The sequence below is a fragment of the Podarcis filfolensis genome, assembly GCF_964270895.1.
Source record: "Podarcis filfolensis genome assembly, chromosome: 13".
NCBI lineage: Eukaryota > Metazoa > Chordata > Lepidosauria > Squamata > Lacertidae > Podarcis > Podarcis filfolensis.
In genome coordinates, this window is record NC_139615.1 from 45,214,378 (window position 1) to 45,267,477 (window position 53,100).

General features: G+C 44.8%; 1 protein-coding gene and 1 long non-coding RNA gene across 3 annotated transcripts; both read right to left on the bottom strand.

Annotated features, from left to right (window-relative positions):
* Positions 1 to 1,490: 1,490 nt before the first annotated feature.
* SMYD1 (SET and MYND domain containing 1) lies at positions 1,491 to 49,352 on the bottom strand. 2 transcript variants are annotated; one of them, XM_083583189.1, is made up of 10 exons: positions 48,893 to 49,104; positions 25,263 to 25,439; positions 19,944 to 20,157; positions 17,783 to 17,913; positions 14,850 to 14,888; positions 9,959 to 10,151; positions 8,864 to 8,956; positions 7,445 to 7,608; positions 4,569 to 4,737; positions 1,491 to 1,902 (listed from the first exon to the last, which is right to left on the bottom strand). In XM_083583189.1, the coding sequence occupies exons 1-10, from the start codon at positions 49,012 to 49,014 to the stop codon at positions 1,744 to 1,746; spliced, it is 1,461 nt and encodes a 486-aa protein (XP_083439315.1). In that variant the 5' UTR covers positions 49,015 to 49,104; the 3' UTR covers positions 1,491 to 1,743. The 2 variants fall into 2 exon arrangements, with proteins under 2 accessions (XP_083439315.1, XP_083439316.1); XM_083583190.1 differs by lacking the exon at positions 14,850 to 14,888 and having other exon boundaries at positions 48,893 to 49,352.
* LOC310747287 lies at positions 29,152 to 33,236 on the bottom strand. The gene is made up of 2 exons (XR_014540920.1): positions 30,955 to 33,236; positions 29,152 to 30,237 (listed from the first exon to the last, which is right to left on the bottom strand). It is a non-coding gene; the product is annotated as an uncharacterized lncRNA (long non-coding RNA).
* Positions 49,353 to 53,100: the final 3,748 nt, after the last annotated feature.

The following is a 53,100-nucleotide window of genomic DNA, read 5'->3' on the forward strand; positions in this document are numbered from 1 at the left end:
TCTTCGTTGCTGTCATTATTGGTCTACGGAAGACAGCTATCAAAGACAAGAGCGCCCAGAGCAGGTTGGGTCTCTCTCCCAACTTAACAGGATTTATTATAGGGTTGCCATATGTCTGGAATTTTCTGGACATATAGGAATACTGCAGCCGCAAGCAGTGTCTGCTCAGAAACCGGCTAATGTCCAAAAAACTCCAGACATATGGCAGCCCAGGTCGGCAGTGTCGTTTTTGCCAATTTCCCTCAGAAGTAGCTCAAAAACGCCCAATTTCTTTGGCCAAAACTTAAAAAAAAAAAAAAAGCTCAGCAACTTTGCCTAAAACAAAGCTCACCAACTTTTCTGTCTGGATTTTTCACATTTTGTAATATGGCAACCCTAATCTCCTAATATTTTATGATTCATGCTTGCTGCTTTGTGAGTGGAAGGAATCACCCATAAGGCCTTTGAACACCCATAAGGTCATCAGAAAAGCTGGATAGCTTTGCTAGGACAGACATTCAGCCAGAAAAAGGAAGGCACTAAGTGGAAATAAATGCTGCTTTAACTAAGAATCCCCAGATTTGTTATCTTCTGAAAACCTATGCCAGGAGCCAGCAACGTGCGGCCCATGGGCCGGAAGCAGCCCGCGGAGGCCGTTTAACCGGCCCACAAGCCACCCCAGAACCGAGCCGCCCATTCAGCGAGTCCTGGCATGCTGCGTTAAACCTGCATTAAACTCTGGGGGGGCTCTCTTCTGTGGCTCAGGAAATCGCTTCTGCGCATGCACAGACGCCGAAAATTGCTTCTGTGCTGGCGCAATTTTCAGCATCTGGGCATGTGCAGAAGCGATTTCCGGCGCCCATGGAGGATCTCCACCCGAGTGATCCGGCCCAGGCAAGGTAAACCATGTTGACCCCTGACCTAAGCTAAACTGGTATGCCGGTTGCCATTAGGCCTGGTGCAAATGAAGGGTGGTACTTGGGACACAATGGGACGCGGGTGGTGCTGTGGGTTAAACCACAGAGCCTAGGGCTTGCCAATCAGATGGTCGGCGGTTCGAATCCCCGCGACGGGGTGAGCTCCCGTTGCTCGATCCCTGCTCCTGCCAACCTAGCAGTTCGAAAGGACGTCAAAGTGCAAGTAGATAAATAGGTACCGCTCTGGTGGGAAGGTAAACGGCGTTTCCGTGTGCTGCTCTGGTTCGCCAGAAGCGGCTTAGTCATGCTGGCCATGTGACCTGGAAGCTGTACGCCAGCTCCCTTGGCCAGTAAAGCAAGATGAGCACCACAACCCCAGAGTCGGTCACGACTGGACCTAATGGTCAGGGGTCCCTTTACCTTTACCTTACTTGGGACACACTTAAGGCAACATCTTAGCACTCAAATGCTTTTTAAGGAATAATATAAATGTAACCTCCGTCTGAGAAGGATGTACAAACTGTGGCAAAGTGATGTTCTTCCATAAGTAAGCCAAACACAAGTGAATGAAACAAGTGTTGAAGCCACATGTGCCATAATAACTTTATTGATCATTGAAATGAGTGAATGTAGGCTTTGACTCCTCCTGTGAAATGTTTCTAACTCAACATGCTGGGCATGTAGAAAAAGCATGTCTCTCTGGTGCTGTCCTCAGGAGAGCCGGACATTCAGAACCAAACCCCCACTTTTCTTGGCACTCTCTTCCTGTTCAGAACCAAAATGGCTGATTTTGCACCAGCTGTTGGGATTCAGCAAGACACCTCCAGGCCGGCCGACAATCCCATTCTTATTTCTTCTGGAAGATTCCAGGCGAAATCTCATTGGCGGCGGGCTCAGGCATGACCTGGATTGTCTGGTTCTGAAGAGCTGCCTCTCGCATCTTGTAGTACATAAACTCATTCTCTTGGAACATGCGCAGCTCCATCTCTGACTGAACGCGCATGGCCTGAAAGGATGGAGACAAAGAGATACAAAGCTAATTTCTTGAGAGTCTGCTTGCGGTGCGTGAGGAAGCCCTCAACCCTGAAACCCAGTTTCCATCGCAAACTGCTAACATTTTGCCTTCTCATACTACACATTGTGCATCCTCTGCACAAAAACAAGTTTTTAAAAAATCTGAAGTCAGCATTTCATTATGATAATCTTCCATCATTTACGTTGCTTCTGCTAGTCATACAGCAAGCAGTTGCTCTTAGGGGTTATGCAAACTAATAAAGGCCAATGCAACTCTCGTTTAGCCCCTACTCTGTGGCTTCTGATGTTTCATAAAGTCCACACATTTTTAAGTGTCATTGTCTTGACAGCTAGAAACATGCTCTTCTATTCAAGTTGAGATCCCACTGCTCAGGCTACAGACAGAGCGTTTAGTGGGCAGTGTTAGAAACTCAGATATACAAGCTAGGTGCCAAATGGCTGCTTAAATCTGGGTTACAGTTGCCATAATGGAATGCCTAGTTGCCATTTTGGGGGGCCAGACGACTCAAAAGTCGTATTTTTCAATATGAGTTTTTTAGTTCCTGCAATTCATTCTGACTGTGCAGGTAATATATAGAGGATATAATTCTACAGGAGGTGTTGCCACTGTGTTAAAACAGTCAAGACCTGTTAGGTTTCCAAGCGGTTGCTTGAGAGCAAGCAGGCAAACACCGTATTTTTCGCTCTATAAGACGCACCAGACCACAAGACGCACCTAGTTTTCGGAGGAGGAAAACAAGAAAAAAAATATTCTGAATCTTAGAAGCCAGAACAGCAAGAGGGATCGCTGCGCAGTGAAAGCAGCAATCCCTCTTGCTGTTCTGGCTTCTGGGATAGCTGCGCAGCCTGCATTCGCTTCATAAGACGCACACACATCTCCCCTTACTTTTTAGGAGGGAAAAAGCGAGTCTTATAGAGCAAAAAACACGGTACCTCCCTGCTCGGCTGTGAAGCCTTGCTTTTGATGCAAAATAAACTTTATCTGTCCAGAGCGCCACTCTCCTGTGGCTGACTCATTCACTGGCAGAATCCGTGAGTGGGTGGGGCTTAAACTTTCCCCAGCAAAGTAATTTCTTGATGCCCAGTTTGCGCCTCCCCTCTCAGGGCGAAACCTTACTGCGCAAGGAGGGCGTGGGTAACGGTGGACCTCTCCCCTCCCTGCTTTGCCCAGGCAAAGTGTCCTGGCAACGCCTCAGCACCTCGAACCCTGAAGCTCCTCTAAATTGGAGGTATGGTTACTCTCCCCTGCCAAGGAGGAGCTGCTTTCTACGATCTTTGGGGGCTCTCTGTAATCCATCCAGCTTTCCTTCTCTCCCTCCTGAACCGACGGTAGTTCCCTGACAAGACCCAAGGATCCCCAGGCATGCGCCTCCAAAATGGTGGAGATGTCGGGCGCCATCCAGGCACCCGGGCATCTTCGCTTGGTCGCAAGTGGCCTGGCGAATTTCGAACACAGGTAGTGGGGGTGTTATTGTGTGTGTGGAGGGTGTTAATGTTTTTGTTTGCTACCATGGTATGTCCTTGTTGTTTTCGTATTGTAAACTGCCCTGTGATCCTTGGATGAGAGGCAGTATAGAAGAAGAAGAAATAATAATAATAATAATAATAATAATAATAATAATAATAATAATAATAATTGCATTGCAGACAGCTATATTTGGGTCCCCTATTGGTGACTAATGGGACGTGGGTGGCGCTGTGGGTTAAACCACAGAGCTTAGGACTTGCCGATCAGAAGGTCGGAGGTTTAAATCCCTAGCAGTTCGAAAGCACATCAAAGTGCAAGTAGATAAATATGAGTGCCACAACCCCAGAGTCGGCCACAACTGGACCTAATGGTCAGGGCTCCCTTTACTTTTATGGGTGACTAAGCAGTGGCCCTTCATACTGCAGGACTGTAATTCCCATAATCCCTGACCATTGGCCATGCTGCCTGGGACAGATGGGAGTTGTAACCCCTGCTGTAAATATTGCAAGGCCAAGTAATCACTTGGATCGCTTGTGCAGTCCGTCTGGCCCTTGCGCACATGTGCTCCAGAGGGATGCCTGGAAACAATTTGCCACTTGGAGCAGCTGGCAGGGAGATCCAGTTCCGAGGGTCTTCAACATCCTTTGTTCTCCCTATGAACCATCTCCAAATACAGTGGTACCTCGGGTTAAGAACTTAATTCGTTCTGGAGGTCAGTTCTTAACCTGAAACTGTTGTTAACCTGAAGGACCAATTTAGCTAATGGGGCCTCCTGCTGTTGCCGCGCCACCGGAGCATGATTTCTGTTCTCATCCTGAAGCAAAGTTCTTAACCCAAGGCAATATTTCTGGGTTAGCGGAGTCTGTAACCTGAAGTGTCTGTAACCCGAGGTACCACTGTACAGTGGTACCTTGAGTTACAAACGCCTCAGGTTACAAATGCTTCAGGTTACAAACTCCGGTAACCTGGAAGAGTTACCTTGACTTGAGAACTTGAGGATGCGAATGGAAATCGCACGCCGGAGGCCCCATTAGTGAAAGCACACCTCTAGTTAAGAACAGTTTCAGGTTAAGAACGGACCTTCGGAAGGAATTAAGTTCGTAACTAGAGGTACCACTGTATGTTCAAGCAAGCCTGCCTGGAGCCTCACAATACCACGAGTCACTTACCTCCAAATCTTTGGTAATTGGGTGGGTGGAGCCATGGGTCACCAGGAGAATAGCGTAGGCTTTGCAAATCATCCCATGGCCCGCTTCAATGAGGCCAGCGTGCCACTGAGTCACTCCAGCTCTCATGAGCGCCATCCCTAGCTGTGCGTTGTTTGGGTGGTAGAGTTTCCTAGGGGAAATACAAGAGGAAGCCACTTGACATTTGCAAGTCAGTGTTGGGGCATATATATTGCTTCTTGTCTGGGTTTCCAGCTTGCTGGAGATGTGGCGGTTTGCTTCAGGGGGGGGGCTCAGTCCGAAGAAGGAGGTTTGACTCCATTCCACCAATGACTACAGCCTCCATAAGGGATAGAAAGTTATGCTGGGTCTCTGGGACTACACAACCATTGCTGCTGTGCCTTTGGACCGTGTCTTGGAAGCTGTGATGTTGAATGGTTGGAGGCGCAAGCTGAACTGATGGATAGGTGTTCAAAAAGAGAACATTCTAAGCTTAAGATGGGGTAAATGGTTATGGGAGGGTGAAAGCCTGGAGCCCCTTGGGATCCTGTCAATATAATTTCACAGATCTTTGGGATGCATAGTAATAATAATAATAATAATAATAATAATAATAATAATAATAATTTATACCCCGCCCATCTGGCTGGGTTTCCCCAGCCACTCTGGGCACCTTCCAACAAAACACTAAAATACAATAACCTATTAAACATTAAAAGCTTCCCTAAACAGGGCTGCCTTCAGATGTCTTCTAAAAGTTTGGTAGTTATTTTTCTCTTTGACATCTGGTGGGAGGGCGTTCCACAGGGCGGGTGCCACCACCAAGAAGGCCCTCTGCCTGGTTCCCTGTAACTTGGCTTCTCGCAGTGAGGGAACCGCCAGAAGGCCCTCGGCGCTGGACCTCAGTGTCCAGGCAGAACGATGGGGGTGGAGACGCTCCTTCAGGTATACTGGACCGAGGCCGTTTAGGGCTAGGTCAGCACCAACACTTAGAACTGTGCTCGGAAACGTATAGGACAAGACAAGCAGCTAGTTGCCAGGGATTTCGCACATGACCACATAAAGGTTGGATTGGATGGCGATGATCAAGGATTGGATGATGCAGACAGCAATAGACTTTATTCTCTATGGCTCCCAGTAATTGCTAAGGGACTAGTAAACAGTTACAATCTAGGATGCCGTAGGAAGGGGGTGGGAGCCTACCTCCTGCCCCAGACTCTGAAATCACCAGGGGCATAGGGGAGATTTAGCTCCCATCAGGGGCGGAGGAAGGGGTGTGCCGTGGGGATGGTCCGCCCCAGGTGTCACCACTGAGGGGGGTGACAAAATGTCAGGCGGCATTCACCACATCTCTCCTGGGAGTGACGCAGTGGCTTCATCCGCCCACTGCCTCCCCCTCAGCTGTAGGGCGGCTGAGCGGGAGGAGGCAGACAGACTCCTCAGAGGCCCAACGGAACGTCCTGCCTCGGCTGGCCCCGCCCCACGGGCAGCTGGCCCCACCCCTGGGGGCAGGGCACATTCCCCAGGCACCCAATCGGCTTGCTCCGTTGCTGGCCCCCATAGCACTGATGCCTGCCCTGTCTCTTCCACTGAATTGACTCCATTACTTCACTTGCGGACAGCTTTGCCGCCAGACCTCAGTCCAAACTGCACCAACAGGGGACCCCAGGTAAAACAAGAAGAGATCGCTATGAATTGCGCACTTACTCAGTTCATGCCCAAAAGAGAGACGCTTGACAAAAACACACATACCTGACCTGATGATGGACATTTTGGTAGCATCATAAAAACAAGCATTACAGCCATACCTCGGGTTACAGATGCTTCAGGTTGCGTTTTTTCAGGTTACGGATGAGCCAAAACCCGGAAGTACCGGAACAGGTTACTTCCGGGTTTCGGCAGTCATGCAAGCGCAGAAGCGCTAAATCAGCGCCGAATTGCAACCCGTGCATGTGCAGACACGCCGCTGCGGGTTGCGAACGCTGCTGGTTGTGAACGTGCATCCCACATGGATCACGTTCACAACCTGAGCATCCACTGTACTGGCAACACAGAATATATTAACTACATTGTTTATATATGCAAATAAGTTCCAGAAGAGCAGAGAAAGGATGGCACTGCCAGGTGAACCTAAGCAGGTTATGACATTGTACTGCTTTCACTGGATGCTTTAAAGCTCCCCTATTGTTACAGACTAGACAGCATCTTAAAAAGCAGAGACATCACCTTGCCGACAAAGGTCCGTTTAGTTAAAGCCATGGTTTTTCCAGTAGTGATGTATGGAAGTGAGAGCTGGACCATAAAGAAGGCTGATCGCCAAAGAATTGATGCTTTTGAATTCTGGTGCTGGAGGAGACCCTTGAGAGTCCCATGGACTGCAAGAAGATCAAACCTCTCCATTCTGAAGGAAATCAGCCCTGAGTGCTCACTGGAAGGACAGATCCTGAAGCTGAGGCTCCAATACTTTGGCCACCTCGTGAGAAGAGAAGACTCCCTGGAAAAGACCCTGATGTTGGGAAAGATGGAGGGCACAAGGAGAAGGGGACGACAGAGGACGAGATGGTGGGACAGTGTTCTCGAAGCTACCAGCATGAGTTTGACCAAACTGCAGGAGGCAGTGGAAGACAGGAGTGCCTGGCGTCCTCTGGTCCATGGGGTCACGAAGAGTCGGACACAACTAAACGACTAAACAACAACAACTACATTGTTACAGAAAGGTGAGTTGGCTTGCAGTCAGCATCATGTTTCATTTTGGAAAACTGTTTCAAAATCATTTTTATTTGTTGGATTTTTATTGCGGCTGTACGCTGCTACAATATTTGGTAGCTTTTAGCAGCCTAGAGATATTCCAAAGAAATGAATAAAATGGATATACATACATGTAACCATCCACCATTCGTTTTGAATAACCAGCTGCCTCATCGAAGAGCTGGAGGTAAGAGAGAACTTCCGACATGATGCTGAGGATCCGGAGTAGGTAAAGGTTTGTGTCTCCCAGCACTGGTTCCTGCTTGTCCAGACACTCTCGGCACAGCTTTACAACCTAGGACAAACCACACACAGAAAGGAACATCATAGAAAGAGGTACATTTGTGGCAGAACAAATCTGCCTCTGCAGTGCATAGCTCTGAAGACATGATGTTTTACAAGGGAGTTGGGACATATACGACCGGTTTCGGTAACCGCTTAACACACATATCCAAAATGGTATTTTGTTTCCCAAGAGGATAGCTATTCCTTTCCTGTACAGTTGTCATTGTCAACTAGCACACTATCATGTTTGGGGAATGGGGTGTTTGGTGTGTTAGGGGAAGGGTAGTACCTCTGTGCTCCTTCTGGGGTAGTTTGGTCCCCCATCCTACACTCAACCCTCACACTAAAAGTCTCAGGTACTCATTAAACAAGTTCCTGGAGTATGTGGTACCCAGAAGAGGACACCACTTAACCACCTGAGTTGGATGATAATCAACATCATCAAGACCAGGCTCAGGGTGGCTAACATCAGGTGTTAAAACCATTGATTAAAATACAACTTAAAAACAGGATGAAAACACAACTTAAAATGCAGCCTCATTTCAGTGGAAGCCCAGATCAAAAACTGTTTGGGGGGAGAAAACGTCAAATCTTCACCAAGGCCAACTCTCCAGACTGGTCCTACACGTGGGCCAGAAAAAAAGCCAGGGAAGTCCCCAAATAGGGGTTCCATCACAGAAAGAAAACGAAAAAGGGGGAGGGGATCAGGCTGATTCCAAGCCAAAGACCAGGTGGAACAACTCCATCTTACAGGCCCTGCGGAAAGAAATCAGATCCCGCAGGGCCCTGGTCTCATGAGACAGAGCACTCCACCAGGCTGGAGCCAGTGTTGAAAAGGCCCTGGCTCTGGTTGAGGATAATCTAACTTCCTTAGGGCCCGGGACCACTAGGGTGTTGCTATTTATGGACCTTAAGGTCCTCCACGGGGCATACCGGGAGAGGCAGTCCCATAGGTACGAGGGTCCTAGGGAAAGGGATCCTTTCAGGTAAGAAAGGAGACCTGGGCTGTTTAGGGCTTTATACACAAATGGTAAAACCTTAAACTTTGCCTGGCAGCTAAATATCTCTGTTAAGTTAAGGGAAGGAACTATTTTCATGTATTCTATCATTGTTCTGCCCTATCACTCAGAGCCTTCTTTTGGGCAGGCAAATGGGGATCGTGAAAATAATTTTTTCCCACCATGTCCCCAGCTATAAAATAATGTAGACATGAGATGTAATTGTCTGGGTTTCCTCAACGCATTAATAACCCTTCTGCGACTCACTTGGTGGTATATCCCTTCGGTACGAGCCTCATCAATCTTTTCCAGGGTTTCCTTGGAGAACTGGATGACATCCTTCACCACTTCCTTGGATGGCTGCAAGAAGCAAGGGGAAACGATTCAAATGTGTGTCTTAGGTCTTCCTGTCAGACTCTTCCAAAAGTGCCCAGCTGGCAACCCAATTATCTTTTCATTAGCAAAACTCCAGGATCAATTACATTCCTGATTATGTACACCAGCCAGAGCTCAGAAATTCATTTTATAATAATATAATCATAATTTATTATTTATACCCCGCCCATCTGGCGGGGCTTTCCCAGCCACTCTGGGCGGCTTCCAACAAAATATTCAGTAATAAATCGAACGTTAAAAGCTTCCCTAAACAGGGCTGCCTTCAGGTGTCTTCTAAAAGTCTGGTAGTTGTTGTTCTCCTTGACATCTGGTGGGAGGGCGTTCCACAGGGCAGGTGGCACCACCAAGAAGGCCCTCTGCCTGGTTCCCTGTAACTTGGATTCTCACAGTGAGGGAACCACCAGAAGGCCCTAGGAGCTGGACCTCAGTGTCCGGGTAGAACGATGGGGGTGGAGACGCTCCTTCAGGTATACTGGACCGAGGCTGTTTAGGGCTTTAAAGGTCAGCACCAACACTTTGAATTGTGCTCGGAAACATACTGGGAGCCAATGTAGGTCTTTCAAGACCGGCGTTATGTGGTCTCGGCAGCCACTCCCAGTCACCAGTCTAGCTGCCGCATTCTGGACTAGTTGTAGTTTCCAGGTCATCTTCAAAGGTAGCCCCACGTAGAGCACATTGCAGTAGTCCAAGTACAGTGGTACCTCACGTTAAGTACTTAATTCGTTCTGGAGGTCCGTTCTTAACCTGAAACTGTTCTTAACCTGAAGCACCACTTTAGCTAATGGGGTCTCCCGCTGCCGCCACGCTGCCAGAGAACGATTTCTGTTCTCATCCTGAAGCAAAGTTCTTAACCTGAAGCGCTATTTCTGGGTTAGCGGAGTCTGTAACCTGAAGCGTATGTAACCTGAAGCGCATGTTACCTGAGGTACCACTGTAGAAGGAACTAGTTCAAGTTCAGTCACATACCTTTTCATTCCCCTCTTTCACAGCCGTCATCAGGTCGTCTTTGATTCCTTTTTGGCAATGCTCACAGGTGCAGTCAAAATAATACTGCTTCTTCAGCTGCTGCTTTCTGTCTTCACTAACATTGAGGAAATCTACATAGGAAACAGTCAGCTCTTCCCCGACGGAGATCTTACCCAGAGCACGCAGCTCGATCCTGGTGTCAACAAGCAAAGAGACAGCGCCAGATAAACACCAGAGACTTGTCTGTGTTGCTTTCCAGTAATAATAATAATATCAGAAGTGACTCACCACCACCCACGATGCCTAGGACGAAAGGCTTACTTCCCAGAGCTGTGCATCCTTTCCACACAACCAAAACCCTGTACCAATGTAACACAAATCCCGCATGAAGGAAGGCTGTATTTGGCTACCTGCATAAAAGGTAAAGGGACCCCTGACCGTTAGGTCCAGTCGTGGACGACTCTGGGGCTGTGGCGCTCATCTCGCTCTATAGGCCGAGGGAGCCGGTGTTTGTCCACAAACAGCTTCCGGGTCATGTGGCCAGCAGGACTAAGCCGCTTCTGGTGAACCAGAGCAGCGCATGGAAACACCGGTTACCTTCCTGCTGGAGTGGTACCACAGCGCCACCCGCGTCCCCTGGCTACCTGCATAAATGTATGCAAATCAAGAAAATGTTGGTGGGGTTTATTGGACTTTTCCCCCTACCTCACTCTTTCCCCCTGCTTCTGCTAGAGTACATCACAAGGGCTCAGAAATCAGAGCTGTTGCTTTGAAATGAATGCTGCCTTAGTTGTGCAACTAAGGGAACATTGCATACATTTTCTGGGTTTCCATATGATCACAGCATACATACAGCCTTGACCATCTGCTCAGAGCACCAATATATATTTTCTGGTCAGTGGGATTCTATTTTTGCTGCTCACACACACAGGTCATATTTTTGTCAGCACTTTGCCTCTCGCTGCCAGAATCACTTCCCAATTTCCTTTCAATCAGAAAATTACCGTATTTTTCGCTCTATAAGACGCACCAGACCATAAGACACACCTAGTTTTTGGAGAAGGAAAACAAAAAAAATATTCTGAATCTCAGAAGCCAGAACAACAAGAGGGATCGCTGTGCAGTGAAAGCAGCGATCCCTCTTGCTGTTCTGGCTTCTGGGATAGCTGCGCAGCCTGCATTCGCTCCATAAGACGCACACACATTTCCCCTTACTTTTTAGGAGGGAAAAAGTGAGTCTTATAGAGCAAAAAATACGGTACTTGAAGGTAGCACTGGGTCTGATTTTAGGACATGGGTCACCCAGATTACATGGTAAGAAGCCGAGCCTTTGCACAGCTGGACACCAGGTTCACCAGAGGAATCCCATTTATTTATTAAATTTGAATCCACCTGGTCCTCCATGCATTACTCAAGGCAGACTCCCTTAGCTTTAGCAGCTGAACTGATGCACCATCCAATCATTCTCTAGGACAAAGGCATCAGGTTTGAGAGAATGCATGGGGAATGTGGAAAGTAAACGTTCTTATTTTGCCCCCCATGGGAATGCCAGCATTTGGGCTGTCCTCACAGGTACATCATGCCCTCCATAAACAAGAATGCATTTTGAAAGATCTCCATTTCAAGCTCTGTGTTTTTCTACCATACCATCCAAAACATATTGTGTTCTATTGTCATTTCAATAGGGCCGCTTAAATAGGTTTTGGGACTCCCCAGATTGCAGAATGGTATCAAATATTTTCAGCCGCATGTTCTAAGCATGTTGCATGTAAAGATCTTTCAGTTTCCCCCACCTTTCCCCTTAATTTCCAGAGGGGTAGCTGTGTTAGTCTGTTGCCACAAATAGAGAGTCTTTGGCAAGTTAAAGACCGACACATTTATTATGGCAATTTTATTATTGTGGGACAGAGACCACAAAAGTTTATGCCGTGGTAAAAGTGCTAGACTTTCAGGTACCACAAGAGTTGTTTAATTTTTAAAAAATTCATTTATTTTAGGCATATATAACCTGCTCTTTCTTGAAAAGCTCAGGGAGGCCCGCACAAACTATCCTGACCAGGTCCACAGCTGTTTAGTTTCAACAGTGCTACCCCATAACAGTTCATTAGGACCCTAGATTTGTCGGGGAGATGAAGAATACATATCTACGAGTGCTTGCTCATTTGCTGCAGGACCAAGGAACTGGAAGACTTCCAGATGTTGAACGCCAACTCCCATCAGTCTTAGCCAGCCTAGCTAATGGTCAAGGATGATGGCGTTCCCCAGCCCTGATTTGCAGGGACCAATAGCAAACATCTGCCACAGTGCACTCAAATTCAATCACAACTTTTCAATTGAATGCACCACTCTCTTTTTTTTAAAGGATGTTCCTTTACATGCCACATTAACCATGTTCATAATTAGAGACACACAGGTTTAAAAAGAAAACAATGTGTTAGTTGTGGAGACTTAAGTTTCAAGCATGCAACATCGCCCAACAAAGGCCTTTTTTTTAATTTTTACAATCAGCTATTCTATCTAGAGACATGCAAGCAACCGTTTCCCTTGTAAACCACTGGAGTTTTGACAGCCTACTCTGCACCCATGACCCAAGGTGAGCCAATCAACTCGGGCAGCTGTGGGGCACTCCTTGGACTCATGACCTGCCACCTCCTTGGTAGCGCCCCCCATGGGCAAATAAGAGGCACTGCTGGCCTCCTCCCATCCCTAGGCATGGCTGAGAGCAGGATCCTCCCCACTGCCCACCACCACCAGCCTTGGATTCCCACTTCAACCATCTGGTAAGATTGATTTGATTCCCCTGCTTGTCCCCAGTGCAGAACTTCACCCATCCCTTCTTCTCTGGTGGGGCGTAGGGATGCCATTTTGTGGTTCCAAAATGTCTTGGACCGGTCCTGACTACCAGGAATGCTTGGAATACAGTTTCGCAGCCCCCAAATTTCTCCCCTCATTGCAAAGAGAGGAGGTAACCAGTGGCAGGAGGTTGATGTGCTTCCTTCTACACTCCAAAGCACGTGGACCAGCCGAGGTTACAACTCCCATCTGTCCCAGGCAGCATGGCCAATGGTCAGGGGTTATGCGAATTACAGTCCTGCAGTATGAAGGGCCACAGCTTAGTCATCCATAAAAGTAAAGGGACCCCTGGCCATTAGGTCCAGTCGTGACCAACTCTGGGGTTGCGGCGCTCATCTCGCTTTATTGGCCGAGGGAGCCGGCGTACAGCTTCCGGGTCATGTGGCCAGCATGACTAAGCTGCTTCTGGCGAACCAGAGCAGCGCACAGAAACGCCGTTTACCTTCCCGCCGGAGTGGTACCTATTTATCTACTTGCACTTTGACGTGCTTTCGAACTGCTAGGTTGGCAGGAGCTGGGAGCTCACCCCGTTGCGGGGATTCAAACCGCCGACCTTCTGATTGGCAAGCCCTTCTTCACTGAGGTACTTAGGTTTGTTAATTTTTGTTATCATTACAAAGGGAGCCAGTGGCAAGGGTGAGCACACCAGAAAATTGTAATATGAAATGAATGGCAAAGGATTAAAAAAAGAAGAAGATCAGACATTGATTTCAATAGGGAGAGTTCACCAGGTGTCAAGGAAGGAGTCAGGGACAGGTCAGCAATAGCTCACAAGGTGTCAATGACGTTAAATCTTTATTCAAAGAAACAAAACAGCTCAAGGCTCATGAGCACAGCCTGTAGGTTTTGCCCCCAATGAAGAAGCTGCAAGGACTGTAGATCCTCTCCTTTCTACAGCTCCCCAAATCTCCTCCTTTCCCAAGGAACCTGAGGCTCCTTTGCCTTCTCTCTCTTCACTCTTCCTCTCCATCCCTCTCTATGTTCTAGGAGACAAGGTGGAGAGGAGCTGGACACTGTAGCAGGAGGAGACACCCTCACTTCTTCAGCACCCTGCCCTCTTCCTCCCCAGCCTCTGCGTCTGCCTCGGAGTCTGAACTGCGCTCTGCCACAGCCTCTTCCTGCTCACTAAGCCCTGTTGCCTCTTCATCTTCCGACACCTCCTCCTCCCAATCTGCTCCCTCTGATCATTCATCCCTGTCCCACCACCAATCCCCAGTCTCTGAGCTTTCTTCCCTTGGGGGTTCCCCAGCTGGTTCCTTCCACCGTTCCTCTGCATCTAGCCAGTCCAAGACACCATGTGCTCAACTCTCTCCCATTGAAATGAATGAAATTTAGCATTTATTGTGTTATTAAGTTAATACGTAAAATTAGACATATTCTTTTTAAGTACTTAACTTTGGCTGGATTGTCCCCATGGGATCTACATCTACTCATCCCCACATGAAGAAAGAGGATCCACCAAGAGGGCTGATCTTTGCTTGGAAGACCTCAGCAGAAACAGGTGTCGCCTTGCGGCCTAGAACTAGCTAAACTGATATTGTAAACACCTGCGGCTTTTGCCATTTTAATTGCTTTTAAGGTTTTGTAATTCTAAACAGGGGCCCGAAAGTGTTTGTCAATGCAGCCAAAATCAGAGTATCAGACAATGCCACGTTATTTGCTCTTGTAATAAAAGATCTACTGGATCTACTACGGTTACCATCGTTAGAAATTCTCATGCTATCATTGCCAATGAAAGAATTGGAAAGAAAAATAAATTGGAGCAGGCATTAAGAGGTATGGGGAAGTTTGCCAGAGGAGAGGGGGAATTATTGTCAAAATGACTACTTAAAAAAAAAAAAAAGACTACAAATGCAGGGATTACAAAATGAAGGGTTGGGTTTAGTGGGACTTTGCATAGAGGTGGTAGAAAGAGTCAAAACAAAGTCATCTTTGTAACTTGGTTATTACTGCCTGTGGGACTTTGGGGTCGGTATGGGGGGTGTTGGAGCGGGATAGCAGTGAAAGGGGAAATATTATGGTATCAAGGCCAACCCACCTCATCTGGGTGTGGAACAATGATCTTACAGCCTGATGACTGAAAGAAAGAAACAGACATCTGCAGTTTGACAGAGGTAAACACACTAAAAAAAGAAAGGAAGTAAAGCAAATGGAATCCATACATTTAGTACATCAAATGCTAGCGTACAGCTTTCGAGGGCCAATGTAGAGATCAGAGGCAGCAGTGAAGGTAGCATATCAAATTGCAAGTTGGAGTCCTAAGCCACAACACTCTCCTCCATGACTTCACAAGGCTATCGGCAGGCGACGGAATTGCCACCCCTTTCCTGCAGCCTTCAAATGGGCATAGCTGTCAACTTACAGATTGGAAAATAAGGGACCAGCAGCCTCGAAAATAAGGGATCAGCAGCCAAAATAAGGGATTTTAGTCAACCAGCTGAAGTACGAAGTTAAAAGGGACCAGATAATTTTGGAGAGCAGCGCCGGTTTTTAGCCCTTCATTTCCAGAGGTTGCTGCTCAAGACACCAGCTGAGGAAACACTGCAATTAAATAACTACAAGCAGCAACCACTTTTCGCGCAAAACGAAGTCCAAGCTACGAAGATGCTGCTGCAGTTCTGTATCTTTTCTCTCGTGCTCCATCTGCAGCTCTCAGTTCCATCAGGCGGGGCAGGAGGAAGGGGGGGGGGAAATAGCGCCCAAAGTAAACCCGCAGATCAGACCATCTATGCTAGTCTACCACTACAAATCTATGGGAGAAGCGCTTGCGGTCCTTCCTCTGCTTTCCCCCCTCTATGGAACACCTGCCGCCTCCTCCTCTCTCTGAACTGCTTTCTCTATAGTTGCCCCTGCTCTTCTCTCAAGGCTCCTCAGCAATTCATAGGCTGCCCATCTCATCTGGGTTCTTTGGCGGCGCAACCGCAGTACGGCCTAGCAGGAGCAGCGGCAGCGGCGGTGGGCAGAGGGGAGGCCCCAGGCAGAGACGCTCAGTTCGGCGGCCGCGAGGAGGATGGCGGCAGAAGGGCCCGAGGCTCCCGCCAGTCCCAGCGGGGAGGGGCTCCCGGGGGCCGAGGCTGGTGAGAGGAGGCCAGAGGGGGGCAGGCCGGGCAGCCAAGCAACACAGTTGGAGCCTCCCTCCTCCCTGACTGGCAGGGAGGGAGGGAGAGGAGCTGCTTCCTTTGAAACCCAGGAAATTTAAGGGGCATCATCAATAAGGGACAGCAGCGGGACACGGCGCTGGGATAAGGGAGTTTCCCACCAAATAAGGGACGGTTGACAGCTATGCAAATGGGCTCTAAAGACTTTTCATTCCGTCAGGCTCTTAATGGATTTTATCAGTGGCCCTCCCTATATGTTTTGTACAATTGAATGTGCTTTTCATATTTGTGCCGTTAAACTGCCTGGCTGAGAGATCTCAAGACCCATTTGGAAGCTTCCTTCCTCTCAATCAACAAAGAACCATTTGAAATTTCATGGGGGGAGCAGACGCAAGGGAGCCATTGGGACTGGAGAAACTACAGACAGAGGAACGGTTACACACTTCTTCGCTCCCAATTGCCCCTGCTCAACACAGGGGGGGATCTAGACACATATTTAAAACGTTGCTTTTTAAAATAACGTTTTCAAAAAAATATGTTGAATTTGTCATAGCTCGCCATCGCCATCTAGTGTCACATTTTTATAATGCACTTTGCAACACACTTTAAACATTTATTTGCAAGCTGTATAGCCAAGTCCACAGTTTTTCTCTGTCTTTAAAAACTGAACAGGCTGCTAATGGATTGTTTCATAACAACTATTTGAGTGTTTACTTAGGCCTTCGAAAGTTCAGCATAGGATCTGTGCCTTGATGCTACTTGGTGGATGATCTCTCTTGCTTTGGGGGAAGGTTTTTTTAAAATAAATTTGCTGTTTGGGAAGAACCAACAATACTGTGATGGCAAAGATGAGATGAATTCCCTAGCCCAGCAACTTCCCATGCACTAGTTGGTATCAGATCTGTCCTGTGACTTACATTTCCCTGTTTCTGTTCTGTTCAAACTGTGATATGCTTTTGTTGCAATATTTTAGTCTGACTGTTTTGAAACTTCTCTAATAGGATAAAATGTAAAAAAAGAAGAAGTAGTTGTAGATCAGACTGTTGGTATAAACCATCTCCTTACTTACTGAGGATATTCTGATTATGGCACCATTTATTGCCAGGCAGATAAATGCATAGTTTCTGTTACAAGGTTTTGGAGGAAAGATATTTCAGCTATGCCTTTAACTACAGCTGCAGATTCTTTAAAATCCAGGCTGGTGCCACCTGTCTGCTTTTAGGGTGGGGGGGAGGTGAAGAGGGGCTTCCATCTTGCAAAGCTATGCAGTTTGCATGACAACAAGCCTGCAGAACCACAAATGCATGCACAAAGTTGCTTAATTGTGTTAGAAATGAACCGAAAAGGATTTGTGGGGAAATATGCCGACGTGCTGAAGACCAACATTTGGCAGCTTCATTCTGGTGTTCGCTTAAACTTCACACGTTATCCATTTCCCCTAACTTATCTTCAAGACCCAAGATTGTTCTGCAGGGTTGTCAAAATCACACATTCTGAGCGCAACCCTTAGCAATGTTCTCGGCGCAAACCCCACCGATATAGTAACGCTCACATACAGCTCCCAATCATTTTAGTGGGACTTGCAGAGGAGAACCTTCCAACGGGCTGTGGAAATTTGCCATTTTCCAATGAGTTTTCTCCCCACTGCCCCAAGAACTGGTAGGATCTTTATCAGTGACTAGGTCCCAATGAAATGTTAGAAGCCAACAGAAACGTTCACAAGAATGTATTTTCATGCAGCTCCAAAACATAAATCCACAGAGCCAGGCAACCTCTCAGCTCAGAGTAGATTAATTTTCTCGAAAACGTGATCTTAACCCCTGAGTTGAAAAGCTTAGTTTCTCATATCGATGCACAGAAGGAGATGACTTACTTGCCATTGTTAAAGATGACCGTGCAGTTGGGCCAACAGTCATGGTTCACCAGGCAAAGGTTTGGGAAGACACCCACACCAACTGCCTGCAGCCCACGTTGATCACTCAGAGTAAAGCCATTGCAATTTATCTATTCCGCAAAACAGAAGAGCAAGACAGATTAGGGGATCTGTGGATCTCCAGAACAGGAGCAGCCAAGTTCTGTATTCTCAGGACTGTTTCCTGGATGGTTTTTGAAAGGTAAAGGTAAAGATAAAGGTATCCCCGACCATTAGGTCCATTCGTGGATGACTCTGGCGAACCAGAGCAGTGCACGGAAATGCCGTTTACCTTCCCGCCGGAGCAGTACCTATTTATCTACTTGCACTTTGACGTGCTTTCAAACTGCTAGGTTGGCAGGAGCAGGGACCGAGCAACAGGAGCTCACCCCGTCACGGGATTCGAACCGCCGATCTTCTGATCGGCAAGTCCTAGGCTCTGTGGTTTAACCCACAGCGCCACCCATGTCCCTTTTGAGAAGTAGGACAGAAGCATTTTGCCATGCAACCCCAAAGCATAGCAAAGGACAAGGTCTGCAACAAAATCTCCAAGTAGCCAGTGCTATTCCTACTCGGAGGAGACCCGCCGAAATGAATGGGCATGACTAACTTAGGTCTACTAAATTATGTGGGTCCCTGTTTGTGGAATGCTATCCTCAGGGAGCTTCGTCTGGCACCTTCATTATATATTTTTAGGTGCCAGGTGAAAACATTCCTCTTTAACCAGGTTGATTAAATGTGTTTAAATTTTAAATGTGTCTGTGGGAAGGGAGGTAATTGTTTTGCTGTTTTGCTTTAATGATTTCCTTGTTTTTAGCCTGTATTTTATTCTGTGAACCGCCCAGAGATCGTATGATGAAGAACGGTATATACCAGTAAATGTAAATAATGATGATGATGGGTCTGCTATGAGTATGAATAGCATTAGAATCAACCCTTTATATATAAAATCCAACAGTATGTTTAATATTGGAACCTCTCACATGTGTACAATCTTAGGAAATAATCCTTTCTTTCCTACAGGCGCACTCTTTCTCTACATCTTGAATAAAATTTGGTAGGCTTCTGAGGACCAGTTAATAGTGAATTGTGGTTAGAGTAGGGCTCATTGGCCAAATCTGCTCTTTGACATTCATTCATTCATTCATTCATTGCCTTTGTTACTCAAAATTCTCTTGTCACAACATTTAATAGGTAGGTTTAACAGTGTATTACTGTTATTGTCATTAAAAGCTTTGAGCTTGAGTTTTTTGTGGAAAGGTCGCATACCAGTAAAGTGATGATGCCACCACAGAATGATCTAAACTAATGCAATGTAAAAAATACTACATCATACTTAAAGAATAACCGGAGCAAAAACAGCCTCATCATATGAAAAAGGCAAAGGTAAAGGACCCCTGACAGTTAAGTCCAGTCGCGAACGACTCTGGGGTTGTGGCACTCATCTCGCTTTACAGGCCAAGGGAGCCAGCGTTTGTCCGCAGACAGTTTTTCCGGGTCATGTGGCCAGCATGACTAAGCTGCTGCTGGCGCAACGGAACACTGAAACCAGAGCAGCGCATGGAAACGTTGTTTATCTTCCCGCTGGAGTGGTACCTATTTATCTACTTGCACTTTTTTGGCGTGCTTTCGAACAGCTAGGTTGGCAGGAGCTGGGACTGAGCAATGGGAGCTCACCCTGTTGCGGGGATTCGAACCGCCGACCTTCTGATCGGCAAGCCCAAGAGTGGTTTAGAACAGAGGGCTAAAAAAAACCTGACCAGCTATCATTAAAAAAAGAGACCAATAGGGTTAAAACCAGCTTGCAAAGTAAGTGGTCTTCAAAAAGTATAGAAGATGTTGAAATACCAGGGAAGACCTAGGAGGACAAGAAAGCCTGGTTTTCCTGCCTTACAAGTACTCCAAAATCTGAAGCAAGGTTAGTCAGCTGGGGTCTTGAGAAGCACACAAAACCCACATTAGATCCCTTCTGTTGTATAACCTGAATCAGCACATGCAAAAGCTCCAGCAGAACCCCCTTATGCCTACATAAGGTGGCACTAAATGGTGGGATGAGCAGCACAATCTAACTACTGTAGCTTTTCCTTCATTCGTCCAGGCTTGGCTCACTAGGCAGACATACCACACCCAATATGTGAGAGATGTACGTCATGCCAAATTGCTTGTTGTCAGGTGGCCAGAACTCCAAGAAGCTCTCCAGGTCGATCCTCATCTCCTTCTTCTCTTCGTCTCCAAAGTGATCCACGTGGTTCTGTAGGTTGTCAATGGAAACCAAGCATCCCTCTGTCAGGCCTCCGCCTTCTTTCTCTATTCTCCACAAGATTCGGGCAGCCAACCTAGTAGGCCAAAAATGTGCATTTAACCACTGGGCCTTAAGGAGTTACAGTAACCGCTCCCCACATTAAATGGGGGGCGCCCTTTGCATGGTTGCACGCAGCCCCGGGGACCCTATGCGGCACCATTAGCACAGGCTTGGTTTCGCCTCCCCCCAGGTGGGATACCTGGAGGTCTCCACCTACCTCAGCCAGTTGCCCAATCCCACCAGGGGAGGCGTTGCCAAGGTGATCAGGCCAGGTAGGGGGAGGGACCACCTGTCCACACAAGGATCTTACCTGGGAATCGTCAGTTGGCTCCAGAGCTTCTCCCACCCTACCCACTCTCAGTTAAGACTTCTTTTGCAGGTTAACCTTTTCTCTGCTGGTACGCGGGCGCTGCTACGTCAAGGTCGCTGTTGAAGGGCCAGAAAGGAATTCTCCTGCATTGGCAGGTTTGCCTTTCCCGTAGCAAAAAGTCACAACGTTGGCGGTATCAGGCCTTGGGTGGAACCCTTTAGTCTATTTTCCCTGAATGGGGGGGGCGTGCAGCAGTGACCCACTCCCCCCTCCTCTTTGCGGCGGCAATACCAGGGTTCCCCGTTAAAGGAGTTGTTTGAGGGGAGGCTTTGGCCATATGCCTAGAGGTTGTCATTGCTCTCCCCTGTGACGGTGGCGTAATGGGGGCGGGCTCTCTGCTTGAACATACAGTGAGGGAAATAAGTATTTGATTCCATGCTAAATTTGCCCTCTGACGAAGAAATGACCAGTCCCTAATTTTAATGGTAGGTTTATTGTAGCTGTGAGAGACAGAATCTCTGACTTTTGTCTTCTGGGTTTCTGGGGGTTTTCCTGTTGTTATTCTGTCTCTCACAGCTACAATCGCCTTCTCAATCCGGCCCTAGGACTGTCCAGGAATCAGCATGTTTTTACATGAGTAGAATGTGTCCTTTTATTTAAAATGCATCTCTGGGTCATTTGTGGAGCCTGCCTGGTGTTTTTACATGAGTAGAATGTGTGCTTTTATTTAAAATGCATCTCTGGGTTATTTGTGGGACATAGGAATTTGTTCATATTTTTTCCCCAAAATATAGTCTGGTCCACCACATGGGACAGCCCACGGCTGAAAAAGGTTGCTGACCCCTGGCTTTGACCTATTGCTTTGTCATTACATTCCATTTGTTAATCCATATGTAGACCATACTCAATTGATAATCATTTGATAATATCTTGCCTGATTCTTATTAATTGCTATATATATTCCATTTTCCATTTTCTGTATACAGTGGTACCTCGGGTTACAGATGCTTCAGGTTACAGACGCTTCAGGTTACAGACTCCACTAACCCAGAAATAGTCCCTCGGGTTAAGAACTTTGCTTCAGGATGAGAACAGAAATTGTGTGGCGGCAGCAGGAGGCCCCATTAGCTAAAGTGGTGCCTCAGGTTAAGAACAGTTTTAGCTTAAGAACGGACCTCCAGAACGAATTAAGTTCTTAACCTGAGGAACCACTGTACATTCTACATTCCATAGCATTTCCATTTTCCATTTCAATTCAGCTCTGTATAGCAATAAACCCATCAGATGTCAAGGAGATAAAGAACAAAACATCTGAAGGCAGCCCTTATGTTTTTATATGTGTTGAAAGCCACCTGGAGTGGCTGGGACAACCCAGCCAGATATGGCGAGGTATAAATAATTTAAATTTAAATTATTTCAGTTATGTTCAGTAGCTTGTGGTTTGTCTTGGTATTTGTAAGCTTTTATTCCCTGTAGCTCTGGGGTTGCTACTGAGCAAAACCGAACTTTGACTGGGATCCAGTGAGTGTTAATGCATCGACCAGGGTTTGGCATTGTGTTCACTGATGTTGACTGGATCATCAGATTAACAGTATAGAAAGGAAGACCGTCTTGGGTTGCTCTTGCTAACAAAGCAGATTTCCCCCCTGTGCATTTGAGAATGGAAAATTCATGCTGGTATTTCCCTCCTGCTACAAACACAGTCACAGCTGGCAATCTTCCAGAAGCACTAACTCCATAGCCTGAAGCATACTTTCCATTACAGCTCACAATACCTTCCAGTCTCCTGTATCACAATGGAGTATTTTTAGCCACTTCTATAAATAGGACAAGTTGATAAAGGAACCCACAATGGCTGAACCTGATAGAGAACAAGTGCAAATTCCTGACGGTAGCTTAAGATATCTTCCTCTTAACTTCTTGAGATACAGTATCTTCTTGTTTCAGGATTTAGTGATACAGGAGGTTTCTAAATTATTATTATCATTATTTAATTACTGGAATTAAAAATAATAATAAGTGGTGGACAGTGGAAAAATAAGACATTCCCCACCTTCTTTTTACTGATGTCATTTGCCTCCAGAAGGGAATATCTGGTTATGTGGCAAACATAAATTAAAATCATTGTGCCCACAATAGAAATCAGGGCAAACTGTCCTTGGTTAGCAATGGTCATTTTAGGCATTTATATGTCGTTGCTTTAGTCTCAGAAAGGCTTATAGATAAGTTATATAATATATATATAATATATAACATAATATATATAATAATATAATATATAATATATTATATAAAACATAATAGAGCAGCAGCCGTTAAGCAATATTTAAATATGAATAATGGCAATATTTAGAATAATTGGGCTAATTTTTAAAAGTCTTCAACTGGTGCCCAAAATACAGCAGGCTTGGAAGTGGGCAAGCTTGCCTTGAGAAGGTGTTCTAGAGTCAGTGCACCATGATCATGTTTTTGTGTACACTGCTTACTGTTTATTTATTTATTTATTAAATCTGTATCCTGCCCTTCAACTGAAGATCACAGGGCAGCTCACAACATAAAAACACAAAATGCATAATAAAACAAAAGGAAAAGGAAAACAAACCAATAACCCTCCCCCCTCCCGTAAGCGGTTTATAAATTCTTCTAAATAAAGAAATAAAGAAATAAAATAATAAATAAATAAATATAATAAAAGAAATAAAGCAATAAAAATAAGCAGCATCGTGAAATATTTTTTAAAAATTGCCACATCACATGCAGAACACAGATCTCTTGTTTGTTCTCATCAGGTTGTGGGACTATACCAGATCTACCCCTGAAAACATCTGGGTCCCCTGCAGATGTTTGAAAAGCTGTTTAACAAGCGACAGTTCTTAATACTGATCCTACTGTCCTACTGTCACCAATACTCGTTGCATGTTGCGGAGAGACCACGCTCATGGGTTGGGTAGGAAGAACAAGACGCCAAGCAGCCTAGACAGATTTTTCAGGACCCTGGACAGAGCACAAGGAGCAGAAGACTTGTTAAATGCTTCACTTCAGTCCTTGTGGCCCAGACGGAGATCCTTCAAGGAGAAGCCTTGTGGTTAGAAGTCTAGTAGTATTTCCGGAAGGTTTTGAGTTCTGGGGAAAGAAGTAGATGCACCCAAAGGGATTTCCAAGCTGGAAATCCATGGGGTGGTTATAGGGACATAGGAAGTCATCTTATATTAAATCAGACTATTGGTCAAGCTGGCCTACTGCTGTCTACAACAGGGGTCAGCAAGGTTTATTGGCCATGGGCTGGATCACTTCCATGGAGATCGTCCGTGGGCCAGACTGGCGCAGCGTGATGCCAGAAATCGCGTCTGCGCATGTCCGTGGCGTCAGAAATCGCTTCTGCACATGTCCAGGCGCCGAAAATCGCGCCTGCGCAGAAGCAATTTTGGGCATCCGGACATGTGCAGACATGATTTCTGGTATCTGCGCTTGCGCAGACACCATTTCCAGCGCCACTCGGGCCATGCTGTGCTGGTCGCAGTGCACAGGGGACTCGCCGAGCAGGCGGCTCAGTTTGGGGGCGGCTCGTGGGCCGGTAAAATGGTATTCGTGGGCCGCATCCGGCCCATGGGCCTCACGTTGCCGACCCCTGGTCTACAATGATTGGCAGCATTGTACAGGTAAGGTTTGGACAAGATTGTGCCCCATTGTGTTTTTCCCCTGTGTTTGTCCACGGCTAACCCTGCACAAGCACAAATCCATGGGTGAGGATAATGTTACTGGCCCCGGACACACTGACCAGATGCTTGGAAGCTGTGGCTGGATGGTTTCGTGGGAGCCGATTGAAACTAAATCCTTCAAAGACAGAGGTCCTATGGCTGGGTCGGGGTGGCATGGGGATGAGGGACCAACTCCCTTCTCTTGCGGGGGCCCAATTAGTGCCATTGCCTTCCGTTAACAGTTTGGTGTAATCCTTGACGCCTCCCTTTCCATGGAGGCGCAAGTTACAGCAACAGCCAAGGTGACATTTTTCCACCTTCGCCGGATCAAGCAGTTGGTCCCTTACCTTTCCCACCCCGACCTGGCCACAGTGATCCATGCAACGGTCATCTCCAGGCTTGACTACTGTAATTCGCTCTACACGGGGCTGCCCTTGAAGCTGTCCCAGAAACTCCAGCGGGTACAGAATGCTGCAGCGAGGCGCCTCACGGGGTCTCTGCCATGGCAACATATTCACCCAGTGCTTTTCCAGCTGCACTGGCTCCCAGTGGAGTACAGGGTCAGATTTAAGGAGCTGGTTTTGACCTTTAAAGCCCTTCACGGCCTAGGACCCTCGTACCTACGGGACCGCCTCTCCCGGTATGCCCCACGGAGAGCCTCAAGGTCCATAAATAGCAACACCCTAGAGGTCCCGGGCCCTAAGAAAGTTAGATTAGCCTCAACCAGAGCCAGGGCCTTTTCAACACTGGCTCCGGCCTGGTGGAACGCTCTGCCTCATGAGACCAGGGCCCTGCAGGATCTGATTTCTTTCCACAGGGCCTATAAGACAGAGTTGTTCCACCTAGCATTTGGCTTGGAGCCAGTTTGATTCCCTCTCCCTCTTTCTTTTTCCTTTTTCCTTTCTCCTCCTGTGATGAGGCTGCATTTTAATATTTTAATGTTTCAATATTTTAATGTTGTTTTTAAGTTGTATTCATTCAACTTGTTTTTATTATTGCTAGTTAGCCGCCCTGAGCCCGGCCTTGGCTGGGGAGGGCGGGGTATAAATAAAAATTATTATTATTATTATTAATAATAGCCCTTGATCAATTAATTACACACATTCGTTGGCGACCAGCCTATTCACGCACCTGATGTTTTCGTTGGGCGCTTTCCCATGCCTCTTGATGGCCGAGCACTCGTTCTTGTGGTTCGCCCAGGCGTCCTTCTGGCAGGTTCGGTCACAGTAATGGGCAAACTTGCACTGACCGCAGCGCTGGAGCTTCTCGTGGCGCTTAAAGCAGGTGTGGCAGACCAAGTGAGTGAGGCTGGAATAGAGGTTCCTGGTGAGACCGGAGGGGCATCTCTGTGCCTGACAACAAACCCCAACTACTGGATTCTTTTGCCCCACCTTTTGGTGCCTGCCAAGCAGCTGTGTCATGATTATGATATTTTATTCTCTTGTTAATTATGCTGTTTTCAATGTGCATTTTATATTTGACTTCACTTAGCAATGGTGTTTTTAAAAAATGTGTAAATTAACTTGGTTTGTGTTAAACATGCATTCTGTAGCTGACCTCCTTTGTAATGTTTTATTTTGAAATCTTTAAGATAACTTTTTAGATAAAGGTAAAGGGACCCCTGACTATTAGGTCCAGTCGTGACCAACTCTGGGGTTGCGTTGCTCATCTTTCTTTATTGGCCGAGGGAGCCAGCGTACAGCTTCCGGGTCATGTGGCCAGCATGACTAAGCCGCTTCTGGCAAACCAGAACAGCGCACGGAAACGCCGTTTACCTTCCCGCCGGAGCGGTACCTATTTATTTACTTGCACTTTGACGTGCTTTTGAACTGCTAGGTTGGCAGGAGCAGGGACCGAGCAACGGGAGCTCACCCCGTCGTGGGGATTCAAACTGCCGACCTTCTGATCGGCAAGTCCTAGGCTCTGTGGTTTAACCCACAGCACCACCTGCGTCCCAAGATAACGTTTTAGTTTTCTGTTAATTATGTTGCTTTGCCTGTATACTCTATATTTGACTTTCTTCATATTGTTTGTTTGATGTTTTAATATTCTGCAAACTGCTTTGTGATTTTTCTTAAAAATATAAAGCGTATAGAAATGAAATGAAATAATGAAATGAAATGAATAAATAATAAAGGAAGCAGACTCATTTGTAGCCATTGGATGGGGGGGGGAGTGCAATTTGTCTCTTACTGGTAAAATACCACAATACCCTCCCAATCTTACCTTTTCAATTTTATAACAGGATATAAGCATAACATTATCTAAACAACTGGTTTCCCCCCTCTTAAACAGCAAATTTTCCCATATACTGTATACAACAACCTTCCCCATAAATCTATATACATAGTTGGTGGGTGCCAGCCATCAGGGTGCTCATTTGAATACTTTATAAAGGGATGCAATGTTCTAGCAAAATCATTCATATCAGCTGAATCGTTCAGGGCAGGAGCTAGTTTCTCAGATAAAGCAATTGTCCATACTGTTGTGTGATATAGTAGACGATCCAATCTTTCGCCATTTTTTGCTATGTTGCTGCTACAAGAAGAAAAGCAATACGTTCCCTGTGCAATAATTTCAATTGAGTATTGTCAGGGAACTGACATCGGAGCGCAGAGCGGAGGTAGGGCTCTCCGATGATGCAGGAGAAGGGACCAGCAGGGAGAGGGAGAATATTTCCATTGGGGAAGGAAATAAGCGTGACACCAGGAAAGAAGGGGAGGAGGAAGGGTCTTCGGAGAGAGGGCTCCAAGACCCTTCCACAGGGTCCAGCGGGGAGAGCCCAGGACCTCCGCTGGCCACGCCCACTCTGCGCAGGAGACTTCCACGCAGAGAGGCGAGGAGGAGACTTGGCGTCAAACAGCTTTTATGTTGGAAGAAGTTTAGGGAACGCCCACTGACGGATTCTGCCAGTGACTGAGACAGTCGCCTTGTAAGGGCTGTCAAATCAGGGAAAGGTTTAGCTACCCCAACAGCTGGGAGCAGTTTGGAATTTACGCACAAGCAACCCCAATTCCCATTACAAGTATCTTTAAAGATTGTTAATAAATGCAGGCATGGGTTGCATTGTACATCCTGCTTTGTAAAAATCTGACCAGCGAACCTTCTGAAACAGAACAGAAGAAACATTAGCCTTGGGCAGGCTTTGCCCAAGACATTTTAGTACAGTGGTACCTTGCCTTGGTTCTCAAACTTAATCCTTTCCGGAAGTCCATTCCAAAACCAAAGCGTTCCTAAACCAAGGCTTGCTTTCCCATAGAAAGTAATGCAAAATGGATTAATCCATTCCAGACTTTTAAAAACAACCCCTAAAACAGCAATTTAACATGAGTTGTACTATCTAATGAGACCATTGATCCATAAAATGAAAGCAATAATCAGTGTACTGTACGATAAAATAAATAAGACAGTAAAAATTAAAATGATGGTAGATGGTAAAAATTAAAATTATTATTTTTTCTTACCTTCACTGATGATAGTCATTGTTTGGATGGGAGGCTTTTATCCATTCCCGCAATCACACAATCAATCAATCAATCAATCAATCAATCAGCAACTGAACTGGGTTCCACACAGTCAACAAAAACAAATAAACCAAAACAGCTTCAAAAACAAAAAACGCAAAATAAATAGCAAAAACAATAGCACCAAACTTAATCCATTCCGGAAGTCCATTTGACTTCCAAATTGTTTGAAAACCAAGGCGCAGCTTTTGATTGGTGCAGGTGCCCCGGGAACAATAGCCAACAGCCGCATCAGATGTTTGACTTCTGAAAAATGTTCGCAAACCAGAAAAACCTAATTCTGGGTTTTCGGCATTTGGGAACCAAGGCATTTGAGAACCAAGGTACCACTGTATCCACAAGGTACCACTGTATCCACAACCATCCTCCACTCCTAAACAGACCTTCTCACCTCAACGTATATGGAACACAATGTACCAGCCAACAGTGGCAGCAGCACATTATTCATGATCCAGTCTCAGCACTCCATGATTTATACTGTTTATGCAATACTAGGTATCTGTGCACCACTGCTCATAGCGTTGCACCACGCATTTATAAAGCGCAGTTTATAAAGTAGCTAAATATTCATGAAATATCACAAGCAAAAAGTGGAACTATTGGAAGAAGGAGCTCCCATCCACACTCCCACACACACACATATTCCGTACCGGTGAATCTGTGGACAATCATTTCATTGGTTATAGGTTCACGAGGAGCCAAATGAAACTGTGTTGGGGGTTTGGCCCCTAGGCAACCAGAGTTGTTTGCTTGGACTTCCCAAATGATCTCTGGGGCAGGCTAAGATGTAATACATTTGTGGTGTACTGCTATTCACACAGGCAGGCAGACAGACACTTTATCTTACAAATGTCTTGCTCAACCCACGAAGAAATAAAGAAAATATTAAGAATATCGTATAGACCCTATTTCTAAAGAAATTTTGGAACAACTGGCAGCATTAAATAAGAAAGCCGACGAACAAGCGGCTAAATTTGACCAGGTTACAGCAACAATTAATAAGTTGACAGACCAAGTTGCTCAAAATACACAGGCGATAGGAAATTTCGAAAAGACTATATCAGAGAATCGAAAATTAGCTGAAGACGCAAATACGAAAGCAGACCAAAATAAAAAAAGGATTGAGGAATTAAGAGGGGAAGTAAGACCACTGAGCAGACAGGTTACTGAACAACAGGCCTATCTGTCTATGGCGGAGCTGAAAAACCGGGAGAGTAATCTTAGGATCAGAAACATCCCAGAACTAGAAAAGGAAGATTTGGCCGGTTTTTTGACAGCAGAAATATCCAAGTTCTGGGGTCTGGCAGAAGAGAAAGACTTCAAAATCGTCACCGCTTTTAGATTGGGAAGAGTGGCCAAGAAAGACAAACCAAGGGATTGCTTGATCATATTGAGATACAAGCAAGAAAAAGATAACATACTTGGCCTACATTTTAAAAACCCATTGGTGATACAGGGGAAGACAGCAGAAATCTTCAGAGACATACCAAAACAACTGTTGGATTTAAGAACTATATATAAGGACCTGGCAAGATTATTAAGAAACAACACAATCCCCTACAGGTGGGAATTTCCCCAAGGACTATCTTTTAATTTGAAAGGGAAGAAGGTGAGAATCAGAACAGCAGAAGAGCAAGAAAAATTCCTAAACGACTACGGGGAGGACCTTCGAAAAGGGACAGCAGGTACCTGGCCACCCCCCACGCCAGACACAAAAGATCCACCTCCAGACATAGACGATAAGGGAGACAATCCCACTGGCTAACAAGTGGATCCAGGATGTCTCTGCAGCTTTTTAGTTGGAATATTCATGGTGCAAATTCCCCTGAAAAAAGGAAAAGGATTTTCCATATTTTGAGGAAAGAACAACTAGACGTCATTTGTCTCCAGGAAACCCACGTGACTAGGCTCCACAGAAGAGTGCTAATAAACAAGCGACTAGGCCAAGAATTTATTTCATCAGCTAAAGAAAAGAAAAGGGGAGTCGTGATATATGCAAAGGAGAGCCTAGCACCAAAATTTGTGTTTAAAGATGAACAAGGAAGAATTTTGGCGATTGAGATACAATCACAAGGACAAAAATTTTTGATAATTGGAATTTATGCACCAAATGAGGGGAAATCTGAATTTTATGGGAAGCTGCATGAGACAATGCTGGACCACATGGACTATAACAACATCATTCTGATGGGAGATATGAATGGGGTTGTCTCCACACACATGGATAAGTCACAAAACCAAAATGTGACTAAAGATGGCAGACTACCAAAGACCTTTTTTGAACTCACAGACAATATGGATTTGATTGACATTTGGAGGACAAAGAACCCCTTAGGTAGAGAGGGAACATTCTTTTCTGAAGCCCACCTATCCTGGACAAGAATCGACCAAATCTGGATATCTGGAGGACTGGCACCTAAGACCAAAAAAGTAGAGATCTGCCCTAAAACTTGCTCCGACCATAACCCCTTGAAAATGGACTTGAGACTTACACCAGCTGGATCCTTCAGATGGAGAATGAATGACGCATTGTTTAGAGACCAGGAGATAGTGAAGAAGGCCCAAAAGACGATGAAAGACTACTTCGAATTGAATTTGAACACGTCGGTGGAAAAAAAAACAATCTGGGACGCAAGTAAAGCTGTCATGAGAGGGTTTCTGATACAGCAGAATTCTATTAAGAAAAAACTCTGGAATGGTAAAAAGGACAAGATTTTGGAAAGGATAAAAGACGGAGAGAAAAAGTTGAGACTAAATCCAAAATCAAAAGAAGTTTTGAGAGAAATAAAATTCCATCAAGCACAATATGCTAAATTGATAAACCAAGAAGTTGAATGGAAAATTAAACAGATGAAACAAAGATCATTTGAATCCGCAAATAAATGTGGGAAGCTGCTTTCATGGCAGCTGAAAAAGAGACAAAAACTGAACTTTGTTACCAATCTAGAGGTTGAAGGAGAATGTATTCAGAAACCAGAGGAAATTAGAAAGTGTTTCCAGAGATATTTTAAAAAATTGTTTTCCCAAGGACCCCAAGTGGAGACTGAAATAAATAATTTTTTAAAAAGCTATGGCCTACAAAAATTAACACAAGATAAACAAACTGACCTGAATTATAAAATAACCCAACAGGAAATCGAAAATGCCATTCAGCACATGCAACTAGGCAAATCTCCGGGCCCAGATGGACTTACCTCCAAATACTATAAGACATTAAAGGAATACCTGACCCAGCCATTGATGGAGGTATGCAACCAAATCATGGAAGGGAAGGGGGCACCAGAATCGTGGAAAGAGACATTCATCACTTTGATACCAAAACTGGAATCTGAAAAGACTCAACTTAAGAATTACCGTCCCATCTCACTCCTAAATGTGGATTACAAGATTTTTGCTGACATTTTGGCAAATAGATTGAAAAAAGTTTTAAATGGAGTTATTCATAAAGACCAAGCAGGCTTTCTCCCTGGTAGGCATCTGTCAGACAATACTAGGAACATCGTCGATGTTCTGGAACTTCTACAGACAAATTTGAATACGAAAGCAGTATTGATATTTGTGGACGCGGAGAAGGCCTTTGACAATATATCTTGGAAATTTATGAAGAAGAATTTGGAAGGGATGGGAGTGGGAAGGGCGTTTCAAAATGGTATAGATACAATATATTCAGAACAAAAGGCTAAATTGATAGTAAACAATGTGGTGACAGAAGAGTTTAAAATTGAAAAGGGAACACGACAGGGGTGCCCCCTATCACCCTTGCTATTTATTTCTGTCCTGGAGGTTTTGCTAAATTTGATTAGGAAGGATCAGCGGGTGGAAGGAATACAGGTCGGAGGAAAACAATATAAACTGAAGGCCTTTGCAGATGACTTGGTTTTGACATTACAGGAGCCGGTGTCCAGTACAAAAAGAGTATTGGAACTAATTTCTGAGTTTGGTCGGGTGGCGGGATTTAAGTTAAACAAACAAAAAACTAAGGTCTTGGCAAAAAACTTGACATCTTTAGAAATAGATGGGTTTCAGAGGGAAACAGAACTAAATGTTGTTAATAAAGTGAAATACCTGGGGGTTAACTTGACTGGGAAAAATTTGAATCTGTTTAAAGACAACTATGAAAAATGTTGGTCTGAAATCAAAAAGGATCTAGAAATCTGGTCAAGATTGAAACTTTCCTTGTTGGGAAGAATTGCAGCAGTAAAGATGAATGTATTGCCAAAAATGCTGTTTCTGTTTCAGACCCTACAGATCGTGGACAGAGTGGAATGTTTTGGAAAGTGGCAGAGGGACATTATGAAGTTTGTCTGGCAGGGCAAAAAGCCCCGAATAAAATTTAAAATATTAACAGATGCAAAGGAAAGAGGGGGTTTTGCCCTGCCGGACTTAAGGTTGTACTATGAAGCTGCATCCCTCTGCTGGCTGAAAGATTGGTTTTTGCTAGAAAACACTGATGTCCTAGATCTGGAAGGGTTCAATAATGCTTTTGGGTGGCATGCATATTTGTGGTACGACAAGGTAAAGTCTCATAAGTTGTTTAAAAACCATATTGTAAGGAAATCTCTGTTTTCTGTCTGGACTAAATACAAAGACTTATTCGAAAATAAGACTCCGAGGTGGTTATCACCGATGGAGGCTAAAGCCATAAAAATACTTAATATGGGGGGTGGCTGGGCAAAATACTGTGAAATAATAGAAAGAGTGGGTGACACTTGGAAGTTGCAGAGCTTCGAAAAATTGAAAGGGAAGGTGCGAGACTGGTTTCATTATGCCCAAATTTTAGAGATTTTTAAAAAAGATAAAAAAATTGGTTTCCAGGTGGAAAAATCAAAATTAGAACTAGAATTGCTTGAACCTAAGACGAAAGTGCTTTCAAGAATGTACAACTTGTTGCTTAAATGGAATACTCAAGATGAGACAGTCAAATCAGCCATGATAAAATGGGCTCAAGATATTGGATACAACATTATGTTTGAGGACTGGGAAAGGTTATGGACCACCGGTTTGAAATTTACGGCATGTAGTGCCTTAAAGGAAAATATTATGAAAATGATGTACAGGTGGTACATGACCCCAGTCAAACTTGCAAAGATATATCATTTGTCTGATAATAAATGTTGGAAATGTAAGGAGGCTGAAGGAACCTTTTACCACCTCTGGTGGACATGCCCGAGGGTGAAGGCCTTCTGGGAATTGATTTATAACGAGTTGAAAAAGGTATTTAAGTATACCTTTCATAAGAAACCAGAGGCCTTCCTCTTGGGCATTGTGGGCCAGAGGATACCCAAGAAAGACAGAACCTTCTTTTTATATGCAACGACCGCAGCAAGAATTCTTATAGCTAAATACTGGAAGGCACAGGAGCTACCCACACTGGAAGAATGGCACACACAACTGATGGACTATATGCAACTAGCCGAAATGACTGGCAGAATCCGAGACCTGGGAGAAGAGGCTGTGGAAGAGGACTGGAAAAAATTTAAGGACTATTTACAAAAACATTATAAGATATATGAATGTTAAAAATTTGCTAAGGTTTGAGGTAAATAGGCTTCAGTATTGAAATTCGGAGACGATAGAAACAAAGTTAATGATTGAGAAAGTTTTAATTTCAGAGTGAATAACTAGACGAAAATACAAAAACACAGGAAACAAGGTACTAATTTGCTGTTTACATTTATTATAAAGAATGCAGGGATGGAGGGGATGGGGAAGTCCAGTGGATGATGGAAAAAGATGTTGAAAGATGAATTTTTTCTTGTTTAATCTCTTTTTTTCCTGTAAAACTGCTTTTGTTGTGTTATTGATGATGGATTCAGATTCTGGAAAAAAAGCAATAAAAAATATTTAAAAAAAAAAAAAAAGAATATCGTATAGTAAAAGGCCAGAGGCATTCCTTTTAGGACTTTTAAATGATGATATTCCAAAAGACAAAACTAATTTTTTCTTATACGCAACGTCTGCAGCAAGAATCCTGGTGGCTAAGTATTGGAAAGGGAATCAGTTACCCACTAGGGGAGAGTGGTTATGTAAGCTTTCAGAATACTTAGAAATAGCCAAATTGACAGACATAATAAGACAAAAACCAAAAAGTGAAGTAAAAAAAAGAATGGGAGTGCCTAAATGAATACCTCAAAAGTCAAGGTTAGAAGGCAGAAATCTGGCTGAGTCTGGAATAACCTTGTGAAGTGAAAGGACATGAAAGAAGGATTTATATCTATATGTTAGGATCGAGATGATAAGGAAAACAGGAAAACAGGAAGACACAATGAGAGATAAAGGAGGTGCTGTGGGATTGGTGGAAGTCAATGTTTTGTTTTGTTTTGTTTTAGTATTTATATTATTAACTTGTAAGATATGGATTTGTGTTTTTTTTAGTTGTTGCTTTTTTAGTTTATCGAATGTTGGGTTTTGTGTGTTGTGTATTGCTATTTTTCAATATTTTTCGTGTTGTTGTTGTGTGGAAAATACTAATAAAATTTATAAAAAACAAAACAAAACACAAATGTCTTGCTCAATTCTGTCATACTCCTAACGGGTGATGGAACTGGATCAACTGGCAGTTATACATACATAGAGTTGAGTATTACAGTGGTACCTCAGGTTACAAACACTTCGGGTTACAGACTCCGCTAACCCGGAAGTAGTACCTCGGGTTAAGAACTTTACCTCAGGATGAGAACAGAAATCGCACGGCGGCGGCGCAGTGGCATTGGGAGGCCCCACATTAGCTAAAGTGTCACCTCAGGTTAAGAATGGTTTCAGGTTAAGAACGGACCTCTGGAACGAATTAGGTTTGTAACCAGAGGTACCACTGTATATGGAATAATGAACTGCACTTCTGTCTCTGTAAACTTGGTGCTTATTTAGTGGTTTGTAGAACACCTTTGTCACTTCTCAGGCCATGGCAAATGGTTTGGCTGCAGCTGCTCTTTGCACAAGAACCAGCTGTCTCCATAAATTCCATTTCAAATGTAGGGGACATTTAGTCAAAGGTGACACAACAGCTGCAAGCCCGCCTCTCTCTGCCTTACAGATTCCATTATAGTTCACAGTTTGCACGTGGAAATGTGGGCATTTGAGTTTTAAAGCGTTAACTAGTAAACACTTTTTAAGAGATGATGAAATGGTTGAGAGAAATAGGGAACCTACCAGACAACATAGAAGTTGGAACAGTGATAAAACCTCCGTGGGCATTGCTGGTCTTTGAAAATACCACTTGGTGTGCAGATACTGGCTAGCTTAAACTGGCCCAGTGCCAAGCATAATTTGGGCTTCAGACAAGAGTGCAATGTGGGTTTTAAAGATGCATGTTTTAATAGATCACAGGGCAGGGACTTGGAAGCTGAAATGGACAGAGCTTCTGGTGTCAGTTAATAACTGCTGTGGATGAGGAAAGAATTCAGGCCCAGTGTCAAGAAGCGAGGCTTTTGCCCTACAGAACTTAATGGGAACATGAATGAATTTTATTATTACGGTCACAGACTCACTTACAATATCAGGAAAATCATAAAACACCACAGGAATACATTCAATTGCAATTGGGTATAACAGAGACAATACAGATATAGCCGCAGAGGAAGACTCGTTCCACGTATGGTTTACCCTCGAATCTGTCCTGCAATAAGGCAGATGGCAGCACGTTGAATCTAGCGAGGGTAAATGACCATCTGTATTTGGGTATTTGTAATTTTGACAAATAATTTGCTGGGGTAAATCCTCTCCCATTATCTTTTATTGCTGGGTGTTTATTCATCTCGCTCACATGGCATTGCAGTTCCAAATTCGTTGGCGAATTATTGCTCTAGCTTTCTCGTAACCTACAGCTATAGTGTAGCTTTCCATTTGGATGGGAACATGAAAAAACCAAGGGGAATAAACTACAATAGACTCTTGTTACTGCCACACACTTCCCTGTGGTTGCACTTTTAACAAAACCAAACATCCTTCCAGTCACTGCTGGCACTCCCTGCTCTGTGTGTGTTTGATTGGACACGTCTGTTGCTTTCCTCCAAAATTACATTTTAACCTGGTACTTTTGTCTTGTGGTGAGGTGTTTGGGATGCTTCCGTCAAGGGCTCCTTTCTTCAGGCCACATTCTGAGAGGCTCCATTCTTCAGTAGCAGTGGGCTCAAATTCTGTATCCAAGCCACAGCTTCACACAGCTGCTTCATGTTCCACAAACAGGCAAAACTATCTTCATAATCAGACTTAACAGACAACTTTCTGGAGTTGCTCCAGCATGCTTAAAGAATTGGGGAAGGAGATATGTAGGTCAAAACAGGAAAGGACATGCAGTGAAACCTCAGTTTTTGAGCATCTCAAAGGTCTCAAAGGACCTTTTGATGGCATTTTACCATTGTACTGTTGAGAGTGTATTAACTTATGGTCTGTGTGTGTGGTTTGGGAGTTGCACAGTCAGGGAAAAAACAATGCTGTCCAGGGTTGTAAAGACTGCAGAGAGAATAATTGGGTGCACTCTTCCCACTCTGGATCAAATCTATGCTTCCAGGTGTCATAAAAAAGCTACAGAGATAGTGCAGGATAGTGCGCACCCCGGAAATGATCTCTTTCAGCTTCTGCCTTCTGGAAGAAGGTATGGGGTTATGAAGACTAGGACTAGCCGCCTGAGAAACAGTTTTTATCCAAATGTGATTTTGGTTTTAAACGCAGTGTAAGGTAATCTCTGTGGGAGTATATTGTATTTAATTATGGGGTATCAGAGTTTTTAGGGGGTTAACCGGGCTGGGATAGCTGGGATAGTAGGCTTGTTGGTTTTTTAATGTCTGATGTAGATTTTTTCAATTTTGTTGTTCTGTATGGGACGAGGACAATAAAGATTATCGTAAATCTCAGAAGCCAAGCAATTTGGAGCCCGAGCGCCGAAAACCTGGAAATAATTGCTTCCGTTTTCGAACGTGCCTCGGAAGTCAAACGGCTTCTACTGCATGTTTTTCAATTTTTCAATGGATTTTGCCGAACGCCCATTGATCCTCATTTTTTGAACATTTCGGAAGTTGAACGGTCTTCCAGAATGGATTACATTCAAAAACTGAAGTTCCAGTGTATTAGAAAGGGTAAATAAATAATAAGTTTATCTTGTTCTGTTCTGCCCCCTAACCAAGTCCACCCCTCTGTTTTCCAGCACTTCTCCAAATGCTGTGATGTAGTTATCAAAAGGCATACTAAAGTAAAAAATAACATACAATGATGCATTGTGTTCTGGGAAATTGCTTGCAAGCATGTGTGTATTTAAGGGATGCGGGTGGCACTGTGGGTTAAACCACAGAGCCTAGGGCTTGCCAATCAGATGGTCAGCGGTTCGAATCCCCGCGACGGGGTGAACTCCCGTTGCTCGATCCCTGCTCCTGCCAACCTAGCAGTTTGAAAGCACGTCAAAGTGCAAGTAGATAAATAGGTACCGCTCTGGTGGGAAGGTAAACGGCGTTTCCGTGTGCTGCTCTGGTTCACCAGAAGCGGCTTAGTCATGCTGGCCACGTGACCTGGAAGCTGTACACCAGCTCCCTTGGCCAGTAAAGCAAGATGAGCACCACAACCCCAGAGTCGGTCACGACTGGACCTAATGGTCAGGGGTCCCTTTACCTTTACTTTAGGTGTGTATTTGGCAAAATTGCAAACGAAATGGGAACTAAAAATGCGGGTGAATTTTCAAGAGGACTCTCAAAAAAGTCAGACTGATGTGAAACGGTGAGAAAGTGAACTTTGGACTGGGAAAACAAGAAACTGAGATTCGGCCACTTCAAGAAGTTCTGGTTTCCATCAGCTGCCAAGTCAGTAGGGTGAAAAGGGGCAGCAGAGCTTGTCTCCATATATGGCAGCAAGGAGACAAAGGCTTGGGATAAAAACAACTGCAACTGCTGCCCGAAGAAATAAACCGTCTTAGAGGAGGCCATGATAAACACAAGTTGTAATGAGGAAGGGACACTTGTATCCCATTTTACTCCTTAGGACTTATTTGTGAGCAAACATACGTAGGAATGAGCCGCATGACCGCACTTCTGTTTCACATCTCCCTGAAAATAAGTCACACTTGACTTACTGCATTGTTGCTAGGATTAATGCAAGGAATTATTAGATCACTACTTCACTTTTCCAAGATACTATATATCACATTACCATGTTGATGCAAGTGCATTGCAGGCCATGTAAGTCAGCGTCCGACTGAGATACATAAGTACTTCCAATCCAATCCAAATCTTTAATACGGTCGTAGACCAGCATAAGATAAAAGCAGAAATAAAAACCTACTAGAAATAAAACCTACTAGATAGGCAGCAAGGCAGCTGCAGAAGTAGAGGGTATACTTCTGCATCATTTCACCCAGTGGTTTTGCAACTTGTTCCTGCCTTCCTATCTCAGTAAGGTAAAGGGACCCCTGACCATTAGGTCCAGTCGTGGCCGACTCTGGGGTTGCGGCGCTCATCTCGCTTTACTGGCCGAGGGAACTGGTGTACAGCATGACTAAGCCACTTCTGGTGAAACCAGAGCAGTGAATGGAAACACCGTTTACCTTCCCGCCGGAGAGGTACCTATTTATCTCCTTGCACTTTGACGTGCTTTCGAACTGCTAGGTTGGCAGGCGCAGGGACCGAGCAACGGGAGCTCACCCCGTCGCAGGGATTCAAACCGCCGACCTTCTGATCGGCAAGTCCTAGGCTCTGTGGTTTAACCCACAGTGCCACCCACATCCCTTTCCTGTCTCAGTGCAGAGCCTCAAAAATGTTTAATCACAAAATAGTTTACTTTTGGAGAAGAGTAATGGTGGGTGAGCTCCCCTAAGCTCACCTGAGGTTAAGTAGAAAATTACATGAGCTCTTAAAACTCAGAAGAACCTGGGTCATTTTTCTGAGCTCATCAGCTTGGACAAATGACACACGTTATCTCCTGCAAAAACCCTCATTCCCAAAAGCAGTTCCCACCCCAAACCAAATTTCTGTGGGGATTTTTAGAAAGAGAATTTGCAGATTGCTGCTGGGACATGAAGAACTGTACGAGAAACAGAGAAAATCCAACCTATCCTTCCATCCCTGCTCAGAGATTTGGCACTGAGCATACATTGCAAAATGACTTTGAGCGTAACCTCCCCACAGAACATTTATGTTATGTAAAGGTAAAGAGACCCCTGACCATTAAGTCCAGTTATGGACGACTCTGGGGTTGCGGCGCTCATCTTGTTTTACTGGCCGAGGGAGCCAGCGTACAGCTTCCGGGTCATATGGCCAGCATGACTAAGCCGCTTCTGGCAAAACAGAGCAGCGCACGGAAACGCCGTTTACCTTCCCGCCGGAGCGGTACCTATTTATCTCCTTGCACTTTGATGTGCTTTCAAACTGCTAGGTTGGCAGGAGCAGGGACAGAGCAACGGGAGCTCACCCCGTTGCGGGGATTCAAACCACCAACCTTCTGATCGGCAAGTTCTAGGCTCTGTGGTTTAACCCACAGTGCCACCCACGTCCCTTATCTTATGTAGTAGCACATAAATACTATTAAGTAAGTAAATAAATAAATAGACAAAGTTGCCCTTATTTAAATGGAAACTTTAAAACTAATGACTGGATAGCTCAGTTGGTTACAGCATGGTACTGACAATGCCAAGGTTGCTGGTTTGATACCCATAAGGGACAGCTGCATATTCCTGCATTATGCCGCTGAATGCCGCTGCAAGACTCCTTACAGGGTGCTTGCCACGGGATCACATTCATCCAGTGCTTTACCAACTGCACCGGCTCCCAGTGGAGTACAGGGTCAGGTTTAAGGTGCTGGTTTTAACCTTTAAAGCCCTATACAGCGTAGGACCCTCGTACCTACGGGACCACCTCTCCTGGTATGTCCCACGGAGGATCTTACATTCTTCAAACAAAAACATCTTGGAGGTCCCGGACCACAGGGAGGTTAGGCTGGCCTCAACCAGAGCCAGGACCTTTTTGGCTGTGGCCCCGATCTGGTGGAACACTCTATCACAAGAGACCAGGGCCCTGCGGGACTTGACATCTTTCCTCAGGGCCTGCAAGACAGAGCTGTTCCACCAGGCCTTTGGCCAAGGCACAACCTGACCCCCTCCTTTGGCGATCCTCACGGAACTCTAGCTCAGTGCTTGCCATTAATTTGATTTTGAACTGATTTTAGAATGAATTGATTTTAGAATGCTGTATTATTTTACTGTTGTTAGCCACTCCGAGCCTGGCTTCAGCTCGGGAGGGCGGGATATAAATAAAAAGATTGCATCATTCAGGTGCATCAGAAGATGAGCAGCTTCCATAAGAGGACTAGCCTTGATCAAAGGGGGTGGCTACAAGGTGGACTTTGTAAAGATACAGCTCTTGAGAGCATCGACCGCACAGGGTTCCTGACTGAGTGGAGAGCCCATTCATATGCAGCTGTTCGCAAATATGTTTCAACATTGGTGTTCAATGTGCAGGCATTTGGGATATGTGATGCTGTGGCAGGCCTGGTGGGCATGGGCATGTTCTGCGCCTCTGTGTGTTGGATGGATGGATGGATGGATGGATGGATGGATGGATGGGAAGCTGAGCCAGAGCCCTATCACATAAGGCAGGTATGCTGAAGATGACCATTCCTGCTAGTGTTTCATCTCTAGAGAGGAGGAATCTGCAGCTCTCCACATGTTGTTGGATTCCATCACCCAGCCACCAGAGCCACAGACATAGAAGCTAAAGTCCTACAACCCTGGGAGGCCTACAGCTTCCATATGTCATCTGACTCAGAGGATGCAGAAGCTCCCCTCCTCAGAAAGTTCACTGGACATGAACTTCTCAAGTCCCTGAAACGAAACCCACGGCGACTGCACTTGCCCTTCTCCAAGTCTTGGCTGCGACAGCTTGCCAGGGAGAAAAAAATAGACCACATAAATCTGTCGACCTTGTCAGCACGCAAGGTAGTGGAGCCTGCCTAACAAACAAGGTTCCAGTGACTTCTGAGAGGAAAGGTGCGACATCTTCATTTCAAAGACCTGTATTAAAATATCATCAACTATCATCTCTCATCAGTTCTGCAGCGTATTTTCTGCTGGTTCCATAGTCAAGCAAAAGGCTGTAACAGAACCTAAATCAGGAAAAGAAACCTGAAGTGAACCCAGAGGTAATGGCAGCATACCCATCCTAGAAATAATAATAATAATAATAATAATAATAATAATAATAATAATAATAATAATAATTTATTATTTATACCCCACCCATCTGGCTGGGCTTCCCCAGCCACCCTGGGCGGCTTCCAACAAAATATGAAAATACAGTAATGCATCAAACATTAAAAGCTTCCCTAAACAGGGCTGCCTTCAGATGTCTTCTAAAAGCCTGGTAGTTGTTCTTCTCTTTGACATCTGGTGGGAGGGCGTTCCACAGGGCACAACTACCTGACATTTAGAAGACATCTGAAGGCAGCCCTGTTCAGGGAAGTTTTTAATGTGTGACATTTTAATGTATTTTTAATCTTTGTTGGAAGCCAACCCAGAGTGGCTGGGGAAACCCAGCCAGATGGGCGGGGTACAAATAATAAATTATTATTATTATTATTATTATTATTATTATTATTATTATTATTATTATTCACTCATTTTTCAGTCTTTATAGGTGCCAGACTGCAGGCCCCACAAAGGAAACTATCCCTCTGGAGTGCCACGTTGAAGCTAGAGAGACCTCCAGCGAGATGGTTGAACTTCCAGGTAGCCACCCAGGTGAGGAATATGCCCTCACCCAGCCCCCAGCCCCCCAAAATCAGCTGGGGAGACCCTACTTACACTTTTCCCCTCCTTTCCGCTTCTATCCATTCCCAGCTCTCTTCAATCATTTTGGCAAATAATCTCAGATCAACAAAATATAGGAAAAGGGTATTACAGTGGTACCTCAGGTTAAGAACTTAATTCGTTCTGGAGGTCCGTTCTTAACCTGAAACTGTTCTTAACCCGAGGTACCATTTAGCTAACGGGGCCTCCTGCTGCCACCACGCAATTTCTGTTCTCATCCTGAAGCAAAGTTCTTAACCCGAGGTACTATTTCTGGGTTAGCGGAGTCTGTAACCTGAAGCGTCTGTAACCTGAGGTATCCAGTTAAAGATATATAGAATATTGAAATGACATCTCCTAGTAGGAGTGTTCATGTAGACTTTTACAGAACTGAGGGCAGGGGAGAGAACAAAACAGTAAGACCTTCCTTCTCACAGAGTAGTGCCTCACCATCTTGTGAACATTTATTTTTTAACATTTAATTTTTGAAGCTTTTAAAATGTTCATTTCCCAGATATGCCCCAGGACTTACTACCGAGTAGGGATGGTGGGGGAATTCCATATGGTTAGGATCTTAATGCAAACCCTACCCAATTTGTAATCTGAAAAACAATATGTAAACCGAAACACAGCGATCCTTTGAAATTCATGCTTCTCTGAATTTTGTGGCACAGTGCTCCAACCAAATAAAGTGTACAAAGATTGGTCTGTTATTGAAAGGCATTTATTAGTGGGGAAAGTCTATAAAATGAATTATATTAAGGGAAATTGCTTGCAAAGAAAGGTGTGCATTAAGAGAAATTGCCACTGAAATTCTCACAAATTTCCACAAGGACTCATTAAAAAGAACTGGCCAACTAATTAAGAAGTGTGGAGAACTGGAAAACTGAGAAACTGATAGAAACCCAAAGTGACCCATTCATCTGCCTCTATTACAGAGTAGATATGCAGATACGATTGCACCCTATGCCCCACTGCTAGGCTTTGCAGCAAGGCTTCCTCGTTTCAAAATTTGTGGTGCATTTCAGATGCATTTCAAATTGGACAAAGACATAACACATTACTCTGGGGAGATCAGACCACTCGAACCCTCGAATGCCCCATTCTTCACACACAAAAAAGCAAACAGGATAGCATTGTTAAGTGTGGAGCTGTTCAGTCTGCATACTTAACCTTTGCCTATATCAGGGTTGACATGACACAAAATAGTTGTGCTTTGGTTAAAGGGTATGGTCACTGATATTCAGAGTTATATATGGTTTCTCATAACCTTATATATATATATATATAGTTATATATGGCACATATATAGTTATATATGGTTTCTCATAACGTGGGTGGCGCTGTGGGTTAAACCACAGAGCCTAGGACTCAGAAGGTCGGCGGTTCGAATCCCCGCGACGGGGTGAGCTCCAGTTGCTCGGTCCCTGCTCCTGCCAACCTAGCAGTTCGAAAGCACGTCAAAGTGCAAGTAGATAAATAGGTACCACTCCAGCGGGAAGGTAAACGGCGTTTCTGTGCGCTGCTCTGGTTCGCCAGAAGCGGCTTAGTCATGCTGGCCCCATGACCCGGAAGCTGTACGCCGGCTTCTTCAGCCAATAAAGCGAGATGAGAGCCGCAACCCCAGAGTCGGCCACGACTGGACCTAATGGTCAGGGGTCCCTTTACCTTTACCTCAATTATATTTTACCAAACAATATCTCATCCGTTAAAAACTGCTTCATCATAATCCTCTGAAGCAATGATGCAAGCTTTTAATTGGATACAGGACAGTAGCTCATTACATTATGTCAAGCTGCCATAGCTTCCCTCCCAACCTGAATGCCTTGAGTGTAATGTGAGATACTGGAATAAGCTGTCAACGCATTAGAGACAGAGCCAAGCTCTAGAATGTGCTCCTTGATTTCCAGTACATTGCATTCTGGAGACTACCAGCTACATTCAGTGGAGGGACTGAAGTCCTAAGGCATGTGGACATATCACCAATAACTTTTAGATCCCTGTGATTAGAAAAGATTTGGGAATGCAGGGCTGGCTATCCCTTGTAATCAACTCACACGTTGGACATTCTTGCGCCCTAGATTTTCTTTGCTGTTGTGCATCTGATCTGTTGCAAGCACCAAGGATTGGGCCCAGTGCAATGTATTTCTCTGTTCTCAGAAGCTACTGGAACGCGCTGATTCAGTACAGAATTGAATATTCTTAAATCTGTGTTGGATTATTACCCAGAAACACCAAGACAGCCTCGGCTTCTTTTTGACACTTGCGAGCAATTCTGTTAAGGAGTTTGTTCCTTAACAGAAAAGTTGTATGCACTTCACAAGGAAGACCAGAATTCATCCCAGTGATGTGCAAGACAAATAAAATCATCCCGTGTGATTAAAACTAGCAGTCCAGCCACCAAGACCACATGGTCAGATCCCTAGCCATGGTTTGTTTCTTCCACGCAGGGTGAATGAGCCAGATTAAACGTTCATCAAAAGAAGGCTCACACACAATTCTGGATGTCCTGTGTTCTGGGGAAAGCCATGGAAAAAGCAGAAGTGTATAGATGAGTCTTCAGTCAAGCAGCCATGCTTTTTAAGTTGTGCAACAGCACAGGGGAAAAACTATCACTATCTGTTTGCGCACACAGTATTTAGCAACGGCAGGGGACCAGGTGGCGCTGTGGGTTAAACCACAGAGCCTAGGGCTTGCCGATCAGAAGGTCGGCGGTTCGAATCCCTGCGATGGGGTGAGCTCCCGTTGCTCGGTCCCTGCTCCTGCCAACCCAGCAGTTTGAAAGCACGTCAAAGTGCAAGTAGATAAATAGGTACTGCTCCGGCAGGAAGGTAAATGGCGTTTCTGTGTGCTGCTCTGGTTCACCAGAAGCGGCTCAGTCATGCTGGCCACATGACCCGGAAGCTGTACGTCGGCTCCCTTGGCCAATAAGGTGAGATGAGCACTGCAACCCCAGAGTCGGCCACGACTGGACCTAATGGTCAGGGGTCCCTTTACCTTTACCTTTTTATTTAGCAATGGCATGTTCTCCACCTACTATCCAAGCAATGGCGATGTGGAACAAGCTTAAGGGTAACATCAACAGTTCCTGCTTCTACACATATAAACCCTTTTGTCAGAAGACAGCTGTACATAATGATCAAGAATTCGACAATGAGACATTGTTGAATGGGCCTGTACATCTTTCATGCCTTGCCTATTTATGTGGAAAGCCTCCAATAAAACTGTTAATTAAAAACAAACAAACCCAAGTGAGCTTGGAAGACATTGCATGTCTTAAAACTGTACCAACTTCAGTGTTTTAAAGTTTGTACACCAGATCCTTAAAAAGATAAAGATAAAGCACAGCAATTTCCCGCCGTTTTTCAGTTCTGTTAAAAGTGCAAAATGGTGGAAGGCAGCACATAGATAAAAACCAAACAAGCAACACTGCAATTTTCGGTTTCTAGCAATCAACTTGCTTCAAATAGCAATTCGAGAATTCACGACTCTCTTCCGCACCTCACAAGAAATATCTTACTCTCATTTACAACCAGCTTTATTCCAATCTCACCCAGCCTCGGGCACAACCTCTGATCCCAAAGTTGCCCTCAATAGGAGGAGGAGTTTGGATTTGATATCCCACTTAATCACTACCCGAAGGAGTCTCGAAGCAGCTAACATTCTCCTTTCCCTTCCTCCCCCACAACAAACACTCTGTGAGGTGAGTGGGGCTGAGAGACTTCAAAGAAGTGTGACTGGCCCAAGGTCACCCAGCAGCTGCATGTGGAGGAGCGGGGAAGCGAACCCGGTTCCCCAGATTATGAGTCTACCGCTCTTAACCACTACACCACACTGGCTCTCAATAGCCTGCAGCACGTGTTCCACTTTCTCCTGTGTGAGCCAAAATGCAGGCAGAGTGCATTTTAAGTCACACACACCCCTCCCAGTGTGAGCAACAACAGAGCCTCTGCCAAATTTTGTGACTTGGGTACTACAAGGGGCCCAGAATTCAGAAGATGAAGTGTGCAAAGTGTTAAGTTGTGGGTGAACATATCAGACGACAGAGCGATTCTTCAAACAGCTCTTGTTTATTCACAGGCCAGAACAGAACTGAACTGAAGGGTTCAGTCAGCCTGCTTATATAGAGCGCCACTACAACACAACAGTAGCAACTTTCTGTAACTATCCAATCACTGAACGTCACTTTCGATCCCCTATTTGCATATGTGGATCTGAGTGAAAACTATCTACAGTATCTCCCTGCTGGCCCAGGGTGAGAACTTCAGTACATAACCCAAAGAAAGAACTCTTACTACTTTTCAAACAGGGATGAATTGGAAGGGAGAGTTGAAAGATCTTTTGCCTATTTCTTGAAGTAAGAATTTGAACTGTATACTAAAAGGATGTGCATTGTCTGCTGAACCTTGAAGGTGGACTTCAGGAGGTAGTTTTTTTCCAGCTGGAACTCACTGGAGCTTAGTTCTGGCACCTCTCAGGTGGGCACCATTGCCATTTTAAGAGAATGGGGGAGATGTTCATGGTGAGTTCTAGTACCTCTTTTTCTAGAAAAATAGCGCTGGACTTCAGGCTCCAAACATGGAAGAGTAATTTACTTGGTTGGTGGCGCTGTGGGTTAAACCACAGAGCCTAGGACTTGCTGATCAGAAGGTCGGCGGTTCGAATCCCTGCAACGGGGTGAGCTCCTGTTGCTTGGTCCCTGCTCCTGCCAACCTAGCAGTTCGAAAGCACGTCAAAGTGCAAGTAGATAAATAGGTACCACTCTGGTGGGAAGGTAAACGGCATTTCCGTGCGCTGCTCTGGTTTGCCACGACTGGACCTAATGGTCAGTGGCTTAGTCATGCTGGCCACATGACCCGGAAACTGTACACCGGCTCCCTCAGCCAATAAAGTGAGATGACGACGCAACCCCAGAGTCGATCACGACTGGACCTAATGGTCAGGGGTCCCTTTACCTTTACCTTTACTAACTTGCAGGCAGCCCCCTGGAGGTTATTAACACAGGCCTGCAAAAGGAGATCAGTGTCTCAAGGAAGACACTTGAGGCTGGGTTTTACTTAAGGGCAGCATGCACTACAAATTCACCATTCCTGACTACAATGCACAGAGGAGTTATAGTGTTCACACCAGAGAGAAGGCAGTTAAAGAAACCTTTGCAAGTGCCTTGCTTCAAGGTGGAGTGAGTCAGTGGAGCCAGTTGGGACTTCACAACTGCTCAATTCAAAAAGCATTTCAATTAATTGATAGTGCAACCATTTTGGAAAAGGGTATTTACAGAAACAAGCAAAATTGCGAATTAGGATGTACAATCAACCCATGCTTGGGTTCACCAAGAATTTTTTAAGATACTCAACGTAAATTGTTGCACAAGGAACTTATCACTTTTCTTCTTGTAGCGGCACGATTGCTCATAGCAAAAGATTGGGAAAGACTTGGTCGTCTTCATATCACACCATGGAAACAGGAAGTATCTGAGAAACGCATTAAGAGTTCACACCCTGAATGATGCAACTGAAAAGGATGATATTGCTGGAACATGGCATCCCTTTATAAAGTATTCAAGCCCTGATAACTAGTATCTGCCAACTACACATATGTGCAAATTTGCTGCATTCATCTTCTGTTCCAAAGGAAGGATGGGAGAGGGGGAACCAATTGTTTTGACAATGTTATGCTTATATCCTTTTTCTTGGAAATTAATAAATATAATTAAAAATAATAATTGATTAATGCCCAGTAATTTGGAAAAGACCCTGATGCTGGGAAAGATGGAGGGCACAAGGAGAAGGGGACGACAGAGGACGAGATGCTTGGACAGTGTTCTCGAAGCTACCAGCATGAGTTTGACCAAACTGCGGGAGGCAGTGGAAGACAGGAGTGCCTGGCGTGCTCTGGTCCATGGGGTCACAAAGAGTTGGACATGACGAAACGACTAAACAACAACAAAACAAATTTGGGGGAATCCTCTCCAAGGTTTGATCCAAACTAAATAATATATTTATGTGAAAACAATCACCAGGTTTTAATGCATCCACTTAGTAGCAGAGAAGAAGGAATAAAAGAGAGAATAAGGGGGAAGGTAGGAACTCAGCGAGGAAATCTTCACTGGCATACTGCATCTCAGGGCCTTTGGGCAAATGGTAAAAAAAGCCTATCCAGACATGCAGACGTTACGTGTGTTTTATAATTTTTGTAGCTGCTGTTGGTTTTGAATGATTTTAAGTACCTGTTTTAGACTTTTTAATTTAGATTTTTAATGTTTTATATTTCTGTAAACAGCTTAGATTTTTTTTCTTGTTATATAAATCTTGTTTAATAAAATAAAGTAAATAAAAAGGTTGATTAATCCTACTCCCACCCCTTGAGAGACATATCTCTGTAAAATTCAGTACAGTATTAATAAAAGAGAGGCGGAAACATAGCTGTCAACTTTTCCCTTTTCTTGCGAGGAATCCTATTCGGAATAAGGGAATTTCCCTTTAAAAAGGGAAAACGTTGACAGCTATGGGCGGAAATATCCCTGTAGCATGCAATCTGGTAGCCTCGGCCGAATAGTAGAAGTCATTCATATGCTTGACACTGCTGGTGTCAGGTGACCATGGTGATAAATGTTTGCCAACCATGCAGTGCTTTGAATGCTAAAGCATCTTCATATCTCAGTAATTCTTATAGCCCTGTGAGGCAGATCAGTACTATTATCCCCACTGCACAGATGGGGGAGACTGAGGCTGAGAACTACTGACCTGTCTAAGGCTACCCAGTGAGATCACAGCAGAGGTGAGAATTTAACTGGGAACTTTCTGACTCAACTCAGTCTTTGAGCTGCCACTCTGCACCAGCTCTATTCTGGCTATAGGGTCATAAAGGTAAAGGTAAAGGGACCCCTGACCATTAGGTCCAGTCGCGGACGACTCTGGGGTTGCGGCGCTCATCTCGCTTTATTGGCCGAGGGAGCCGGCATACAGCTTCCGGGTCATGTGGCCAGCACGACTAAGCCGCTTCTGGCGAACCAGAGCAGCGCACGGAAACGCTGTTTACCTTCCTGCCAGAGTGATACCTATTTATCTACTTGCACTTTGACGTGCTTTCGAACTGCTAGGCTGGCAGGAGCAGGGACCGAGCAACGGGAGCTCACCCCGTCGCGGGGATTCAAACCGCCAACCTTCTGATCGGCAAGCCCAAGAGGCTCAGTGGTTTAACCCACAGCGCCACCAGAATCATAGAATTGTAGAGCTGGAAGGTACCTCGAAAGTCATCAAGTCAAACCACCAACCTTCTAGCTAGCAGCCAAATGCATCTCTCTTCCTGAAATGCTTCTCGTTAGTAAATTAGACAAGGAGTCACAGCAGTCCCCCTGCTAAGACTGGGATGAATTAAAGCCAGCTGTTTCCACATCAGCTCCCTCTTCCATTCACTGTCAGCAGCGAGGTCCAAATTTTCAGCAACACACTTCCCTTTCTTTTGGTTGTCCTTACCTGTCAAATACTACTGCAGCATAGGCTCGTTCTGCAAAAATGACATCTCCTGCCCAAAATTCCTTCACTGCCTTCAGCCCCCTGCCTTTGGCTTCGCAGGTGAACACGTCCACGTTCTCCATGCCCCTTTTTGTTATGTCAAAGCATCCAAGCTCGTAAGACGAGGGCTTCCAAGTGACTCAAATCTCTTATCACTCCTGCTCTTTAAAGGCTTCCCTGCTTCCAGATGACCAATCCTATAAATGGTCTGCCTTGGCACCTCCCAACTAACACCAAATTTCCATAGCAAAGGGGGCGGGAGACACAACAAGGCCTTCAAAGTGTCCTTGGATGGGTGGCAAGAGTTTGGTCCTGTAGGATCACAGTTTGTTTCATTAGCCCAACGAAATAACACAATATTATTTTCTCCCCAAAATGAAAATTATTGTGCATGCGACAGCCACAACATTTACTTTACACCCTCCTACTGGAAAGATAATGTGTGTTCTTGTGTGTATTTTTAGAAACCACATGCTTCTGCCTGTCAGGAGCCAACAGCTGAGAAAGTGCTAAGTAGCATGTCTTGCGTGCAATGCCCAGTAACAGTCGACGCTGTTTGCACTGTTTTAAAAAGAAATTAAACAATGCTGCATTTGTTTGACACACAAGCGGAGTTATGTGGGGCTGCATTTGAAGACTGTGAACTGAAAACATGTCCCCCTAAGCACATAAGCTGCCCAGAGGGCACTAGCCATGCAACCTGTCACTCAAAGGTCTAGCAGAAATCTGGCACCCTTTTCCCAAGCAGACATGACATCTTTGCTTGTCCCTTGGGTGAAGATGAGATTATACTCATGTAAACATGAACCTGCTTGGGAGTGTAGGCAAGGTATAAAGGTAAAGGATCCCTGACAGTTCAGTCCAGTCGCGAACAACTCTGGGGTTGCGGCGCTCATCTCGCTTTACTGGCCAAGGGAGCTGACGTTTGTCTGCAGACATTTTTTCCGGGTCATGTGGCCAGCATGACTAAGCCGCTTCTGGCAAAACCACGGCAGTGCACAGAAACGCTGTTTACCTTCCCGTCAGAGTGGTACCTATTTATCTACTTGCACTTTGATGTGCTTTCGAACTGCTAGGTTGGCAGGAGCAGGGACCGAGCAACGGGAGCTCACCCTGCCGCGGGGATTCGAACCACTGACCTTCCGATCGGCAAGCCCTAGGTTCAGTGGTTTAGACCACAGCACCACCCACATCCCTAGGCAAGATAGACGTACCTTCAAAAAACCCCGCACTACATTAAACCAGATTATGATATATAATAGATGTGTTCCACATGCAAATTAAGCACATTTGCATGGTGACTGTAACTGTTCATAACAAAGATTGCAACTTTTAATTCATTCTGCTTCTGCTCAGTCACAGAGAAAGACAAATAGCTTAAGCAGAATTCTGAAGATTAACCCCACCCCTGAATAGTAGAAGTCTTATTTCTGAAATTCCTGTCTTTGGAGATGTCATCAGGCATTGTCCACACACCTTTAAGCACATGTGTGCAATTATAAGGCCACCGCGTGATTTCTGTTCTCATCCTGAGGTAAAGTTCTTAACCTGAGGTACTACTTCCGGGTTAGCGGAGTCTGTAACCCGAAGTGTTTATAACCTGAGGTGTCTGTAACCCGAGGTACCACTGTACAACAAATACAAACGGCTTTTTGTATTTTTAAAAAGAGCAACTGGATAAAAGTTACAAAGACATACAATCAAAATCTAAATTGTACGAGAATGTGACTCACATCTGAGGCTAGAAAGCATCGAAGATAAAAATAGCACTCGCTGTGAACATGACTTACTTAACTAATCTACAAAGGTGGATTGATTAAGTTGGAAGAGACTTAAGGTGTTTTCTTTTTATAACAGGAGAGATAAAAATATTGGCTCGAGATAGGAAAGGGGGTGGTATCAGTGTCCTAGCCTGGTATGCAGGTCTGGACTGTCTCTGGAGGACGGCACAAAAATAGAAAGACCACTTTCTGTATCCAGACGTCAGCGGCCGTTGAGACCCCACACAGCCACTGGAGGAGGAGAATAATAATAATAATAATAATAATAATAATAATAATAATTTATTATTTGTACCCCGCCCATCTGGCTGGGTTTCCCCAGCCACTCTGGGTGGCTTCCACAAAGATCAAAAATACACTAAGATGTATTTTACCATGCATTTTACCATGGCCGAACAAGGCCAGCTTTCTAGTCCATGCAAGCAGCTAGCATCCCATTTGGCCTTGTTCAGCCATGGGGGCTGGTGGGATTGCCTGCCAAAATTTAAACTCCTTTGGGCCAATCATGACCCTAGTGGCCTCAGGGATGGTCCTTTGGCAGTGGACCTGGCAGAGCCAGATGACCTTGGTTCTCAAACGGAATCCGTTCCGGAACTCCGTCCGACTTCCAAAATTTTTCGAAAACCAAGGCACAGCTTCTGATTGGCTGCAGGAGCTTCCTGCGGCCAATCGGAAGCCGCGTCAGACGTTCGGGTTCCAAAGAACATTCACAAACCGGAACACTCACTTCTGGGTTTGCGGCGTTCGGGAGCCAAAATGTTCGAGAACTAAGTTGTTCGAAAACCAAGGTACGACTGTATTTTTATTGTATTTATATCCTGGGAAAAGGGCTCAGGGTTCCTTGCATTGCTTTTGCTCCTGGAGGCCACTAGGCCAGTTGCTCTGCTGAATTCAAACTTCTCTTAATGGTTTGCACACAATGACTGCTTTCACCACCTACAGAGGCCAGCAAGACACTCCCACTATAATCTTATTCAAATTACCGTATTTTTCGCTTTATAAGACGCACCTAGTTTTTGGAGGAGGAGGAAAACAAGAAAAAAAATATTCTGAATCCCAGAAGCCAGAACAGCAAGAGGGATCGCTGTGCAGTGAAAGCAGCAATCCCTCTTGCTGTTCTGGCTTCTGAGATAGCTGCGCAGCCTGCATTTGCTCCATAAGACGCACACACATTTCCCCTTACTTTTTAGGAGGGAAAAAGTGAGTCTTATAGAGTAAAAAATACGGTAATCTACAAGCAACTTGTTAAGCGAGATATACCACCCTTAGAATACACCCAGACCAGGACACAGATAGTCCAAACAGTAAATGTATATTAATCAAACAAACAGAGTAATACCCAGAACTGCAATTAAAAAGCTAAGTTGAAACAATAAAACGACTTGTTGAAATTTGCTGATGTGCAGTTCAAGCAATGCCAGCAGATATTCTTCCTTTCGTAAGACAAGCCAGAGACCACTACCGCATTAGATGGGATTTTTTAGTTCCAGAACGCTGCAAACATTCAAAAGACTGGCTTCTCTTAGCTTAGACATAAGTTGATAATATAGCCCCATCATGTGGTGAAAAATCAGGCAGCCACAACTCAGGAAACTGTCACCGAGAGCTTCATTAATTGGCAGGGAAGGTTAATTTGGCTTGGTCTCTTCTGCAGTACAAATAATTTGCATTTGAAAAATAAAAGTATTGGCTCCAATTCAGCTAAAATTTGGGAGAAGGGAGTTACATGTGACGACCTTAAGTAGCCCATAGAACTAAGGTAATATAGTTAGCAATTGGTTTTAGCAAGAGCAGGGGAAGAAAATATATGTTGGTGCAGAATATCTTTTAAAATTCCCTGACAGGAAAGTGATATTCTTACTGAAGGATTAATCTATAAAACCCATTTTTCTGCACCTTTAGGATTTTGACTTGGGTTTCCTGGTTCTCTGTTTCCAGATATGGTTTCTTAACTGGAGGCTTGCCCATTAGAGTCTGAAATACTGGTGCACACTTCTGGGATTTCTGCTGCAAAAAAAATCAGATAAGCTTAGAGTGCTGAGATGCATATTGGTCTTACTAATGTAAATGAATAGGCACTTTTTTTGGAGAGTACATTTCTCCTTCCACTTGTGGACCTGACTTTGTGGGAACAATTTTTTTTATTTTGTCCAAACAATACATAGTTGTGTACAAAAGCAGCCGCAGCCTATAAAACAGACCTTTTGTGATAAAAAAACATTTAACTAGTGGGCTTCAAAGGTTTTCTGAAAATAAATCTGTTTTATTCCTGTCAACTGTCGCAAATACCACGGTGTCTGACCTTTCTAAGCTTTTAAAATTAGAAGTTTGGAAAATTGTAAATTCACTTTGGAGTCACTTCCGGGGGTATTGTTTTATGTTCATAAT

Bases quoted from the DNA above. Each gene is read 5' to 3' on its own strand.
- SMYD1 (XM_083583189.1), bottom strand. From the start codon at position 49,014: ATGGAGAACGTGGACGTGTTCACCTGCGAAGCCAAAGGCAGGGGGCTG. The intron at 17,914-19,943 runs GTATGTCTGCCT...TTTGCGGAATAG, and splicing joins TCTCTCACATATTGGGTGTG to ATAAATTGCAATGGCTTTAC. The intron at 14,889-17,782 runs GTAAGTCATCTC...TCTTTCTTTCAG, and splicing joins GTCATCTTTAACAATGGCAA to TCATCAGGCTGTAAGATCAT.